Here is a 69,662-nt window from a genome sequence, read left to right as displayed (position 1 = left end):
ATTTTAGCACGAAATGTGAATATGTTGCCTATCAACTACGAGTCATGGCATCAAATGCCCGAAAGCAACAAAAATCAAGCCCTCGATAATATTAAGGTAACAAAATGTTAATGCCATTTGTAATGCTTGGGAAATAGTTTCATTTATATTTACTTTATTAACTTGTGTTTTTTGTTTTTTGTAGGCGATGTTTGATTTAGAGGTCTCGGATGCTTACGTAAAGAAAGCATTGGGAAAAAGATGGAGAGACAATAAAAGTACTTTGAAGAAAAATTATTATAAAACAAAAACAACCCTAGATGAGAAATTGCAAAATGTCCCGCCGGGTATGTTAAGGTACCAATGGAAAGATGCGGTTAGATTTTGGCATTCGAAGAAAGGCGAGGTATGACGTACTTCCAAACTATTGTAATTATTTTGGTTTATAGTATTTTCTATTTACGTACTAAAATTTCATAACGTAGGATCGTGAACAAGTTGGAAAAAAAGTGTGAAACAAAAATTCACCCACAGTAAGGTCGAGAAGTTTTGCATGTGTAGTGAGGCGGAGGTATTTTAATTTTTTAATATTGTCGAATATGTATAACTTTCGTTAAATAATATTTATACTACCATATTGTAGGAAGCGTAAATGCGGTCAAAAGTTGGACGCCTTCAACTTTTGAAATTACATAGGAAGAAAGATGGATCTCCATGACTCTTGAAGTGGTGAAATAATGGTATGTTTACTTAATAAGATTTGACTTATTTTAGTTATTTTTAGTGTTTATTTTCTAATGGTATAATTCATTGCTTGTAATGCAACTATTGTTATGTTGCATATGTTTTTAATATATAATATTGCGTTCCTAACTATGTGATTTATTTATTAGGAAAACTAAAGGATAAAAAGGCGAATGAAGCGATTGCTTCTAGTGATAGTTCTGTTCATCTTGAAGACATTGATAACCGGATTATGACTGAAGTTTTGGGTCCTGAAAGGTATGGTCGGGTTCGATTTCAAGGATCTTTTGTTAGCCCAACCCAATATTTTGGATCCAGCTCCCACCAATACATGGCTTCGGGGAGTCAGGCTCAAGCTGAAGTTCAGAGGTTGAAAGACTAAATGGCTGAGATGCAAGCGACCACAGTTGAGGTTCAAAGGAAATATGAAGAACTTCAGCAACAACTTAAAGCAGAGGCGGCAGCGAGGGAAGCGGAAGCTGCAGTGAGAGAAGCAGAGCAGGCCAAAAAGTACGACGAACTCCAGCAGGCGTTTTTTCCTAAGCGCCGCTAAAGAACATGTTCTTTAGCGGCGTTTTTTTCAAAGCGCCGCTAAAGAACATGTTCTTTAGCGGCGTTTTTTCAAAGCGCCGCTAAAGAACATGTTCTTTAGCAACGTTTTTTTCAAAGCGCCGCTAAAGAACATGGTCTTTAGCGGCGTTTTTTTTGTAAACGCTGCAAACTTTTGCGACGTTTTCGTTAGCGGCCTTTTTTGCGGCGCTTCCCTTTAGTGGCGTTAAAAAGCTCCGCTAAAGGCCTAAAAAACGCCGCTAAAGACCTGTTTTGGTGTAGTGTTGTAATAATAATTATTATTTTACACAAGTTTTGCTAATTTAATATCAGAAAGGTCCATGAAAGTCCTGTCACGTGAAGTTTCTATATTTTGTTTAATCCTTTCAAAAATATGAAAATAATAAATTAATAGATTATAAAATTATGTTTGACCTCCCAAAATTTTATTATTTAATTTCGGTTCCTTAAAAAAAATTTCTAGATTCACCCTAGGAACAAATATAAATTGAGAAAATTAGGCATATATGCCGTATTGGAAAAAAAATTAAGGATTTAGACCGATTTTTTTAAAATGTAAGGACATGTGGCAAAAGTACGTTTTGCACAACATTTCTTTTCTTTTTAAAAAAAATAAAAAGTATATATATTAACACAGTTAGGAACTCAGGGACGTTGATTTTCTAACTATTGGACCAACGACTATAATCTATAATAAAAAATCCCCTAATGGCTTTAAAATGTTTCCTTAGATAAACCCCTCCAATTATCATTTTTTTTCATTCAATCTCATTTATCTATTCTCTCAACTCTTTTTTTTCTTAATTTTCTATCCTAATCCCTCAAATTTGTCCCGATTTTCTAGCCTAACTGTTATACCTTGCTTTATTTGATAATATGTTTTGATATGACAAATTAAAATGTAACAAAATTGACAAAATGATAAAATCAAGTTAAAAAACTTTCAATTGAGTTAAACATTTTTAATCAAGTTAAAACTGTTTTAAAACAAGTCAATATTGTTCCACACTTAAAAGTAGTATCGATACTTTTTTGCTAAGATCGATAGTTTTCAAAATATCGATATCCATTCTAAAATCGATACTAAATTGACATTTTGTTTTCAACCAATTCAGCTAAATGTTGATCCAGTATCGATACTTTTCATATGGTATTGATAAAAGTCTACTTGTATCGATATCTTTAGCTCCAACAATCACTGAACTTTGCATTAAATGCTAATAGTATCGATACTTATAGAAAAAGTATCGATACCTTTTGTTGTAAGTGAATGTAATGATATGGTATTTTCATCCGCAACAGCTCTATTCATATTTTCAACAACTACAACAATTGGAAATGAATTAGAGGGTATAAATATCATCTTCCAAAGGTCCTATAACAACTAGAGAGATCATCAAGCAAAAAGATCAATCAATACAACTTTAGTGCTTAATTCTTTCATACTTTTCTTGTATACACTTGTGAGCCTCTATTATTATTCTTTAGCTAAAGTGTATTCTTGTTTATTTGTGTTTAATTAGCAAACATTCTGATCTTATAAGGGTTACTTCTTAGTTTGTTATTTGTATTTACTCTTTGAGAGGGTTGAGTCTTAATGTTTGGGTAAAAACCTTAAGGGAGTTGCGATCTTAAGATTTTGGGTAGCAATCTTAAGGGAGATTGTAAGGTTAAACCTTGTCCTTAAAGGTTATCAAATTAATAAATGTCACATCTCGAAAACCGGGTTAGAAGAAATTGGGTTAGTGAAACCAAGAGTGGTCACGTCTAGATTCTTTAGTTTTAATTGTGATAATTATGAAAAATAATTGAATTTAGTTTAGTGGTTGAGGGTTGGGGTGGTGTGTGTGAGGTTGTGGGTTCAAATCCTTTCCCTTAAAATTTTGTTAATTTTTAGCTCAATCTGTATCCCTAATCTTTTAGCTTAAATCTTATTTCTTTGCAAGTTATGTTAGAATGAGCCTGTTGGTTCAATGGTAAGGTATCAGCTTACCATTTGGTCTTGTGTTCTAATCCCTGTGCATGCAAATAAGAATTTTCTTTTAACTCTTTTGGGTAAAAACCTGATAAGGTAACTAATCAGATTTAATGGGGGTAATTGGTAGTTTTTAATTAGTTAAAAACAAATCTATTTCCCCAAGTTTCTCCCCCACAACAACCGTCCATTACTCCTTCCTTTTGGTCACGTTCTATTTTCTTTTCATTTCCCTTTTGTTTTTTTCTTTTTTTTCTTGATTTCATTGGTTCTTGTTAGTCCAACTTGTTGCTGATTATGTGTCCTTCATCCATACGAGCAAGTTGTGGTTTTGTTAAGTACGTTCAGTGTAAGTGTTAACGTTTTCTGTTTCCCTCTCTCGGTGGTAAGGTTTTTAGTTGTGTTGGTGTTGAGTTTAAGTTCTAGCGCGTTAAGGACTAACTGTTTGACTAATTTTTGCATTCTGATAGGAGAGGAGATGGGACATTAGATGAACTTCCAACAAATTAAGCGCTTGGATCAACGACTTTTCGGGGTAAGTATACGAATATCAGTTTTGGGGGCTAATTTCTTGTAACAGAAAGTTATCAATTTAAGTGTCAGATTTTTATATGTGTTGTTAATTGGTACAATTTGATGTAAAATGTAGGATTTTGGGACTGTTCTATTGTGTGGTTGTTAAGAAATAGCATCAGGTGTGTGAAATCAACCCAAAAAAACTCAATTGAAACTCGATTAAATCAAGAAACTGGGTTGTTTTTCGAAATTGCCCAGTGCCACACGGTTGTGTGGACGACCATGTGGGGTACACAGCTGTATGAAATAATGCAGGCTATGTGGGGCACATGGCCATGTAAAATTATGCAGGCCGTGTGGACCACACATGTTAGGTTTTTGGGTCGTGTGGGCCTTTTGGGTCAATTTGGAGGCCCGATTAGGGGCTAATTAAGGTACTCGTAAATCGGGTCCATGGACATTATGTATGCCCAGAAAAAGCATAAGTTTCAGTAAAAAAACATGGGTAAGTGTAGGAGGTATTTTAAATAAGTTTCGATAAGCAGAATAATGTGTTATGATTTGCTTTAAGTAGGTATGTAAGTTAAGCATGACTATTTTGTAAATCATGTGTGTTATATATATTCAATTATTTGTTTCGATAAGTTATCCGATTTGACTATGTAATATGATTTGCTATGATCTATATAAGTTGTATGTAAGTTACGCTTCGTATAATATCTATTTGCGTGTGCATGTCATACAACTTATGTGATATATAAGTATGTTAATGTGACTTTGCATAAGCATTGGGGTGGATTATGATATGATGGAGGAAGTGTTGTATGGTAGTTGCTGCTGCAAATATATGGCGGCTAGACCGCAAATTTCTATATGGCAGTTCAGCTGCATATTTGTGAGTGGCATACCGCCACATATTGGTGTGATTGGAAAAATAGACTCTTGTAGTCCTATTTGGTGTGATTGACTGGTCAGAGTTGGTGTGTAGCGGATGGGGGCAGGATCTGTATCTGCATTTGATCTAGCATGATATATGTTTATGAAATTATGATATTCTGATCCGAAATGTGATCCGAAAATATGACAAATGATTTGATATATGTTTCTGGTAATACAATATTTTGATATGATATTTGTATATTATAAGTAAAAATTTTGTGGTGACATTTACTTATGTGCTTGTTAAATAAAATTCTGCTTGTGGGTCGGGTCACACAGTGGGCTTCTAGCTCACTCGTTTGTTTCATACGTTTTAGGTGAACTTTTGACTTAGGACCGGACAGTGTGCGGGAGCTTGGATTGGTCTTTCAAATAATATGGTTTGATTTATGTTAATTAAGAATTTTAGGCATTTGGTTTTGGACTATGTTTTTTAATTTGGTTTTGCTTTTGGCTTTGGATTTGTTCGTCGGTTTTTGAAAGTTTCAACGTAAAATTGAAAAAAGAACATACAAGCTAACAAATTAGAATTTGATTTTCAAACTAAAACAAGCTCAGGACTTTCCGCTGCAAATTTAACATGGGTTTTATGAAAATTTATAATGAATGTTTTAGAATATGCCTAATTGGTGAACTGTACATTTTTACTTATCAAAATCATGGTTTTCAAATTATCAACTCTAAAATTTTTGTTGCAATGTTTTATTCAAAATTACAGGTTTTATAAAGCAAGCGACATAAGCGCAATGATTTAGTAAAATTTAGACTTTAAGTTAGTAAGTGATAGATTCACATAAGCGATTTAAAAATGGCAAGTTTTTCTATCCAAGATTTGTGGCAAATTTTATAAAACTTCAATTTTTGGTTTTGCATCGAGCCACATTTTGGAAAGTAAGATTTCTACATATTATTGTAACTTTCTAGATTTGACTATAACGTCTAGGCCAAGTTTGGCGTGTTATAGTGAATTTGGGAAAATATTTAGTTGCGAAAAGTTAAGGTAGTGGAGTAGGCAATTGGGGCCGAACCACTATAAATCGTTGTGTTCTTTGTTACTCATTCATTCGTTGCTTCCATCATTTTCTTAAAGGTCATGCTTTGTTCATGCTTTGGACCAAATTTGGTATTTTGGTTTGTTGGTTTGATGTAAGTGTCGACAAAGAAACTGTTTGTGGATTGTTAAAAAAGTTTTTGCGTAAATTGGATTGACTCGTTAAATCAATTTAATTAAAAAAATTATTTCTTTAAATTTTTATTTTATTTTTCATTTTAGTTAATAAATATTTTTTAAAAAATCCTTAAATCATTAATGAAGCATGGAATTCATCAAGTAATTGAGGCAATTTAATATGATCCATTTGTCTTCACAACAAAAGCCCAATGTTTTACTTTTAGATTTTTCCCAATTTTTATGCTTCTAAGACGGATATTTGTCTTTTCACCTTCAGAACAATTAAAGCTCAAAATACTTGTCATCTCTTTATATTGGATACAATAAATTATTTAATAATTTCAACTAGTCTAACCTAATAAATTATTCAAAATTTGAATGCTATTCTAAAATAATATAATTTTAGTTCTTATTTAAATTTTATTAATTTCAACTACAGAAGTTAGGTAAGATGGTTAGTGTTTTTTCTACCTTAATTAATGATTTAGGATTTAATACTTGCTTTGGGTATGAAGCAACTTTAAAACTCGTGGTCAATATCTATCCCTTTAATGGGTCTATTGTTGCATATTCATACTTCCATTTTCCTTCCAATCATTTTTCCTTGTTTGCGGGTTATCCCATGATTTCTATTCTAATTTTCCACCCATGTTTACTGTCTCGATATACTCTCTCTCTAAGTTACTATAGCCCAGCTATGGGCTTGTACAATACACCTCATGTTTAATGTCCTGACGGACTCCATTAGTTGTCATAGTCTAGCTATGGTCCTTCACTTCAGTATCCTCATTTTTATCATCCTAACAAACTATCCATGATGTCATGGTGTCTTTCAAATATGGTCTTACACGATATACCTTGTGTTTATCGTCCTGGTGGATCATCCCATGTTTAGTGTCCTTGCAGACTATCTCGTATTTAATGTCCTGTCGAACTATCCTATCTTTAATGTCCCATTGGTCTCTCTCATTTTTGATGTCCTATCGAACTAACTATGATATCATAGCATCTTTCAGCTATATTCTTACACCATATAACTCCATGTTTACCATCCCGATAGACTATCAAAGGATGCCATAACGTCTTTCAACTATGGTCTTAGGCCTATTTATCATGATGCCATAGCGTCTTTCAACTATGATTTTAATCATTTATATCATGATGTCATAGTATCTTTCTATTATTGTCTTACTCATCCTTATCATGATGTCATAAAATCTTTTAGTTATGGTCTTACTCATTTTAGGCGTATAACATTTGATTGGTCTCATAGCCTAGCCATGATCTTTTACTTACTTTCCCCATTACATTCCATTCATTCTTCTATTTTTCATCCTATACATTGATGCTTGAACATTGCAATGTCCTCTCTGCAAGGCCTGGAGCTTTGCTCATCACGGGTGCATACAGCAACACCGTATGGCGGTATCTAACAGAATCAATACTTTCTGGTATTCCCTTTCCTAACTTCGCCTAAACCTAGCAATATTTCCCTTGCATGCATTTCATGGATGCAATATCATGGAATCATGGTTAATTTATACACACTAAACTAGAATGGTAAATACTCATAAACTCATGCAACCTTATAGCCTACTTAGCATTTTAGGGGTTGAGTGCCAAAACTCACCTGATCCTTCTTCGCCTTGTCCACTTAGCTTTTCAAGGCGCTAAAGCTTCCATTCTCCTGGCAACTAAGAAAGACAATCAATTCATGCGTTAAACTCAATAAATCCTAATTTAAACTCAGTTTTCCAAAAATATACAAAACCCTAAAATGGTTTTGGAATCTCTTAACATTAGTTTTCTAAATCTTACTTACACCGAAGGTTTTAGAACCTTTCCAACTTCTTAGATTTCTACTTTTCTGGATAATTCCTTACGATTATTACTCATATCATTCATAACCATTGCTTCCTCGGAGCAACCCAAGGAAGAAGATGAATAAAATGAAATAAAACAAAACAGATTGGAGACGAAGTCTCCCAGGAAGTCACTCTTCAGCTATTTATAGCCCTTCCCGCACAGTCTTCAATCGTGTAAAATCCACGTATTTTCAATCATTTTGTCCCCCGCTAAAGGACCAACTGGTTCTAATCTAACCGAATCAGATCTGGAATTTAACCATGTCTAAATCAACCCTTATATTTCTCTAACTCTTTAGCAGAGACCATTAGCTTACAATATCTTTCGATTTATCCCCTAATTTGTTCCAAATTTTCCAAATTTAAAGGGACCCTGGTGTGACAATAGCAATAAATGTTTTTAAATTGCATGAATATTATTTAATTTTTGTAACATCCCAAAAATTGGGTTAGAAAAAATTGAGGTTTGAAACCAAGAGTGGTTATCCTTTGATTTTGAGTTTTAATTTTGGAAATTTATGACAATTAAATTAATTTGGTTCAGTGGTTAAGTGTTCGGGGTATGTGTGTGAGGCTTTGGGTTCAAATCATGTTTCTGGAAATTTTGTTATTTTACTTAACCCTTACCTTTGAACTTTGGGTTTATAAATTAAAGTTTGTCAATTAATGTCAAGAATGAGCCAGTTGGTTCAATGGCTAAGCTTTTGTATACTCCTTGGTCCTGTGTTAGAATCTCGGTGAAAGTAATAGGAAATAATTTATTTTTAATTTCATTATATAGTAGTTAGTTTCGGTTGGTTACTTAAAACCTTCTAGAAACCTCCGAAAAGTTTTTCTTTTCATTTTTGTTCTTTCTTTTTCTGTTATGTTTCTTCTGTCAGTCGTTCTCGATACTTAGTTCTTTGTTTTGGTTTCTTCCTTTCAAACTGACCTTTTCTTTTCTTACGTTACATTGCACTGATTCTATACGGGATCTGACTTGTCTTTCTAGTTCAATTCGTTGACTGAAACTAGACCTTATCCTTGTTTTTGCTTCAAATTTGTATTAGGTGCATACCGAAAACCCCTATTTTTGCTAATTTCAGACGTCGAAAAACGTGGCTATCGAAGCCACACAGCAAGAGACATGGGCATGTGCCCAGGCCGTGTAAGTCACATGGTCGTGTGCTAGGCCACGTGGTTGGTCATTGTTCATCGAATTTGAGTCACACGGGCGTGTGTCCAAGCCGTGTGTGGCCATGTTAGTGTAGGGTTCACACGGGCAAGGACATAGGTGTGTGTCCAGGCCGTGTAACTCACTGTTTATGGTTTAGGACCACACGACCAGGGACATGGGCGTGTGCTCAGGCCGTGTGAGCCACACGGGCAAGGACATGGGCATGTGTCTAGGCCGTGTAACTCACTATTTATGATTTAGGACTACATGGCCAGGGACATGGGTGTATGTGCCTAGGCCGTGTAAGCCATACGGGTAAGGACATCGGTGTGTGTCTAGGTCTTGTGAGTCACTGTTAACAATTTAGAATCACACGGGTAGACGACACAGGCGTGTGATCTGCACGTATGCCTGTTATGTTTGAACCTAAGTGAATAGAATTTTTCAGAACGCAATGTGCTACTGTCTAATGTGTGTGAATTATCCAAGTACGATGTGTATTTGTTAAGTTTGCTGGTACGCCTCTACATTATTCTATTGATGGAGAATATGCGATATCTGAATATGTTAGATTGATTGTTATTGATTCTGTTTTATAACCGTGTACGTAACTTCATGACAAATTTGATATGACCTGTTATGGTTTGAAAAGTCTGTTTTACAAAACATGGATTCTCATGTTTACTAATTCTGTTATTGAAAGATAACATGTCTTACAAGCTCATTACTCTGATTCTGCATATGCATGTCATGACACAGTGCATGGGACTTAGGTTGATGTTAAAGGAGGAAGATTTTGTATTGGAAGTTAATGATTTGCTTAATTAGTGGCTTGACCACATATATTTGATTGGTAGTTTAACTGCATATTGATAAGCCATCGTTACTGGGCAACTTGAGGTGACGGGTCATCATTGTCGGGCAGCCTGGGATGACTTTGTTGGTGTGTTTGGATGGATGAGTTTGGGGCAGAACTCTATTTTGGTGTGTAACAGAGTTTGGGAATACTGTTTCTAATAGATCTGCATTAGATCTGCATTCTGATCTATTTGAAAAATACTGCATCTACATAAACATACATGCTCTGTTCTGTTCTGCTCAACTTTGTTCTGTTCTGTTCAGTTCTGCTCTGCTCTGCTCTATACCATTCGGTGTTGTTCTGCTCTATTCTGTTTTGCTTTGTTCTGTTGTACTACCTTTGATTAAATCTCTGTGATGCTCTAGAGCTGTCCGTACTGGTTATACAGCTGCTCTTAAGTTCTTTGTGTTACTACGAGTTATATAGTATGCTCTGCTTATTTGTATTTGAGTCTAGTTATACACGATGCGCTTATTTGTATTTGAGTCTAGTTATACACGATGCTTGGTAACTCACCCTTTGTCTTACCTTCATCTATTCAAGAAAACATTTGATTCTGTATCGGACAGTGTACGGGGAGCTTGGATTGTTTTACACTGAAATAACTGCAAATTGATCTTTTGGATTTGTAAATTGTCTTGGATTTGTCTTACTTTCCTTTTGATAATCTCGTCCATATCAGTCAATTTCTAACACGAAACTACAAAATCACCTAAATCAACAAAAACAAATTTCTTATTTTCAAAATTAAAATCCCGAAAAGAAATCAGTTTTCAATGCATTGGTGTAACTCGTCCAAGTATGGCTTAAACTTCTAGGCTGAAGTTGGGGTGTTATAATTTTAATAAAAATTATTCATCTAAAATTAATTCTTGTTTTTATTTATATGTTGGAAAGAAAAAAAAACGTTTAACCAAAAATTAAAATAAAACTTCAATCATTTGATTTAATAGTGTTATAACTTTATTCATTTATATAAATATTTTATATTTTTTTATAAATTATATATTATTTTATATATGATAATGTGGAATTATAAATTATCGGTTTGTGTTTATATTCTATTAGGAAATGAGAAAAATACAATTTTTTAAAATATAAAGTCTAAAAAATTAGTGGTGACTGGGAAAGAAAAGTCACACAAAGGTATACATTTAGCGACATTTATAATAAATATTTTAAAAAGTACACATTTAGCAGCATTTGTAATCTAAAACACCGCAATAGGCATTACATTTTGCAGAGCTTTGTGAATGAGAATGTCATTCAAGGTCTTACATGCACCACTATTTTTTAAGGACTGTCGTGGCATGTCATATACCAATAGTGACGGGTTTTTTCCAAAAATGTTGCTACTTTTTGCGACAATATCCACTGCAGCTTTTGTTGTGGCATTTTCCCTTTCCATCGTAATAGTTTTAGCAACGTTTATAAATAACGCAAAAAGCTTAAAATAACGTCATTGAATGCTTAATCTACTGTAGTGGAAACACTCTGTAATGGCACACAAACTTGATCAAACACACCATAGAATGTGAAAAGTCGAATAATGATATACAAAGCTGCATGATCTTTAGAAGAACAATAATATATTCAGCAAATCCGTTTAAGTAATAATTTGGTAGATTTGTTTATTAAAGCATTGGCTACTTCAATATTTGAAAAGCCAACATATAAGATAGAAACGAGTAGGCTATGATATTATCATGAGGGAAAGTAAATATCGTTATGCTTTTTTTCTTCTTTAATCAAGATTTTGTTTCATTGAATTTTCTTGATAAAATTTTAATGAGATAATATGTTATTCATATTAAAATAAAATTTCACATAAAAATTTTATATAAGAGAAGTGTTATAAATATTTTGTTTCGTGTGTAAAAATAAAATTTAGAGAAACATTATAAAACTAGAAATTGTATGACACCATATGCGTGTGGAAACTACATATATAATAAAGTTTGGTTGAGTGGTAAATTTAAAGTTTTACGCATTGGTGTAGGTTCAAATCCCATCATAAGTGTTTTTTTTAGATAAAAAACTAAAATACCATCGAATAATAAAACTTATTTTAAATAGGACAAGATATCTTTATAATTTCTCAAACAGAATTGTTGTTCGGTTGACTCATAACACCAATTTAATTAAAGATTTTATTAACTGTATAAATTATATATTTTTAATAAATAATACATACATCTCTTCTTATTTTATTAACTCGTGAAATTAATTTAATTAAAATTTTAATTTTTTAATGTTTTATTTTTGTTTTCATTTTAGTTAATATATTTTTTAAAAGAAATCCTTAAATTATTAATGAAGCATATAATATGCTCCATCTGTCTTCACAACAAAAGCCCAATGTTTTACTCTTAGAATTTTCCCAATTTTTATGCTATTAAGACAGATATTTGTCTTTTCACCTTCAGAACAATTAAAGAAGCTCAAAATACTTGTCATCTCTTTGTATTCGATACAATAAATTGTTTAATAATTTTAACTAGCCTAACCTAATAAATTATTCAAATTTGAAGGCTATTCTAAAATAATATAATTTTTTATTTAATTTTTTTTATTTTCAATCACTGGAGTTACGTGAGATGATAATTATTTTTTTATCTTAATTAGTGGTTGATAGTTCAATCCTTACTTTGGTATAAAACAGCTTTAAAACTCATGGTCGATATCTACGTCCTTAATGAACTTTCAGGATGCGAATGATTAGTTATCAAGCTCATTTCGATAAATGCATTAAAAATTAAATATTTTTTGAAAAATACTTGCTCTTTCTTTTTTTTTTTTAATGGTATATATCATGTTCATGCCATATGCTCCTTTAAATCATCTTTTAATCACCGGCATAAAAATGGAGGAAAATGCTTATGTTTTTTTCTTTTATAGCCGACAATAAATACAAGATTCAAATATTTTACATTAAGAAAATTATTTTGTTATAAATAACTGGTAGTGGCTTCACTTTCATAGCATTTTACATTAAAATAAAATATTAATTTCCTTTAATTTAATAAATTCAACTCTATTTTTAAGCCAAATACTTCATTGAAAACTCTTTTACACATAAATGAAGAAAATACCAGTCTTACAAACTTAGAACTGAAATGTTTTATTCTATAAGCAATGGTTAATTAGTTATATGTATATATAGACACGAAAAAGCCGACAGAGAAACGAACAGAAGACAGCTTTGAGTTGCTGTTCATCTGTAAGATTTAAGAATAGCTCCACAAAATGTGCATATTATAGCTTTCCATGATTTCCAATAGAACGGAACATAACAAAACCTGGTGATCGTTTTCATGTCTCCCACGCTTGCTCCTCCGCCGCACCGGGAGCACGTCCCGGCTACTGGCTTAGTACCCGTCAGCTTCCACCTTTGGTCCACCAAGAAACAGAAGCACACCATAACAAATTCAAAGTTTAACCAGAGAAGTTATTCTTTTTGTTCGAAACTTTTTGATGTAAAAATTTTGAGGGTTGCATGAGATATTTATAGACCAGAGATGATGTTAAAGATCGAGCAATTTGTAATTGAAACGACCGTCGGATTGTTGGAAAAGGGAAGTAGTTCGATGTTTTGTTGATGTTATTTCTTCCCACAAACCTGTCGAGCCCATCATGGCAATAATGTATGGATGGTTTACACTTGGACAAGGCAGTTGGGGTTTTTAATTAAACTACAGGAAGATTGCTGTACAACAGTAAAAACCTGAATTTTTTTTTTTTGGAATTTTTATCAAAATAATAAAAAATAAATTAATTTCAGAAACAGAAGGCATGGAAATTAAATACGAGAATGACACTATTATAGTAAAAGACGATGTCACATATCTATCAAACGATACCACTTAAAATTGCTCTATGATTATCAAATAATTAGACTAGAATCAAACTTATTCTTAATATTTTTGAGACCTTAGGCCAAACAATAAATCGAGCCTTTTAAAAAATTTTAAAATATAATACAATAAAATAAAAACACATAGTAACAATTTCATTAAAATAATACATTTTATGAAATTAAGCAATATTTTCTAACAAACTTTAAAAAAAATATTTTTCATTCAATCTACTCCTATGTCAAGGGATTTAAATTGCATTTGCGTTCGCATTACGTTTATCGCAATTGCGGACATAACAGATGCTATTGTGGTCACTGCAAGTATCGCGGTCGTGAATTTTTTTTTAAATTCGCACAACTTTTTGTAAAACATAATAATTATAATTATAATTATAAAAAGTCACTTTTAATAATTTTTAGAGTGTTTTCTAACACTTATGAACTTTTATTAATATGAGAACACAATTTTTACAATCATTAATTATTCTTATATTTATTTATGAATTTTCTAAGAATATTATATTAACTAGTAACAAAGTAAAAAAAATATGAAATATTAAATATTCATCATATTTAATAAGTTTGAAAGTTTTATATATAAAATTATTAAAATTCATACATGAGAGAGGCCTTCAATATCTCTTGTTGCTTTGAAGATGGTGAAAATATCAAAGCATTCTATCTTGCAAAAGAAAAAATGAATAAATGTATAGATTCTCATTAATTATTCCTATTTCCTACTACTTATTATCACTCTCATTCTACTTTCATATATAGTTTAACATGCTTCAGTTCTTAATTATATTTTCATAAAATATACTCCATTCATTTATCTATAGATGTATTTTAAATGTTTTAATATGATTAAAATTAAAAACATTAACAAAAGTTTTCTTTAAAAAAAATACCTTACAAATAGTGGTAGTGGTACAATTTAGTTTTCACCAATTACTGGAATGACGAGGAGGATCAGATCCTTCACCTTCACTTTGAGAGCGTTCTTGACTTGATTCTCGTGACTTTGTCCAAAAATATATCCAAAAAAACTAACATTTTCACCTTGGTTTTCATATAATTAATATGGATGATATATTTGAGGAGGAGGATACATGAAAGGTGGAGGTGGGTGATACATTGGTGGTGGAGGATGCATTTGAGGCTAATATGGCACAACATAATTAGGAAATGGTGGTTAATAACCATATGGCTTTGGAAAACCATGTGAAGGTTGAAAATATGAAGGTTGTTCCGGTGGATAAAAACCTTGAATGCTAGTAGATAATCACTATACCCAAGGTTACTAGAACTCGATCTCCTACTAGATAAAGAGCTTACAGAAGTATGCTTCTTACCTTTTCCTTTTGATGAAGCTCTAGATTCACTTTTATCTTTCATAGGTTCAGCAAACATATTTCCATCAAATTTCGATCTATCACGAAAATGTCCACTAGTGGTACCAACCCCAAATTCTCTTTCATATCGACTAAAAGACTTAATTTTACCTCTATCACCACTATGTGTCCATTATCGTCATCAATTGGACTTAAACCACCACTATCGGGTCCACCGCCACTCTGACTTGGCGTTGCACTGGAACTTGAATGAGACAATTTTTTTTTTGTTGAGATTGATTAACATTCATTTCATCATCAGAGGTATCCACAGGCAACACACCGACATTTTCACCATCTAACAGTAGATTCTCTTTCTCTTGAAGCCATTCTGATAGTGGATCAACATCTTCAAAGATATGATCAAGGCTGATAGGATTAAAACTAGCGTTTATATCATCAATGCTCATTCTTTTTTGATGCATTATTTGAAGCCTCAATCCGAATGTATCATCCACATTCAAAAACTCTAAAAAGTGCTCCTCAATTTTTATTTTATCAGTTGACATATCACACATCGTACTATTAGAGTCATTTGGTCTTGATGACCAATATAAAGGGTACAATCAAGAATTATAGAAAAAATATTTCGTCTCTTTGATGGTCTTAATTATAGAACTTCTAACACTATTAGTCAGAAGGGAAATCAATTCATTTTGAATTTTATGCCCAAAAGAATGATAATGAATTTCACGATTTTGAATGCGTCTATAACATGATCTTGCACTATCACATCGAATTTCACAATCATTTCAATCACTCCCAGGAAATTACCATTGCTATCTTGATAGAGTTTTTCATTGGATCCTTGAAAAGCCAAATTATGAGTAGCAATACATTTCACAGCTGAAAATATTCTAAGTAAAACTTGCCTCCATCGCTCTTTCTCTTTCTCTTTCATAATTTGTTCTTGCAAGGTTTTATCAATTGTTTCATTTTTATCCAACCTTACTCTCATTTCATTCCATGTATTCATATTAGTCATATGCTTAACATTGTTTTCATGTTGTTTGAGCCCCTCATTTGCTAACAAACTTTTGATACTAATAGATTTGAACAACTTACAACAAAAACAAAACACTTTGTCAACATGTTTGGAATAAACCAACCATTTTCTATCACTAATCTCACCATTGCTCAACTTTCTAGAAAAATAAGCATATGAAAAATGTCTATTATTATCAAGAGGAAAATCAAGATTCATTTCTCTTATAGCCCTTTTTCAACTAAAATGTCCCTTGTTTTGTTATTAAGATTAACCTAATTTCTAGGATTATAAATATCCAAAGAATGAATTATTTGTTCTTCATCAATGTCAATATTAGGAGGAATTGTTTGTTCTTCATTAAAACCAAGATTTTCAATATTCGATACATTTGGCACATCGTTAGGCTCATTTAGATCATTAATTTCATCATTCTCATGGACATCATTATGCGACCTTTCATTTGATTGATCCAAATTTTCATTAAAAACTACTATTTTAAAAATAAATTTATCAATAGCGACACATTCATTTGTGATTTTTTAACTCTTGAGACGTTTTCTCTTTTTTCTTTTTCATTTCTAGATAAATGTTTTTAGGCACATTATACATAGAATATAAATCGATACTCAAGTGACACAATAAAATAAAATAATAGCTTTTGAAGGAAGAATCCCAAATTGAATATTTACTTTCACATTTGCTAATTCCAAAAGTCAAATTGAGTTATTGGAATTATGTAAATATAATTATAATAATCAATTACAAATAGACCTTGTAATTAACTAAAAATTTAAATGAAATGCAAGTAAAAAATTAAATGAGTAACAAAACATAGCATCAAGTAAAAATTAAATTAAATGAAACATAGCATCAAGGAGACTTTTTAATAGGACAGTGGCGTAATACTTCATAGTTAAAATAGTGCAATTGAAGAAGAGGTGAGTAACTATTGCTTTATAGCTGACTAGCTATGCATCATTTTCATGAAATATGGCATACTAATGTAGCATGTCTCCAATTTCATATATCAAGGAAATAGCCTATTAATGTAGATAATGCCAAACAAGAACTTTCGTAATGCCTTGAGAATTGGATGAGATATCAAAATCCAAATCTATTCAACATTGATTATCTAATGTTGGAATTTAAACACTGCAATTTGAAGAGAAGGAAATATAACTTGTAGATGCTTTATCATATAAATTTCACCTACAAAAAAAAGTGGAATATAATGAATAGGAATTTAGAACATGAATACATGATCTCAACTTCCATCTAGGTTGCAGTATTAACAGAACATACCAAAACAAATATAAGAATTGATTCATCAACAAATTGGAACAAAAAGATTTAAGTATATGATTCCACATCATAGAAAGGGTCAAACACAGGCACTCACCAGAGACAAAAGATGATAACTCCAATCGACTCCATTCAACAGGACATGTTTGGTGTGATGGAGAGTGTTAGTTATTTGCTTCACTTTTTAGGATATGTTTGACTCTATAAGACATTTGGTTTGTTGGAGATCCGTGTATCGGATGTGCGGTGATAGAGCCCACTTTACGTTTCATAACTCAAGTGCCAAATTATCTTAAAATGTAATTATGTATAATGTGATGTGTGCCTAAATGAGTATGTGATTGCTATGTAAATGAATTAATGAATAATGCATGATTAAGTATAATAAGATAATAAAGTTGAGATGTTGTAATTATGCTAAATGGATGTTTCGTTTATACTTGATGAACTGTTTGCATAGTAGTTGTTCTAGGCATTCACTGAGTTTATTAAACCCAACCACTCCTTTTAAACCATTACAAATTAGTAGCGTCTCGGTGTGAGCAGTGTGGTTCCATGAGATTGATCTAAATGAGACTCTAGTAATTCTTCATCGGTGATTTATTATTTGTTTATGATTTGGGAAATAAGGGCAATGTGGTAGGCTTTTTGCTGATATTTGCTATGATATTTTGGATGTTTTTATAGCTTATTTGTTCTTAGGATTTAAAAATTTGAATCGTGATATGTTGATTATTGCTCAAACTTATTCTTGATGTTTGAAACTGTTATTATAGTCGTTTTGACGTTTATTTGATATGGTAAAAGATGCGTGTTGAATAGACTTGTCTTGGAATGGTTTATATGCTTAAATATGCTAAATTTTTACTGTCTAAAGTAGAGGTATCGATATTCGAGTTTTAAAAATGATACCTCTATGCTTTTTAAATGTGTAGGAAGTCAGAATCGTAATTTGGTATCGATGCCATATCACAAGTATCGATACTCAGGGTAAAATTACTAATACTTATTGAAATGTATCGATAATTTCTAATGTTTTATTTTTAGGCGAGAAACAAAATGTTGTTTTGGTATCGATTTTTTTCAATCGGTATCGATATTGTGTAAGGAAAATATTGATACCCATGTTCCAATATCGATACCTACGTAGTCAGCTTTGATTTTTTTCTAAGTGGCCCTCATGCATGTACAATTGTTATTATATTTTCAATTAAAGTGTGTGTAGCAAGTTTTAACAATAATTAGGAGTATATTTGACTTAAAACTTGTGTAAATGCTAAAATGGAATACGTTTCTTTAAGAATGAGCTCATTTGTACTGTGTGTAATGTGAGACAGTGGTATGACATCTTGATATTCGGGCTCGGCGACCAGGCCGGGTATAGGGTGTTACATTTGGTGGTGTCAGAGCCTAAGTTCACTAACACTCAGACCTAGGTGATTGTTACGCGAATTAGGGTTTCATAACCCATGGAACCAGAAACCCAAGTGTTTAAGTTACTTTGATTGCCTAAATTGTTTGAAATATTTCTGATTTGATTGTATGTAGGGTAGGAACAGAAACATATTGCCTTTAATTCCAAAGTTTGTTTGCATGAATGTAGCTTGGATCATTTCCCCGCCACTCACACATTTGTTTATGCCTCCTAGACATGTTAATGCGAGAGCTAACGCTCAAGAGGATGGTACATCCTCTGCACCTCCTGTGTTGCGCGTAGAGTGACCATACCTAATAAGGGTGTAAGCCCTCTTATGGAAGCTATGATTGGAGCGTTTCAGTGGATTGCTAGTGCTAACCCTGCTCTTGTACCTGCCAATCATGCGCATGTTAATTGGGGGTTGCCGCTTGAACGTCTTCGGGCTTTGGGTGGTAAAAAATCTTCTGGCGTAAAAGGGATCGATCTGACCATGGTTGAGTAATGGTTGGAAGGAGTTGAAAGGATCCTCGAATAGATGTCCTGTTCTGACGATGAGAAGTAACTATTTAGAAGTTAAAAGTAAATTTTTCATGGTTATCACTAAGAATTAATTAAAAGACATTAAAACAGATGTCCTGTTCAGATGTACTATTTATGGTTATCACTCGAAAGACATTTTGCATATTCTAAGAGATTGTACAACTATTAAGGGAGTATGGATTAGTTAATGTCTTTTAATGTTTGAAGTAACTATTTAGAAGTTAAAGTAAATTTTCCATGGTTTATTTATTTCTTAATTTATAAATGAAGAAATTAATTACTTCATAGATTATGGCAAAATTACTTAATTTTTAAATTGGGTTTACTTTGTTGTTTCAGTTGTGCCTGAGTTATTAGTTGAGGTTTTAAATTTAAAAATATTTTGTATTTTTAATTAATAATTTATAAATTTAATCTAATTATTTTGATGTTTGTATTATAGATTTATAATAATAAAAGATTGTGCTCAACATCATCTATACAAAAATTTTACTATAATGACAAAATTATGTTCTCATGTAAATAAATATGACATTATAAATAATAATATTTTAGTATAATAAGAAAAAATTGAATTAAAATCATTAGAAATTCATTGATTAATATGAGCTTTACGTAAAATCTAAAAGACTAAAATATTTACTTAAGACCTACCACGGGTACAACTGACAAATGGGCAATAATGCTCTAATGCGTGTAAAACACGAATACCTGTAATAAGTACAAGTGTCAAATATGAATGTGTACAAACATCGTCACAATGCACACAAGTGTCATAATCTTTCTATGTCTGACACAAGGATCAGTCTGACTTTTTTTTGTAACAATTCACGTAAATTCATTACAATTCATATATCAATTCACTAGCATATCATCAACAATATAGCATGGGAAATCATTCTTAACCTAGATTACTTAATCAAGTTTATATTAAAATTTTAAATTAAGCTAGCACAAATTGCAAATCACTATGTTATTACGTTTTTCTGTTTCCCTTTGCCTTAGATGATTCTATCAGTCTTGTTGCTGCAATTATCAACTGAACAAAAAAAATATTAGAAAACCATGATAAAATAGAAAAATGACCTAAAGCTAAAGATAAAGCGAGGATTTTATTGCTTCTATCTAACAACTTAAAGAGAACTCTATTCTAACCCACTTGAACTTAAAATTTTAGGACTAAGTTTAGGGACCTCTAAACTCTCAAAACCCAATAGCAACTTAAGCTCTTATACACACTCTCATTAAGGGTGGGTTTAGATGGGCAGTGGAGTATGGTGTGGTGCGTTTAACTTAATTTTTATCTAATTTCTTTATCACTACAATTTTTGCATTAACCACAGATAAACTTACTGCTCATCCAAACCCACCCTAAAACTCTCCAAGCACTCAACAATAGTAACTTCCAAGAACTCATCCAAAACCAAAATCAAACTTGAAATTCGATTATCCTACTTGATTTTAAATTCAAATCTAACAAGAATTTAGCTTAAAAACAGCAAGAAACATCAAATCAAAACTTTCTCTCTCTACTTTTGAAAATCTCAAAAATGGAAAAAAATGGAGGGAAGATCTAAAAATAAGCTTTTATTGTTTAAAACCATAGATTAATGTTAGAGAAATCGTTTTACCTTTATGTAGAAACAAAGATTTGATCAAGAAATCAAAATTTCACTCTTTCTTCTATTCTCCTCCAACTAACGTCGTACACAAAGAATGAAAAAGATAATTTTCAAAATCTTAGGGCTTAAATGAGAAATTGGCCCCTAAACTATATCATTCTTACCACTTAGGTACTTTTTTTTTCTGTCAACAATGGTACCAAAACTTTGATTCGGCACTTGTTCTATTAAAAAAGATTCTCAAAGCTAATAATACTAAGACATGTGCCACCCAAGAAGAAGAAAAAACCGAAAGCCTTCATGTCCCCCCTGCTTTTTGCATGGTTTCCTTTGATTTTCAGGAGACACACAACTCTCTCTAGTGCGAGAGTCTTGAAACCCGATGAGGCACCATTTTCTCCTTTCATTTTTGTCTATTTCTCTCTTTTTCATTCTCCAAACAGAAGGTATGATAAAAAAAAAAGGCTTAATAACTTTAATTGCCCTTATACTATAGCTAAATTATTATTTTGGTATCTATACTATATTTTCCTGTCAGTTTAGCCTTTGTACTCTATTTTGGTTATCAGTTTGACCCTTTTACTTTCATTCTGTATACCCCGTTACCCATCTATTATAATTTCCGTTAAAAAAGTTAAATCATCCAATGACACTTTGCCACGTGTCAATGAAAGTAAAAAATCTTAAATATTAAAATATATCAAAACTTTCTTAAAAATAAAAATAACATTAAAATGGAAAAATAACCCCAAAAACATCTTTAAAACTTAGAAAATTATTTAAAAAATTCATAATCTATTTTTGAAAATTATAAAAAATATTTTAAAATTATAAGTATGTGGAACTTTTAAAAAAATCGTAAACTTTTAAAAATAAATTTTTGTTTGGAATTCTAGTTTTTTTTTTTTGAAAATCTTTAAAATTTTATGAAAATTTTAAATAATTTTATCATATTTTTTAAAAAAATTTACAGATTTTTAATTTTTGCATTTTAATAATTTTTTATATTTTAAAGGAATTATGAGTTTTTAGTAAAAAATTATTAAATTCTTTAAAAGAGGTTAGAGACCACTCAATTCAAAAAAGGGCGAAGAGCATTTTTGAGTTATGAGAGTATGAACCTTTTTTATTCTTTTGACATTCTAATTCCACACATTTTAATTTTATTCATAGACATAACTTTTAATTAATTATTGTTTTCTCTTGTCGTATATTAAGAAAATTTCTTATGCATTTATAAGGGCTCTTATTTAACTACATTTTTCCTATTGAGCCAATTTTAAAGAATTTTATGGTATTTAAAAAACTCAAAATTCCTTTAAAATATAAAAATTTCATTAAACGTGCAAAAAATAAAATCTATTGGAAATCATCCTGCATATTTATGGAAAGTCAAATATATGGGTATCAAATATTGGAAAGTCAAAGATATGGGTATCGAGATATTGGCATAAGAAATCTGAGATATTTGCAATATTTGGTCCCTAATTGTAAAGTGACTTTGCAAGTTGATCCCTGAACCTCAACTATAAATAGGCATAACCATCTCTCATTCTGTATCTCATATTTGACATTCTCTACTTAAGGCATTGTTCTCTCTCTCTCTCTCTGTAAATTCTCACTTGTATTTTGGAGTGAAATATATTTGGTAGTGCCCGAGGACGTAGGTAAAATTTACTGAACCTCGTTAAATTCTTGTATTCTTTATTGTATTATTCTGCATGAATTGTGAGTGTGATTGTAGTGATTTATTGTGCTATTAAATTACGATTGAGGAATATTCTGGCTAGGAAAGACTTGGTACTTATGCGATCTTTGTGATCCACCTCTCTTTCCTGGGAATTGAACTTAGTGTGATTTTTTAGTATAATAATTTTACTCTTTTACATGCTTCCGCACAACAAAATCCCTAAAATTTTCAAAAAAAATCTCAAACTTTTAAGATTTTCTAAAAAAAACCCTAGAATCCCAAAAAAAATGGTTTTTCTTTTAATTTATGAAAATTTTAAAAATAATTTTAAGTTTCACATACGTATAATTTTAAAAAATATTTTTATAATTTCAAAACTAAATTATTATTATTAACAATTTTCTAAGTTTTAAGAGTTGTGGGGGTTTTCTCATTATTTTTTTAATTTTAATTGACGCATGGCAGCATGCCATTAGCTAATTTAACTTTTAAAGGAAAATATATAGGTGGCAACGGGTATACAAATTAAAAGTACATAGATTAAACTGATAAAAAATAGTAAAAATATCAAAGTGGTAATTTAACTACAGTATAAGGGCCAAAAGAAGTATTAAGCCTTAAAAAATGCTATTATTTTTGTTTATCAAATACCCATTCCCTTAAATCCATAAAAAAAAAAACATGGTTTCCATTGCCAATTTCCTCATCAAACAATCAAAAACTCTAATTTTTGAAGTTATTCTGCAACTTCAACAAAGTTGCAAATTTACAGCAAGTTTGAAGTTTGAAATGTGGAATTTTAATAAAAAGCCAATGCTTCAAATGGAGATAATACATAAATATATTTTGTTCATGGAGATAATATTGTTTAATATTGAATTTAAAATTTTTATGTAAATAAAAATGTCACGTTTTGCAATATTATTGGTTAAGAGATTTTTTAATACAGAAGATAACGGTTGGATCAAAAGTGATAACAGAGTATCACTTTTGATAAAAAAAAATTAGGTACCTAAATGTAAAAAGTGCTATAGTTGGGCCAATTTTTTAATTAAGCCAAATCTTGTTAGAATGAAAGATTTTAAAGAAACATACACTTTGATTTGAACTAAAGAAAAGTCAAAAGAGAAAACCGAGAGAAATTTGATGATTTTTAGAAAACCAACCATGCAAAATGAATAGGAAATAATCGTTAAGGAATTTAGAAAGCCATGGATAGAAAACACACTGATATTTTATTGGTTTTCCTCGATCTGCCTTTACAAGAGGATATAACTTTCCTTATATATATGGAGAGGCTCACAAACAGACAAACTTATTGTACAGATATTTTTCATAAAGAAAATAGTACAAGATATCTTTGTAGTACAGATATTGTACATAAAGAAAACAGTACAAGATATCTTTATTGAAAGCAAACAGTAAAAGTAGGATTCCTTCTTTAATCACAGTCGGTGGACTCATCTGATGTGAGATTAAGATTAATGATACGGTCTTGCTTTTCTTGCTTTTTTTGATAGATTTCCAGCTGGAGAGCATCATGGCGTACATTTGGATCAAAATATTCATCCTTATCTTCATGTTGTGACTGAGAATCTTGAATCCTTATCTTGTCAAGATTGATTTAGCTGCAGTACCAAGGATAATCTTGAGACCATTCTATTGGATGTGGAATACTTTTGTAATATTCTTGAATAGCCTTTACAATTTCTTCATGATAGGCTTTATGCTGAATTGGCCAAGTATCCCATAAAGTAGTGACATCTAGAGGAGGCCATATTTCAAATGGAATGGCCTTATTAAGCTGAGGGATTTTTGAATATTTTTATAATGGTTATCAGAATTTTAGATATCATCAGGGAATACTCTGTGGATCCAAGCAGTAGGAAAAGATGCTAGTTGAGTTGGTATTCCATATTGCATGAAATATTGAAAGATAATTATCATGTAAAGTCCCAATTTTTCATGGTAAGATTGATTTATCATGTTCAACCATTGTGGTAAAGGATGAAGCTAGCTTAGAAAAGTAAAGAAATTATGATGTTCATGTTCAATGTTTCCTCGAACCTCTTTTGTCAAATAGTAAAGACCAGGAACAAAAAACTGGATGGCAATATGTTAAAGATGAGTGAATTACCATAAAAACCATTTCAGTTCTTCTGGTTGTTCAAAAACTTCAAACCTTATTGGGTGTATGAATGGATATTCTGGATGTACACCCCAAGGTTTAAGAATAAGGACCCAAAAATTTTTAAAGACCTGAAATTGATATTCAAACATCATCTCTTTGGTCTTTTTATGAAAGGTTTTTTGATGAACAAGATTCATGACTTCTAATGGAAATTCTGAGTTAAGGTTAGGGGTGATTGGGTAAGAGATAGGTAAAGTTGAAGATGATGAGGATGGCCTATACATCATTATAGGCTTAGGCCAACTAGATAAGGTTCTTTTGAAAGCAAAGATTTCAGTTTTAGGCTTAAAAAGGAAATCAACAAGAATATTGTCCTTTCTTTTGATGTGTTTAGTGTCAAAAGAAAATTTGGAAAACCATTCAGCCTACCTAAGGAGTTGAGGGTGTAAGACTGTCTTTTGTTTAAACTTGAGCGTTTGAGGGAAAGAAGACATGTCCATTTCACCAAGGAAATGATATCCTGCAAGATGAAATTCAAACTTTGAGATACCTTTTTTAACTGCCAAGATTTCCTTAAAGGTAGAATGGTAATGAATTTCGGCTTCAAAAAATCTTCCACTTTTGAATCCGCAAAGGTGTCTTTTTCCTTGTTTTTCCTCAAATAATATTGCACTCCAATATTTGTCACTGGTATCTGTCTGTAGAATTCGTTTTCCATCAAAAGGAATTTAGAGTGGAGGTAAATTTTGTAACATTTCTTTCAGACGTTGTACAACTTTTGTTTGAGGAGATGACCATGTTGGAGGTTCCTTCTTAAGCATCTTTCTTAAAGGGTTAATATACTTAGAAACCTTAGGAATAAAGTCTCTAAGATAATTAACAATCCCTAAGAATTGTTGAACTTGTTTTTTAGACAGGTTTTCATCTGGAAACTTAAGAAGTTCTTGTGCAATATGTGGTCTTGGAGAGTACTGTCCATCTTTTAGTGTCATTCCCAGGAATTCAATTTCTAGTTTATTAATTTGCATCTTCTTTTCTGAGAGCATTATCCCATGTTTGAGAATGAGGAATTTGAATTCTTCCAGAAGTTGAACATGAAATTCTTCATTTGGACTATAAAGAAGGATGCCATCAATATAGATCATCGCATTTTCCATCAGAGGTTGGAAATTTTTTATCATTGCCTTTTGGAATAATGAAGGAGTAGTTTTTAATCCAAATGGCATGACTTTCCACTGGAAATGCTTGTTAGGAATACAGACCCTGTTTTAAATTTGTCATCTGGGTGGATTCCTAGCTGCCAAAATCCTGCCTTGAGGTTGAATTTTGAAAATATCATTGCTTTAGCCAGACTGGAGAAAAGAGAATTTCTGTTTGGTAATGGAAATTTGTCATCTTAAAGGAAATGGTTAAGAGGTTGGTAATTAATAACCAATCTTAACTTTCATCTGGCTTGTTCAGATATTTTATTTACATAGAAAGCCTCACATGCCCATTGAGAATTTGATGGCTCAATCAAATCTTGTTGTTGAAGCTCTTTGCATTCTTATTCTGTTAGCAACAAATGATCTAGATTCATACCCATATGACTGGCTTTTGTTGAGTTTATGTCTTCACTTTTCTTAAATTGAAGGGTAATAAAGAATTCAGAATTTTTCCATAAAGGATTTGAACATTTAAGTAGGAATTCTGAATGAGAGTCTGCATAAGATTTTTCTTTAAGCTATTGGACAATTTGGAGAATTTTTTCTGACTGGATAGAGAAAAGTTTAGGTATGGAGACAAAAGGTTGAAACAGATTTTTGAAACATACTCCATCAAGAAGGACCGTTAAGTGTTAAGCTTTTGTGTAAAGGTCAAAACCCACTATAATATCTTTTCCTGGGAGTTTTGAACCCAATACTGTAATTTTAACACAACCTGGAAAGAACTGAATAGTAATAGGCTTACTAATCAAGTGGGTAGCAAAAGGATGGTCTACAGTAGAATTAAAATACCTGACATGTGGCTTCCACCAATTTGTGGGTAAAACATTTGGGTTCATAATGGTTTCAGCTGCTCTAGTATCTATAAAGGCAATTACAGTAATGGGCTTACTATATTTGTCTAAATAGATTTTAACAGGAATATAGGGAACTAGTATCATGTTGCCATTGTCCTTTTGGGTTTGGGCTTGTAGCATATGAACATCTGAATATTTTGATTCTGAATCTGGGATTTCATCAGGATATGCAGGAATAGCACAAATAGCCCTTTCTGAGGGTTCATCTTCAATGGAACAAACGGACTATATATCATCTTCTTTTTTATCTTTATTCCTGATTGTTCAATCAATTGTACAATCTTTTTTGCCCTCTTCTTATTTCTTGGAAAATCTCTTGAATAATGCCCCTTTTGCTTGCAGATGTAACAGCGATCAGACTTTGTTGATTCTCGCTTCTTCTTGAGATACTTCTATTGTGGCCTTTTTCTCTTCCATTTTGAAGAAGTTGTGTTCTTTGAAAAAGAATATTTTCTGAAATGTTTATTTTTCTTAGAACGGTAGACACAAGACTTGTCTTTAGGGCATTTATATTTTAAATGGGATTCATCACATGCACGATCAATCCTCTTGTCACCATGGAGATAGTCTTTGAATATTTTTCTCTTGTTGCAAATGTCTTCTAAGGCAATAAAAACTTATTGTTGGATTTCTCCAACTGTTAAATGAAGAATGTATTTATTTTGCCTTTGGAGAGCTTGATTGACTGCAACCTGGAGAGGATCCGGAAGAGATGAAAGAATTACGAGCTTTAGATTTGAATTGAGACCTAAAGCACAAAATAATCTAGTCATTATTTTAAAATGCTTTACTAGGTCTCTTTTGCCATACGAGCAACATTTTCTTTTGTAAAACTCTCGTCTTTTGAGAGTTAAAAGATCATCTGGATTGCCCACAAAATGATGGTGAATAATTCGTATTGGTTGGGCAAGGTCTTGGAGAACTAAAAATTGCATTTGATCTTATTGGCTAATTGAATCCCACTAATCTAGCAACATTCTAATAAACCTGGATACAAATTCTATAAGGATATTGTAATTGCTTTCTTCAGTAAGCTTATGAGTTTCAAGCCATGAGTGAAATTCTTGAATTCTATCTGGCCATTTTTCTTGTGGAATATCATCAAGAGCAAATGTAGTTCTACCAATAGAGGTTTTTTGTGTAGGACAATTCTGTGATGAAGATAATTCTGGTGCTTCTGACATATCTTCGTCATCTGATTGTTCCACATTTGGCTGGGTTTGTAAAACTTTTGAAATGCTTTCTTCCTTTGGTTGACATTTTGATGATGAATCTGATGATGAATTTGAATCTAACCAATCAGTATCAGTGTCTGATTGTTGTTCTTGGAGCTGTAAAGCTGAAATTTTTAGGATCATTGAATCCTTACAATCCTTTAAAAAAGTTGTCAATGGATTTTGATTCTGGTTTTGTTGAATCATCAGAGACTTAGAAGCTGGTTTTGGAGGAGGTGATTTTGGAGGAGACTTGTCTGTTACTGGCCTTTTGCCAAGTCTAATTTCTTCTTGACAGTCTTCTTCCTTTTAGCCATTTCAGCTTCCTCAGTGGCTTTTATCTTCTTTTTCTTTTCAGCTTCTTGTTTTTTGATTTCCAGAAATATTTCATAAGTACTAGGTTTAGTCCGTTCAGGAAATTTTGGAAAGGTAATACGAAATCTTTCAGCTGGAAGAGTATATTTCTGATGAATCGAAGGAAACAACTCCACTGATTCTGATCGTGGAGATGATGCTAGGATTTTGCCGGTTTCTTAAAGCACTTTAATTTGTTCTTTGAGATTTTGGGTTTCTTTTTCTCTTTGCGCTAAATGACAAAAGAAACCTTGTCCTGGGGCAGTTGGCTCTTTAGCCACAACATCCAATCTTTTTTGCAAAAGATTGATAAGATCTTTTACCATTTTTGTATTGTCATCAACTTTGTTGTCAACAGATGAGATCTTTGAATCAATTCTTTTCCAGGTTTGATTCTGAGTCAAAGCATTTTCAGTCTACCAGTTAAGAGTAGCTTCTGCAGCACTTATTTTTGCAGATGCAGCAGAAATGTCAATTTGGATTTTAGAAGGGATTTCAGGTGCATAAGTATAATTCTTTTCAGTGTATTCTTCAAGAGGTGGAAATTCTTTGTCATATGATATTCCTGAAAAAGGTTGTAACATACATACGACGAGAATTGGTTTTGGTTCAGGCAAAGGATTTTTCTGAACCCATTTGTTTATCTTTTTATAACATGGTTGGGGAAAAGGTTTTGGTTTTCTTTGAGATGCAGAATTTTGTGGAGGAAGAGGTTTTGGAGTAGGAGGAGAATTGCAAAGCTTTGGAGGAGTTTCTTGGACTGGTGATGGCAATTTAGCTGAATAATCCACAAGGTAAATAAATTTACCATTGTCTTTACCAAGTGGTCCAATATTTGGATCTCCTTCCATCCATTTTTTTGTAAAATTCTGACTGACTGGTTTTTTTCTTATTCTTCTTTTTCCCCGGTTTTGAAACTGAGTGATCCATACTATCAATCCATGCGCTGAACCTATCATCAGCACATAATTCACACGAACAATTCAAATCCCAAGGAAATGTCCAGTATTTTCATCTTTAAACATGTACAAAGTTTTTCCATCAGCAGAAAAACTCAGCCCTAAATTTCTTTCTGGACCAGGCTCACAAAGATCACAGCAACATTCTGGATCTTCATTTTCATTACCCACTGTTGGATTTCCTGTGGGTTGCATCATTAGTTGTGTGGGAAAGATAGAAGGGCCTTTGGGGCTGTGAAGATGACTATGATCAAAATTTATTTCTATGGTTCCATCTCCCTTGGATATGATCTGACTTTTAGTAGACTGGATGGGTTGGCTATGTTCATGGAGCTGTTCATAGTTGGTGACCCATTTCTCTGGGAGAAGTTTGATGAGTTCCTTCTTGGGAATGTGAATGGGAACATGAACACAATGAGGTTGATCATTGGTGTTGACGGTGATTAAAAGGGAGTCTCCTATACCATGTCGTGAGAGATTAAAAGCATGGTCCTAGATCTTATAGACAATCTGATAGTGCAAAGTAGCAACTATTGCAGATGGTACTTGATGTACTCCAATAATCTGAATCTGGACTTTGAGAGTTGTAAGCAGATTTGGATATGTTAGTGACATAGTAAAATTTGGGAAAAGGGTAACCATGACCAGACTAGAGTTTAAAGTGGCTTCAATGGTAACAATGCAAGCATGCTAATATTTCAAATATCTGGAATCTAGTAGAACAATTCTTGCTACAACAGGTTTGCCTTCTCCACCATGATAGTTTAGTTCCAGTTGGATTGCTCCAAAATGGATATGAGAATACCCTGCTTGTATCCATTCTCTAGGAAATTCTGATGGAATTTCAAGAGTAACAAACTGTTTGGAAGAAGAAGCAGAAATGGGGTAACTATCAAACCTAGAGGCTTGAATATACTACTTTACTTGCTTAGAAGTGCTATGAATCAATGTTTTTATAGACCTAATAGGAGAAAAATGAGCTTTTTTATAAGTAGAATAAGAATTTACAGTGGGAAGGTCTGAAGGTCTGTAAGTTGAACCTTATCCTCCTCCCTAAGATAGTCTATTTCATACAAAAAAGAAATTTTCTTAGCAGAATGTGACTTTAAGGGTATACTAGGCAATGAAAGAGAAGTTGAAGAAGTAGAAGGACGTGACAATATTTTATCAGTCATGATTATTCTTACAATCTAATCCATAAGCCTTAATTTCTAAATTCTCAATTCTAACCATTCAAGACATTTAATTAATGAATATTATCCAACTAATAAACCTCTAATCCGACAGCTTACCAATTTTTCGAAATCTCTCGATTTAACTTCTCAAAATGATTTAGTTTAAGAAATTTGATCTAAAATTAAAATTTTTGACACCGACAAAAATCAGGCTTCAACTCAATTTTGATTCAAAATTGTGTTGTTGTTCAAACTTCAATTTGCTAAGAGTTTTTATTAAAGGATTGATTAGATTTATTTATTGTTGTTACTGGATTGAATCAATTCAAAGAGAGCATAATACATCTACCCTATTTACATCATTTATCATCTACCATATTTAATTCACTTTTATCTTTCTTATTTGTTCATCAATTATTGAATACTATTGTAATCGAATAACTTAATTGATTCTTTTAAGTCTTCTGCAATCGAAAATGAAAGATGAAATTTGAATGCATCGTTAGCGGTAGAATGATCGCAAAACAATAAAATATAAATAAGAACACAGATTTTACTTGGAAACCTTTTCGAGAAAAAATCACGGGTAGAGAAGGAAATATTCACTAATGTTGAAAAATGAATGATACAAGAGGAGTTTTGACTACATCTATTTAAGGGTTGAAAAACCCTATTCTAATCAAAGTCAAATAGAAGAAGAATAGTTTTATACGTATTCAAATAGAAGATGAGTTTCGATTACATCTACAGCCCTCAGCCTTTCGCCCCCACAGATCCCTTTATTTTGCCATTGTATTTATTTCTTCAACAAGTGAGGGGATTCTGGTCACATAATCTTTAACACTAAAAAAGGAAAATTGAGAATTTTCCTTTTATTGAGTTGGGGTCACCCTTCAATTAGGTCTCAACTCAGTTAGAAAAATTACTTTAATTCTCTTTACATTTAAAATAAATTATATTATTTGAGGGTACTATAATTTTCTTATTTTAAAAAACTCAATAAAAATATAAATATGATACAATTCGAACTCATACCAATTGAGTTAGTAAAACATTAAATTTATCACTCAACTAAAGTTTTATTTTAACATATTTTATACATTTTTATTTTAATATGCACAATTTATTATCTCCATCAATTGTATATATTAATAATGTTGTTAATTGAGTTAATGTCACAAGTCAACTCGACACTAACAATTAATTATGATGTATTTATATGTTTAAATTTCGTTTTACTTATAATTTAATCCAAATTTTCATTTTAAATATCATACATATTTTATATGTTATTATGATTAATTAGTTTCAAACCATATGTTTCATTATTTATTTTATGTTATTTTTAACGCATATATGTGTAATTTCCTCGGGTTTTAATTTAATATAAGTTTTTCCTTTTTTTAAGGTCTTCTGCAAATTGAAATAACACTATTACTTCTTTAAATTTTATTTTTTTATTTTAGAAAATTACTAATGGAATAACTAAAATGAAGTGTTTGTGTAACACCCCAAACCCGACCTAGAAGTTCTGACCAGATGTTGAGGAATTACATCAGCTTATTAAAAGCCTTTGTCTCGATCAAACTAAAAACGCATTTCGAAATCCTGAAATTTGGCAACACTTTGACAAATGTCTAGAAAAACCTTAAATCCAAAATCACTTATTTCAACCCAAAAATTTGAATTCAACTCGTGTTTCAAAAATAAGCATTTTGGCAAATCGTTTTCAGCTTAAAAACAAACACTCGTTATAAACCATTTGTTTATTTACAGAAAAATCCTTGAGGGGTTACTTAACTTGCAATCAAAAACTTTTAGAGTTTTAATTATGAAAACTGAATTTTATAAATTAACCCGCGAGGTTTTGCAATATCATGTAAACAAATATCAAAATCGACGAATTTAAACTGAAACCAAAAACAAATTATAGTCTCAAAAGTCCAAAATGAATAGTTATGAAAATCACCATTTTTATATTAACTGATAAAATCATCCGAGCTGTTGCACGCCGTCTGATTCTAACTTACCGATTACTTGAAACATCAAAAATAAAATAAAGGGGTGAGGTATATAGCTCAATGTATAACTAAAACTCAAATTGAGATCACACACATTTCGACATAGAAAACAAAAAATCACAAAAATTTTCATAACGATCAGTCAAATTGAATTGAATATGCATCACTATGCCAATGCAATATTTTTAAGAAAATCATAATGCGGATTTTTTAGAAAATGTCCTACCCAACTCTGCTACACACCAAAATAGAGTTCTCCCCCGAACTCATCAATCCAAAACACACGACTAAAGTCATCCCGGGTTGCCTGGAAACAATGACCCGCCACCCCGAATTGCCCGGCAATGATGGCTTATCAATATACAGTTAAACTGCCAAATCAAATAAATGTGGTCAAGCCACTTTATTGCAACCCAGCTGCCAAAGCAAAATATGTGGTCGAGCCACTAAATACGCAGATCATTAAACTGTTAATACAGAATCTTCCTCCTTTAACATAATTCCGAACCCTATGCAATATGTCATGGCATGCATGTATAAAATCAGAATGGTGAGCATGTAAGACATGCTGATGAACAATAATAGAAACAAATGGCATGGAAGTCCATGCTCTACAAAACAGATTTCTTAAACAATTTAAAAACACATCAATTTTCCATGGAATCACATGCATGGTTATATAACAGATTCAGAGATGCAATTTAACATCATCATACATTATACAAGCTTATACAAGCATAGCGAACCAAAACATACCATCAAAACTACTAATATCATAACATGCAAATATACATATTACAAATAACCTAAACACTTCAACACAGAAACATATTCACCGATCCCTTGTTTTCAGGTCTTAATTAAGCAGTACGGACCCTACAGAGAGGCTAAATAGGGTTCACAAAACAAAACAAGAAAAAATGAAAATTTCAAAAAATGGACCCACAAGCCTGTGTAGCCCATACAGCCTAGACCGTGTGACACACACGCGCTTGTCACATAGGCTGTGTAGTATGACTATTTCAATTTTGACTTTTCACCAATTGCTGATTTCTCATATTTTCATAACACACCTGGTATTTTCTGATACAAAATCTACCACAAGGCTTCAAGAACCTAAATTCAGTAATCAAACAACTAATTTTAGTATGGATTCACCAAATTCCAAAAACTCATCCAATCACAATCGGTGGTACTAAATTTTAACAAACCGAAATTGAGTCTTCCAATGCTCAACCACTTACCCAAACAGACAGGACAAGCCCAGCACAACTTTATCCCAGAAGTGGAGTTGTGACCTACTTGATTAACACCTAATAACAAAAGTCTCACGAGATTAATCCATGTACCAAAAGAATGATTAAAGCATTTACTTACGAATACTCGAAAATTTGAAACAGCACAGCAGGAGTTGATCCACCAAACGCAATAATGAAATTGGAAGCACAATAACCCAAGAATCAAGAACAGATTGAGAAATAAAATAAATAAATAAATAATGAAAAAGCAAGATGAAAAGAAGGAACCGCAAGCCACGATGGAACAAACAAAGAAAGAAAGAAAAAGAAACAGAAAATAGAAGCAATGACTGAAAGAACTTTTCTTGGCAGTTTCAGGAAAGTGGGACAATAATAATTATTTTAATAAATAATAATAATAAAGATATTGATATTTTACCAAATCCAGCCAACTTCTTATATATCCTAACAAATTATTAGAAATTAAACTCATCTCGTATACCAATACTAGGACGGCCCACGATCCAAAATAAAAATAATTTTTGCCTTAACATAACGAGACTCAAATTCTAGACTTTTAAGTATACCAAGGCCTTACCACTGAACCATTAAATTGAGCGAAAATAATTTATAAGTCAAATGTTTAAAGATAGGAATTTAGCAAAAATTAAAGGGAAATTTTTCTAAACCAGAACCTCCTACGCACAAGCACAATCCTTAATCATTGAATTAAATTAATTTTTTTAAAATATTCACAATCTTAACTTAAAAATTGGTTCAACTAACCCAATTCCTTTTAACTCGATTTTTGATATGTTTCTCAAAAAATTTGAAGGACTTGGATTTTTTTTCTTATTTCCCATTTCCTTTAGGGATAACTTTTAATTAAGGGTATAGATAAAGATGTGACAAATACCCAAATCCACTTTCTAGGTTAGGTATGGGCTGCAACTGGGAGGAGAAACTATTAGGTATGTCTTCACATCAATTTTTCATATAATTAATTCTATGCTACATTTTAATAGATGAGGAATTTTTAAGATAAAATTTTATTTTTATTAAAGTTTTAAATCTTCGAAAATTTATTTATTTAAATAAAAATAATGGAGAATTTAAAGTTTTATATGGAATTTCAAAAGGAGTTTGAATGATTCAAAATATTTTTTAAATTCCATCTAATTTTATTTTATTTAATACGAGGGTCTCAATATATATATTTAAATATAAACTTAAACTTAAACTTAAAAAAATCCATTGATTCTAATATATATTTTTGTGAAATTTTAATAACAGTTTTTCTAAAAATATTTATTTAAATAAAATAATAAAAATACTGTTATAAATACATTACTAATGGAGGTCTATAACCCCTTTAAACTCTCGTTAAAGTAATAAGATAAAACTCTCTGGTTCATTTATGATCATGAGAGTAAATTAGATGTTTCGACTAAGAAACTAAAAAGGCTTCATTTACATGCACTTCATTGAATGCAAAGGAGCTTATAAATAAAGTCCCTTGGAGTGAAAATGGAATACGGGAAATTCTCTTGTACTTTTCACCTACAATTTACTTGTTAGTTTTGTTCTCTTTATTTTTCTATAACACGTTATGAGCACGAGTTTCTACAACTTTATAGTGAAGTTCACATCATTTCAACTTTATATAATTTTCTCGTATAACTTATGTTAAACTATATACGATATATGTATTTTCATCATTCTTTTATTTTATTTTCTAGATGAAATATTTGCTTTGGGTAACATCTGCATATGTATTTTTACAACTTAAATGTTATAATGATAATCATATCTACATGTTTTTTTACTAAAAGAAATTTCAATTAATGCAATTTATTTTAAGTTATTATTATGACTATTCCTCTCTATGCTAATATTTGACATACATATTATTATTTCATAAACTTGGTATATATACTTGGATTATTTTACGATTGAGAATGCTTACTATTGTACTTTTTTATTTTATTGAAATGATTATAATGTCAAATCTTGCCAAACTTGAATTTGCAGCCCTAGATATCTTAAGTAAAAATTATTTTTCATGAGTGTTAAATGTTGAAATTCACTCAAATACTAAAGGTCTAGGGAATATTATATTAGCATATGAAGAAGCATCAAATCAAGATAAGGCAAAAGTCATGATTTTCATCCGTCATCATCTACATGAAAGATTAAAAGTGAAATATCTAACTGTGAAAGACCCTCTTGAGTTGTGAAATAATTTGAAAGAATGATTTGGCCATCAAAAAATAGTGATAATCCCTAAAGCTCGTTATGATTGGATGCACTTACAGTTGCAAGATTTTAAGACTGTAAATGAATACAATTCGGAACTTTTTAAAATTAGTTCTCAACTGAAATTATGTGGAGAAAACATAATTGATGAGGACTTGTTAGAGAAAATATTTTCAACCTTTCATGCTACTAATGTGCTCCTGCAACAACAATACCGTGGAAAAGGTTTTAAAAAATATTCTAAATTGATTTCATACATTTTGATGGTTAGACAAAATAATGAGTTGTCAATGAAAAGCCATGGAATTCGTCCCATTGGTTCTACACCATTCTTAAAGTGAATGTTGCAATACACAATAATTATAGAAATGAAAAATATAGAGGTGGCGGTTGTGGTCGTGGTCGTGGACGTAGTGCAAGACGTGGTCGAGGACGTACTAGTAATTGTTACCATGGTGGTCATAGCAGTGGTACTTCTAACCACCAGAAAAAGAATAACAATGAATGACAAAAAGAGGCGGTCAAAATAATCCTGCAAAGAATGTTGAGAATTTATGCTAAAGAATATGGAGACAAATGTTATATGGCAAGATGATGAAATGGAGGCAAAAGATGAAAATATTCACTATGATACTAAAACTGACCATGCCTACAGGGTTAAAAATTTCATGACCTTAATAATTTAACTCTCCTAGATGTGGTAGATTTTCTTTGAGAATCATTAGAAAAGTTGATGTTATTTTGACATTTTTATGTTGTTTTAAGTATACTTTATTTTCTTGCATAAAGAATAAATTATATATTCAATAAATATTTACAATGTTTCTTATATTTTTATTTTATTTATTTTTATGAATAATATGAATATTCAACAAAATTCGTTGGACCAAAGATCAATGGAGACATGTGTCTTACAGATAGTGCTACAACACACATGATACTCAAAGATAAAAAAAATATTTTTTTTCATTTGACAATAAGTGATGCCCATGTTGATACAATATTGGGAAGTTCCAAACTTATTGAAGGCTTCAAAAGAGTTATTATATTATTATCTAAAGGGACAAAAATTGTCATTGAAGATGTTTTATTTTCTACTAAGTCTTAAAAAATTTATTGAATTTTAAAGATGTTCATCTTAATGGATATCATGTTAAGACTATGAATAAGAAAAGATTGATTATCTATATATTACAAATATTGAATGTGGAAAGAAATATGTTTTGGAAAGACTACCTGTTTTTTCATCAAGTTTATATTATACACATATTAGTTCAATTGAGACTCATGTTACTACAAACCATAAGTTTGTAGAACCATATACTTTTACTAATTGGCATGATCGATCAGGTCATCCCTAATCTATTATGATGCGAAGAATAATCTAGAATTCAATTGGACACCCATAAGAACCATAAGATTCTTGAATTCAAGGATTTCTCTTGTGTTGCTTGTTCTCAAGGTAAATTGATTATTAGACCATTTGTAATGCCCCAAAAATCTAAGTGTTTGATCTGTTAAATTCTAACTAAGTAATTGGATTGGTCTAGTGGTTAGGCGACTTGTGCTCTTAGGGAATGAGTTTGAGTCTCAGCTTAAGCAGATAGAATTATTTTTGGGTTATGGTCTTGTGACTTGTTCATTTAGTAGAGTTTGGAAGGGAGTTAAATTCCTAAAACAAATCTGATTTTTGGAGGTTAGGTGGTTATTTTTGTTTAAAATAACAATTTAGTGAATATTAACAACCCATGTTTCTTGGTCTTTGTTTATCCCCCATTTCAGGCAATTTGTTTTCACTTTTCCTACTTGTGCAATTTGTTTCATTTTTTTTATCAATTTTGTTTCTCCTTTTGGCCTTTTCACGTCTGTTCTTATTTCTTTTCTTATTTTTGTGCTTTCAATCCTTGCATTTCATCTTTTAATTTTGCAAGTAATCACAATCTGTTTGGGTTCCTTCTATTTGGTTTTCAATCTGCGAAGGTAAGGTTCCATTATTCTTTTCTGTTCTTGTACTAAAATTCTTCATTAGGTGTTGAGGATTATTGGGAATTCGAGATTGTAGTGAAAACATGTGTTGTATGTTATCTAATTAAATTGAATCATATTAGGAGAAGCTAGCGAGACGATTGGCGTCCCTCTAGCAACTTAAGTCGCGTGGTTGCTATTCGTTCTTCGATAAGGATTTGAATATGTTTTGGAGGTCAATTGTGGGAATTGTGTTCAATATTTATTTGATGTGAATTCATGAATCATCGCTAATCTAGTCAATTGAATCATGTTTTTAGGTTCAAAGAGTCTCGTGGTTGCTTTGGTATCGAAATTGAACCAAGTGTGTAACGAAAAACATGAAAAATAGCAAACGGTGAAAGTAAAAAATCTGCCTAGTCGATGCCACATAACCATGTGATAGGCTGTGTGTTGGATCGTGTGCGACACATGGTCTAGGCTATTTGGGCTGTGTGGGTACATGAGCTTATGGTAAGCTGTGTGGGCCACACAGGTTGGCCATTGAAGCCGTGTGGGCTCAAATTTTTTATTTTTTTCTAGGGCCGTAAACACCATTCTGATCGATCGTAGGCCCTCTGTGGGGTTGGTATGCGATCAAATAGTTCATAAAACATGAAATTCAGGCATTTGTTAGCATAAATTCTTATATTTGTTCGTATTTTTGAGACACCATATGATAAGTAAACTTCGTAATAGATTGTGAGTAACCCAAAAAATGTTATGTATGTTTTGAATCTATTATGTTATGCATGTATACTATAAACAAGACTAATTTATGTAACGTTCTGTATTTTTATCTGGGATGGGTTTGCTATATGGAGGAAGTGTTTCTGTAAATGGCAATAACTTGCCAACTAAAGTGGCAGCTTAACTACAAATATTCTGTAAAGTGTCATACTAATAGTAAGTGGTGTAGTGTTGGATGAGTATTTCATACCCCATATGGTGTGTTGGGATGGTCGAAGTTGGTGTGTAGTGGATGGGGGTAGGATTATATGTTTGTATCTGTACTGCTTTGAAATGCTCTGTTTTTGCTATTTATGTCCAATTTAAATCAGTTTGTTTAAATTGTATGTTACACACTGAGTTTTGAAAACTTATTTCCTACTTATCTGTCTCTTTTAGGTAATCTTCAAACTTAGGCGGATCGATGCGACGGAGCTCAGTTAAACTGATTTAGTTTCATTTTTTGTTATACTTAAATTTGGGGTTTTTATGTTTCATTAGTTTTGGATTGTTTTGGGCTTTAGAGTTTATTTTTTTTCGTATAGTACTGTTAAAAAGAAACAATGTTTTATCAACATTGAATAGTTTTCTGTAAAAATAAAGTTTTTCAAATAACAAACTGTGTTTTTCAAAAATATAACTTTCTAAGAGTTTTCGCTACAAAGTTATAAGTTTTTAGAAATATAAACAAACAACGTTTTCAATAAAACAGTTAGATAAGATATGTCTTCAAATAAACCTAGATTTTAAGAGTTATGAAGTTTTTCTAAATGAAAACTGATTTTTTAATCAATTTACATAACATCTCTAGATCTAGCCATAAAATCTAGGTAGAGTTTAGGGTGTTACACCATCACCAGCTAAAGTTGGGGTTGAATCTTCCTTATTTCTGGAACGTATTCAAGGTGATATACATGGACCATTCATCCACCATGTGGACCATTTAGATATTTTATGGTATTGATAGATGCATCTAGTAGGTGGTCACATGTGTGTTTATTATTGACTCGCAACCTAGCATTTGCGAGACTACTTGCTCATATAATTCAATTAAAAGCACAATTTCTAGATTATGCAATAAAAACTATTTGTCTTGATAATGTTGGTGAGTTTACGTCCTAAGCTTTCAATGATTATTGTATGCTAATTGGGATAAAATTTGAACATCTTGTAACCCATGTTTACACATAAAACAGTTTAGCTAAATCATTTATCAAATGCCTCCAACTAATAGTTAGGTCATTGCTTATGAGAACAAAACTCTCTGTTATAGCTTGGGGATATGCAATTTTGTATGCAACAATACTTATACGCTTCAGGCTAACAAGTTATAATAAATACTTCCCATTACAATTGGCTTTCTGTCAGGAGCCAAATATTTCCCATCTTAAAATTTTTGGATGTGCAGTATGTATTCCAATTGCTCTACCACAATGCACAAATATGGGCCATCAAAGGAGGTTGGGAATATACGTTGGTTATGGATCTCCTTCTATAATTAAGTATGTTGAACCATTAACTGAAGATTTATTTACTTCATGATTTATTGATTGTCATTTTGATGAAACAATATTCCCAACATTAGGGGAGAGAAAATACAACTGGTAAAAGAAATTACATGGAACGGACCATCATTATCTCAATTAGATCTTCATACAAGTCAATGTGAACAAGAAGTTCAAAGGATCATATATTTGCAAAAAATCTCCAATCAACTGTCTGATTCATTTACTGGCCTAAAGAGAATTACAAAATCTCACATACCAGCTAAAAATATTCTAATACAAATTGATGTCCCAACAGGGCAAACTGTTAGTGCAAAAGAAAGTAATCCACACGTAAAGTGTGGAAGACCAGCCGGTTCCAAAGATAAAAATACTCGTAAAAGGAAATGAGAAAATATTCAAGATGGTTATATTGTTGAGGCAAGTGTCCAAGAAGAGACCAAAGATATAACTAATCAAAAAACCCCAGAAGAGGCTTAGGTACCTTAAAATGGTGATAACAAATATATCTCAATAAGTTATGTTACTTCACGAAAAAGATGGAACCGAAAAAATATAGTTGTCGAAAAAAATTTACTTATAATGTTGCTATTGAAATAGCAAAAGAAAATGAGGATCTTGAGCCTAAATCTATTGATAAATGTAGAAATAAAAAAGACTGGTTAAATGGAAAGATACAATTTAAGAAAAATTAAATTCACTTTCTAAATGTGATGTGTTTGGATGAGGTTTTGGACCTATAGTCCAAACACCTAAAATGTAAAGCCAATAGGATAAAAATGGATATTTGTGCAAAAACGAAAGAGAAAAATGAAATCGTAACATATAAAGCATGACTTGTAGCACAAGGACTTTCGCAAAGGCAAGACATTGATTACGAAGAGACATTCTCCTGTGGTGGATGCAATCACGTTTAGATACCTTATTAGTTTGGCAGTACGTGAAAAACTTGGCATATGTCTAATGGATGTTGTTACAGCCTACTTGTATGGTACACTTTGTAGTGAAATTTATATGAAAATCCTTAAGAGGATCTAAAATCCTAGAAGGATATGGAGTTTTTCGAAAAAATTGCTCGATCAGATTAAATAAAAGTTTATATTGATTAAAATAATCTGGACGTATGTGGTACAATCGTCTTAGTGAATATTTGTTAAAAGAAGGTTATAAAAACCATCCAATTTGTCCATGTGTTTTTATAAAAAGGTCTAGATCAGACTTTGTGATCATTGTTATTTATATTGATGATCTAAATATTATTAGAACTCCTGAAGAGCTTCAAAATGCAATAAATTATTTAAAACAGAATTTGAGATGAAAGATCTTGGAAAAACAAAATTTTGTCTTGGCCTGCAGATCGAACATTTAAAAAATGGAATTCATGTCCATCAGTCAACTTATACAGAAAAGATCTTTAAGAAATTTTATATGAATAAAGCACATCTATTGAGTATCCAAATGGTTGTACGATCATTAGATGTGAATAAAGATCAATTTCGTCCTTGCGAGAACGATGAAGAGTTTCTTGATCCTGAAGTGACATATCTAAGTGTCATAGGGACATTTATGTATCTTGCAAACAACACAAGACTTGATATAGCTTTCACTGTAAATAGAGGTGTGCATGGGTCGGGCCAAGTTTGGATCGAGCTCAGCTAAAAATTTAGGACCGTTTACTAGGCCGGAGCCCTAACCGGCCTAAAAAATGGGCCTAAAATTTTGCCCAAGACCAACTGGATAAAAATGTTAAAACCCGAGTCTGACCTGGCCCGCCCATATTAATTTTTATATAATTTTAAAATATATATAATACATCAAAAATACTAAAAACATCAAAATAAATATTTCCCAACAAATTGAAAATAAATTTTAAAAAATATGTATAGTTAAATAACACTAAGATAGATGCAACTTAACAAGCAAATGCCTTTAAAATAATAACAAAATTAACAAATGTCTTTAAAATAATAACAAAATTAACAATAAAATAAGTTTTATACAATATCCAAACAATAACAACAAAATAGTAGTAACATAATAGTAAAATGGTAGCAAAATAGGGAGAAAATAATAAGAAAATAACATTGAAAAATTAAAAAAAATAGATTTTTTTGTCCTTTAGTGAATTTAGGCTGGGACCGGGCCCAAGCCAAAAATGTCTTACCTGAGGCCTGACCTATTTTTTAAACGGGCCTTATTTTTTTGTCCAATCCCATTTTCTTGGGCTTATATTTTTGCCCAAACCCTCTCACAATTCGGGTGGGCCTTCGAGCCAAGTGGTCTGACCTATGAACAATTCTAATTTTAAACTTGTTAACAAGATTTAGTTCTTCTCCAATACGACATTGAAATGGAATTGAACATGTATTTAGATATCTCAAATGAACCATTGTTATGGGGTTATTTTATTCAAATTATTTAAAATCCCTATTAATTGACATTGCTGATGTTGAATATTTACCAGATCCACATAAAGGTCAATCTCAAACAGGATATTTATTTACATGTGGAGGTACTGTCATATCCTGGCGTTCAACAAAGCAAACATTAGTTGCTGCCTCTTCAAATCATGCTGAAATAATTGAAATGCATGAGGCAAGTCGAGAGTGTGTTTGGCTAAGGTTATTAACCCAACATATCCATAAGATATGTAATTTGCTTTTACAGGAAAAGATGTCAACTATTTATACGAAGATATAATGCAACATGTATAGCTCAATTAAAGGGTGGTTACATCAAAGGTGACAGGATGAAATATATTTCATCAAAATTATTCTTCACTCATGATCTTAATAAGAAATGTGACATAGAAGTTCAACAAATTCGTTATAGTGATAATTTAACAGATCTTTTTGTCAAGGCATTGCCAACTTCAACATTTGAAAGACTACTTCACAAGATTGGAATGCGTCAATTGAAAGTTGAAATGTGATATTGCCATTAGGGGGAGTCAAAAACACGTTGCACTCTTTTTCTTTAACCAAGGTTTTATCCTACTATGTACTTATTAATATTGTTCTATTTATTTTTCTATAACAAATACCAACATTTTAAAATGATGGATTATATAATACAAGAATTTATTTTAAGTCTTTAAAAATTTAAAAATTTCATTTAAACAAAGATTAATTTTCACATTGTTAATGTTAGGTTTTCTTCAATTCATTATCTTTTAGTTAGGTAAAGTAGCCTACAATCTTAATGAAACAAAGTACATGATTTTCCAAATTTTAGTTAACACTTTTGATATGTGTTACAAATTCCATCCAATCATGTTTAAAATTTTATATATTATTATTTTTATTAAATTTTGATTAAATTAACATCACAAATAATAAATTAATCGAGCAATAATTAAATTAAAATTTATTAAATGAACAAACGTTTAAAATAAAAACCATATATTAAAAGAATTATAGAAAAATAACCTTCCCAAAAGGTTTTAAAGCTTCAACTTTATCAACACAACCAAAATATTATTTAAATATTTTATAGGTTTATCATAGGTCTTGTCGCATATTTTTGTCAAGTAGTATAAAAATTGAATAAGAGTTTACTAGTTATTAGTTTATACACATTTTACATAATTGTACATACATTTACTTGGTCCATCTTATGCTCTCTTTTTTAATTCTAATCATGAACATAGGATTAAATATTATGTAAATTTAGATAGCGATAACTTAAAAATTAGTGACATTAAATACAATTTAAATAATTTTCTAGTAGTCTTTTTTAATTACAATCTTGAATGGTTCAAAATTTATTTCAAAGGAATTGTAAATTATTTATATGTATATTAAAAAATTAATACTGAATTAATCAAATACCAACACTATTTTTCTTAAACAATTTCATCATAAGATCTGATCATATCTGTTTTTTTTTTATACAATGCTTAAGAACTACCCATAACTTCTTCTTAACTTATAAGTAAGAGAAGAATGCACACTCGAATTTACTTCCTCCTATATTGACGGTAATGGCCATACTAATCGAACATCAACACTAATTTTTTGATAGATCGACACTAACTTAATTGATAAATTTGTTTAAAAGTCAAATTAATACACAAGGATAAAATATAATAAAATTTACTTTTTAAAAATAATATCTAAATAAAAAATATAATAATGATTTTAAAATTGGAAGAGATCAAATCAAACCATCAAAATGAAGTGCAAACTAAGTCAAAACATGTGGCACCGTTTGAGTAAATAAGAATATCTTCGCCGGAGTTGAGTCATCAAATCAGTCCTCTGCATTTATGTCGAAAAGAATATATTCACACACTTATATACATATAATAAAATTTATTTATATAGGTGTAAAATTAAAATTATTTTATTTTATATAATTAATATTTTAACGATTTAAAAATTAAATTTATTAATAGAATTGTATTTTGCATGCATATAAAATTTCAAACTGATATAATTTTTCTATCATATCAATTTAAAACCGTTTCTATAACAACAAACCATTATAACAATATTTCGCTATAACATCCAAATTTCTATTAGAACTGGTTTTATATTTTATTGAATAAAATTTACGTTAATTAAATATTATTTCAATAAAATATTTAAATTTCACATAAAAATATATTAATCATATTTTGTTAAATGAAATAATCTTTAATCTGTGGAATTAAATATATCAATTTAATAAATTATTATTTTCTCCAATAAAATATTCTATTATGAATTTTGAACATCGTAAACTTACAAATTGATTACTTAAATTTAAGAACTCGTGATAAATTAATTAAATTTAATAATTCATATTGATTAATTGAATTTGATAGATTTATGAAGTTCATAATTAATCATGTGAAAGAATATAAAATAAAATATGCATAAAAACATTGTTATAATCAACGTCGATACTGGTGGTGGAAAGGTCGCAAAGCAATAAGAAAAGAAAAATAAGAACACAGAAATTTTACGTAGAAACCCTTTCGGGGAAAAAATCATGGGCAGAGAGGAAAAATTCACTAATGTTGAAAAACGAATGGTACAAGAGGAGTTTCGACTACATCTATTTAAGGGTTGAAAAACTGTGTTCTAATCAAAGTCAAATAGAAAGAAAATAGTTTTATACAGATTCAACTTGATGCCGAAGCCCGCCACAGATCCTTTTATTTTATCACTGTATTTATTTCTTCAACAAGTTACGGGATTCGGTTCACACAATCTCTAACAAGCATAAATGTTTGCACATACTATATGTCTTTTAATTTTGTTGATTTGATTCTCACTTTCTTTCTTTTTCTTTTTAGCACAGTTCTCATTTTCTTCATTTGATGAAATTTTATGACATTAATTTTATGGTAAGTTTACAATAATTATCTTTTACAACAAAGGTATATAACTCCGCCTCTCTATATAGGCAAAATTTTGGCAAACAAATGAAGTTATTATAGAGAGGGTTGATCTATATTAATATTTATTAGACTGTTGAATTTTAACATAGAACAAATAGTTAGAAATTTTAAATTTACTTTAAACTTGATATGCATGATGTATATGAACTGGATATGTAATATGATTGTTGGATCATTAAAATATTAATTGTACAAAATACGGAAAGGGGTAAAACTACTTTAATTTTACACCGATATAAATCGATCCTATCCAAAAGTAATTATAATTAAAATTTATTTTAATAATAAATAAAATTTTAAAATCAGATTGGTGATTAAACCAATCAAACCTTAACCAGTTCATCTAATTGAATTAAATAAATCATTAAACAATTATAAAATATAAAAATTATTTTAAAATAAAAGTTAAATTCAATCAATTCAATTACTGATAAGAGCCAGATAGCTTCAAAATGACATTAAATTTAAATATTAATTATAAATAATAATATTAAATTTTGATGACGAAATTTGAGGGCAAAGAACAGTCTCTGCCGACAGTTTCCCATGTTTTCAACTTCAATGCCACTAGATTTCCATCAATGCCACTAGATTTCAATTTTGACATCAACATCATATGCACCAGTGTCTTTAATAAGGGAGGGAGAAAATTAAAAATTAAAGGCTTTGTTTGAACTTAAATGGAATTTTCATTAATGGGTTTCTCATTTTTCAATTGTGACTCCATGCCATGACATTGAATAAGAAATTAAAGGTAAAGTTAATGGTGTTCGGCCAAAATGGATCAGAGTAAAACATTGTTATATGTTTTTAAGTAATATTAAAAAAGTAACAAAGAAATAAAATTGAGGCATGATATTTATTTAACTCTAGTTATGAAATTACAAAAATCTCAAAATAGAACATAATATTGCAAGTGTTGGTAAAGGTACTATGGAGGTCACTGTATTAGTGTTACAAGGCTCGAATTTAGTCTGGCAAATCACACGACTTTAGATGATTTCTTCACTTCAAATTTGCCTAAGTCAGCTTAACTCTCGAACAACGATAATTCTTGTAAAAATTCTCTAAGGCATCGAAAATAAAGCGAAAGCAACTCAAAATGAAAGAATAGAAAATGCCACAAGAAGGTAATGCACACAAGTTGTTTTAGTAAATGCTCTCAAAGTATCTCTATTACTTTGAAGGATTACAACTGGGTGATTACAAATGAGGAGAATGTCTCTATTTATAGTTGAGCTCCCCCAAAACCAACAGTACATATAGAGCTACATCAATGGTCGAGATAAAAACCTCTCTACAATACGAGAGCCCTAAGGGATTTAAACTCTATACATCTTTATCCCTTAGGATTTATACTAATTCCTCGGATACTCTAGTTCTACTAGAGTGTTTCACTGGGCAACTAAAGTTTCAAGTAAATGGGCTTCTCCATGCGTTTCACGAGTTGGGTCAGTTCAAGTGGGTCAAATGAGCTCCCATTTAATCAATTGGTATTCATGGGATGTTCTGTGCGCAATGGTCATGGGCTTTAATCCAGGGCTTGTGACATTAGGAGTCAGATTACATTTTGCCCTTTCTACTAAAAATGAGCAAAATAGTTCTTGTACACTATATCAAATATCAAATCGGTCATTTATGTTAAAAATTTCATCATTTGTACTATCAAAAACTTGTGTGGCTAACGTAATAACCAAACAATGACATATGGCTTGTCACGTGTACTTCATGCTAATGTATAGTAACCAATTTTTACCAATAAAAATGAATGAAATTTTAAAAAAAAAAACTAATTTACTTTTTAATTTAATATACAGAAACTAATTTATTCAATTTTAAATAAATAATATAATATAACCCTTAATACCATCATTATACTTTTACCTGCAAATGTTAGAAGATGAATTTACTCATATTAAAAGCGACTTATATAAACCCAACTACACCTTTAAAGCTCAATAAAAACAATGAAATGCTAGGCTTGTACAAATGCTAAAATAATGGAATTGTGGTCCAATGTTAGGTCTTCTAATTTACTCAATAGGGAGGGAGTTAAAATGTATTTCAATCAATCAGTTCCAATAAATTACTCTTTAGATCTTCATAACAATTAACTACATAATTAATAACTATCTCTCTTCTAGAGTTATAAAGATGGCAACAATGAAATATAATGCTTGAACATACCACTTCTTTAAAGTTCATTTTTTTCACTATTTTAGAGCACATCTTATAATTATGTGTTTATGTTTGTTGGATGCAGTCATTGATTATTATGTGTATCATGAATGGACTAAAAATAAAAAATAGAAATCAAATTTTTTTCCTAAAAAGGAAATCAAATCTTTTTATCAAAAACAACATTCATGGTCTTAAATTTGATTTGATTTTATTATTATCGACATATTAATTTATGGGGTGAGTAGTGTGTAATGTGTGAAAACCCAAAGGACTAATTAAGTATACAAATAAAAAAATAGTTTTAACCGTGGAAATTTGTTAATTATTATAAAATATTAATATACATTTAGTAAGTTCAACATTAAATGCAATCATAAGTCACATCGCATTTTTAAGGAGACATATATGTTTGAATCTTAAAAACAATATTATTGAAATACAAATTCTAAATTGTAGGGTGTGGCTTGTATTTTCGGCTAAACAGACGTGAACGTCACAACGATGAACAACGTTATGACGATGCGAATGGGGATGTTGCGACATGGTGATGTATTCCCCCACATAAATCGGGTTTCTTCTCTCAATTAAACTCTGTTATCTTTTCTAAGTTAAACTCTGATTACTCTAGGGATATTTTAGTATAGTTAGACCTCTAAACTTAGTCTATTTAAAGGGGTCTTGTATCCCTATTTTGAGAGGTCAATTAAGAGGCAATTAAAGATGTAGTACTACAGGGCTTTTCTTTTGAGGGGCAACAAGATGTAGTCACAGATGAATTTTGATAAGAGTTTTCGTAGTAATTGTGGAGAGAATTTTGTACCCTTCTACGAGGTTAGGGTTTTTTTTGGATTTGAGTTTGTATTATCGAAACCATTTTTAAAATTGTGAAAAATAAACGAAAAACAGGGATAGAATTTGAAAACAAAAATGGGAGTCGCCACCGATCTTTTTTTGAGGTGTGATCGGATTACCTTGAAAATAATTTTAGGTCTGCGAATTTTGAGAAAATAGGTTCAGGAGTCGGTTACTCACGAGGAAGGGTTAGCACCCTCGTAACGCCCAAAATTGGTACCGAATCGATTATTTAATATCTTAATGTCAAATTTTTGAAAAGGTTTTAAAATACGATCCTTTGGTGAGAAAACTTTAATGATAAGATGCATTCATTTCGAAGAGATAAATTGTCACACTCAGTGAGTTAGGGTGTGAACATTCAATCTTCAAAATTAGATATGTTCCTTTTTAGAAAATCATGTGCTTTTAGAAGGATACTTGACTATTTAAGTCAATCGAGAAATCTGAATTCAGTAAGTTAGGGTTCACTTTCTCGAAATTCTTAAACATCAAGCATTGCCTTTATTATAACATCGGGATAGTAGAATGTCACATCCAGTAAGTTAGGATCCGACATTTTGAAATCCTAAATGCTTAGTTAAAACGATACGGTTTAAATAAAATAAGCACATGGCTATTTAAATTCATCGAGAAAAATTGGAACCCAGTAAGTTAGGGTGCAATTCTCTCGAGAATTATAAACGCTAGGTCTTTTTAATGTGAAATAGGATGATAAAAAAATAAAAGAAATATATGATGCAAAAGATAAATGATAATTCAAACTTAGACTAAGAAATAATAAATAAGCAATAAATAAATACAAATAAAGTAACAATAATAATTTTAGTCACATTATACATGAACTTAAAATAAACTTGACATAAAATGATAGTAACATTATAGAACAATATTTAAAACAATTAGTAACAACTAATATACATTTATTAATTTCACAAAATACTATACAACATAACCATATAAATATACCATACATATATATGAATAAAAATTTCATACGTAAGTAAGTTTTTTTAAATGAATTACATATAAGTAAAATCGATTTAAAATACATACATATACATATTAGAAACTTTTGAAATCCATAATCTTAATAATATCTAATACCGTAATATTAACACATATTTTAAAATAATTAATAATTTATATGTATATGAAGAATATTATTATATGTAAAAATATTATTACGTACATATTTGATATATAATATATTAAAGAAATTTAAAACAAAGATAAAACATCAAAATATACATATAAATTATATCAAATCGTCAAAAAAAGGATCAAAACCAAACACAGAAAATGACACCATTTAAATATGGATCAAAATGGAATCGAAACCAAATGTGCGGTACAAATAAATATAAAAAATAGATTGAAACAACACAAAAGAAAGGGGACTTGTCGCGCAAATAGACCGATAAACCCAAGTGCGCGGATCCTGCCCTCGGGTCGGGTCACCGGGCGGGTCTTAGCCTTGAACGACGCCGTATAGTCTTGGATCTAAATGAAAACATAACCAAATGTGTGATACCAATTACAAATAAATTAAAGGAAATCAGAATTGCAATTTCGATGAACATGCAAGGACCTATTAAGCAAATAGACCCCTAGTCCAGAATGGGCGGATCCTACCCCGGATCGGGTCACCGCCTGGATCGGGCTCTCGAACGACACCATTTCAGTGCCAATGTATGGGCTCTGAACGGCGACGTTTTAAATCTTGCGATTAAACTAAAATAAACCCTAAAAAACTGTCGTCCACAACATTAGAACAAAACCCAAACTAAAGTAAAGCCCTTCACCGCTCTGTGCATTGAGAACATTCAGACGACACTCGAACTTAGCCCGTTCTCCGATGGAGGCGAAGAGGGCTAAGATCGCGCTACCAGGTACGTCCCTCCCTTTCTTTCTAATATTTCTCTTTTGAACAACGATTGATGAACATAAAAACTAGGAAAAGAAAGTAAAGAAAGGAATCAAGCAACAAGCAAAATAGAAAGGAATAAAAACCCAGAAAATCACCTTTCTCTGCTTTTGAATTTTTGAATTCTCAATTTTTTTGTATATTGAATGCCTGTTACAGTACGCTTTTGGTATTTTTTTATAGTCTCTATTTACAGAAAAATGAAAAATAAAAATGAAAACAAATCGCCCCTGATACATCCTTTTTGTTTTTTTTTTCTCTCTGCTCCTTTTTGTCTTTGTTGGTGTACGCTTTCTTTGCTTTCGTTTGTTCGTTTCTTGCAGTGCGGCATGCGTGGTCGAGGGCGTGCACGCACGGATGTCTTGTGGTGCAGTGTCTGAGGCTCAGCGTGAGTGGTCTTTGCGTCGTCGCGTAAGGTGAGGAAGCGGGTGAAGACCCAGGAACCCTAGGGTTTCTGTTTGTTTCAGTTTTGGGCTAGGGGTATTTTAGGCTAATGGGCCGAATTGGGCTGGTAATTTGGGCCATTGTAATTGAGTTGTTTTTGGAGTCGGGTTTGATGTAATTTGGGTTGTTGGGCTCGGTGGGTCTGAATCTGTAAATGGACATTTATTTTATTGAATTTCGGTTTAATTTTAATATTTGTAAAACTAGGCTGTTAATAGTGGATATTTTAATTTAATGTATTTGTTTTTTTCTTTTCTGGTATTTATTGGGCCGGGCAAAATGGGTTATTACATGTATGTTTAGTACATTTAAGTTTATTTTCTCCATGTTGTATTCTAATTTGTTTACTCATTTTGTGAGAAGTCAAAACTTCCTTTCCTCGTGGTTTTTTCCTCTTTGAGAGGTTTTTCATGTAAATTTTATGTGTTCAATCTTCTCTACATTTTCTATTTATTTTTATACGAATCGATCCCAACATAAAAAATATCATATATATAATTTCATCTAATTAATGAACTTGACATCAAAAGCAAAGAATTTTTTTTTAGAAAAAGAAATAACGGCTATTTGTCAAATTAGCCCCCAATAATAAGGGGTAGCTATAATTTTGTTTGTATAAGTACAGTTTTTTTTCTGAAAAACATGAACGGCTATTTATCAAAGTAGACCCCAATAATAATGGGTAGCTATAATTTTGCTTATATAAAAATGGGAACAAGTTTGGCATACTTGTTGGACTCTAGGAGATCATAATTATGACAAATATGAAAATCACTATGATTAACTAAGAAATGACTCAAGGAAGACATAGTTATTTACAGCTCAGGTTAATTCATATATTTTATCCATATGGATTAAGCTTATATAAGCATCATTCGAGAATAACTCGAAAATCGTAATTGAATTTGATGTCATAAATTAACAAATATCAGTTCATTAAAAATTATTAAAATTTTTATTTTATAAAGTAATAAATATTAATATGAGAATTTTTTTCTTTTTCTTTTTAATAAAATAAGACTATAGAATTTGAACTCGAAACACATGACTTTTAAACTTTTAAGTTAACCGTTTCAATCAAAGCATCACTTGATATGAATTTTTTAATAAATATATTTTTATATAATTTTTATAAAGTAATAAATTGACGTTGTTATTATTTGTAGCAATAAAGAAAAGGGTAGCTCAGATATGCTTAAACACTATTTCTTCTAATTTAATAATTAAAAATTATGAAATTAAAGTACCAAATGAATAAAAAACTAAATTATATTATCAAATCCAACTTGAATTATATAAATATATTAAGTATCTACGTCATTAGTTGTTTAATGATTAAATTTCAAGATGTATCACTAAAACAACCTTAAACTTCAATGGAAGTGGTGCTGGAAATTGATGATAAATCATTATCCAACATGTCTCTAACTTACACTCATAATTGAAGATCATAATCAGATTCTCGGTATCCCATAGGGTGTTTGTAGATCAGTCAAAAATAGTGATCAATAAGATTGAGAAAAAATAAATAAAGTTAAAGGAAAAACAAGAGGGATATGCATTTAGTACTTGTTAGGTGGTAATAAAAGACAAAATGAAGGCCTAAATTTTGACCACTTTTTGTACTTCGGTAAGCCGTCGAACAGTTTGGAACAAAATCAGTCGGTGTTTTGCTTTGCTGGTTTCACGTACCAACGCAGACACTGTTTAACGAATTGGCGAAAACTCGTCCAAAGAAAAGAGTTGGTGCTTTAAGTCCACTCGACTCGACGCATCAAATCGTCGCTTTCGCCTGTCATCCCGCGTTCTCCTCCTTTACTTTCTCAGTCACATTGGACCCACTTTATTTAATTTCTTGGATTTCTTTTATCTTTTTATTTCGTCGTTAGAAGCAAATAAATTTTTTTATATATCACTTTGTTTTAGAAGTGTTCATAGATCGAGTCGGGTCGAGTTCAAATCAAGTTTAAATATGATATTAACATATTTTATATTTATCTAAGTCTGATTCGACCTAAAATATGAGTTTAAAATTTTACTTAAATTCACTCATATTTGTAAGAGACTAACCTAAACTCATTTTATGCCCACCTATATTATTTTTAAATTTTTAAAAATATATTTATATTACATTATTTTAATATTTTCGTACATTTTTATTTATTGAAAATTTTTATACAGTATCTTAACATTATTTTAATATTTACATTAAAGTAGTATTATATATTTAGTATAGGTTTATTTTTTAATGTGTTCTAAATTATATAATATATAAAAATAACATAATATAAAGTATTATAAACTTAAAACGGGCCGGGTCGGGCTCGGACCTTGAATGTTCAAGCCCGAGCTCAATCAATATTTTAAATGGGCCTAATTTTTTTTGCTAAAGTCCATTTTTCGAGACTAATATTTTTACCTAATCCTTCACAAATTTCAGATCGACCTTCAGGCCTAGGCAAGTAGCCGACCCATGAACAAGTATACTTTGCTTTCTTCACTAGATTTTGTTTTACATTTTAGTCCTGTCAAAAAACTTTTTCTTTATCATTACAATACTTGGAAAAAGGAAATGGGCTGATATGGTTTAAACCTATGTTTTCTGAATGTTAGACGAGAGCTCTAATTTGTATTTATGAGACTGAAAATTTTGAAATCTCAAGTTTTAATCTCTTCTTGTGTAATTTGTTTGAGTTCTCTTCAAAATTAGTATAGCTTAAATCTTGCTTTATGTGGGCTTTATTTATGTTAGAGTTATGTTACCCAAATTCTAAAAGATTGCTTGCAAGTCAAGTTAAACAAATATATATTTTCTTTCTAGAAGATTTAGTATTTATTAGTATAGTATATTTAACATTTATTAGTATAGTTTATTTGACTTACTAATTTAGCCTATAAATAGGCTCTTTTACAATCTTAGAAATAATACCCATTAGATTAGAACTCATAAAACATTCAGAGAATTTTGTGTTTACGTTTTGAGGGTTCTTTGTTTTCTGGGTTTTCGGGGTTTAGTTTTATCTCCATCTTTTGTACTCTTCATTCTTTTGCCATTATAGTAAAATTATCTTTACCCATGATTTTTTATCCTCTTTGAAGGGGTTTTTCCACGTTAAATTTGTGTGTTCATCTTCTCAATTTCTTCTGCTATTTTTACTTGTTTGTTGCTTGATCGGGACGATCCTAACAATTTAAATATATTTTAATATAGGTCTAGATATATTTCAATTATCAATTTAGTGTTTTGTAATAATTGGTTCTGATATAGTTACACAATGCATGTTATTTGTAATTGCAATTCCGATTATACTTGTAACATAAAAAAAAATGTATATTCGCATTACACTTGAAAGAATCTTTTATATTGTATTTGTATTTAAGATGTTAAATTTCTATATTATAATAATGTGTTTGATTGAGTTAGTGTTACCTATTAACTGAGTCTCAATTAGAGATGCTCAGGGGCTAGGTCGAGTCGAGCCTAAGCATGATATTAACATACTTTATGCTTGCTCAATCTCGACCCAACCCGAAATATGGGCCTAAAATTTTGCTCAAACCTATCCATATTTGCAAAAAGACTAACCTAATCCCTTTTTCAGTCTACACCTATATTATTATTTTTTTAAATATTTTATTTTATTTTATTTTATTTTAATATTTAATAAATTTATTTTTATTTATTGAAAATTTTTATATAGTCATCTTATCATTATTTTAATGTTTACATTAGGGTAGTATTATATATCTAATATAGATTTTTTTAATGTGCTATAAATTACAAAATATATAAAAATAACATAATATAAACTATTATAAACTTAAAAACGGGCTAGACCGAGCTCGAACTTCGAATGTTCAAGCCTGAATCCGGCCTATATTTTAAATGGGTCTAATTTTTTTCCAAGCCCATTTTCGAGGCTAATATTTTTGCTCGAACCCTCTCAAATTTCGGATAAGTAGCCCAACTCATGAACAAATCTAGCCCCAACTCAGCTGTAAAATTACCAAGCTCATTCCTTAACAAATATTATTTTGAAGGTATTTATATTTTTTTATTGATTGATAAATCTAGAAAAATATATGCTCTCATGGATTTGAATCCAAAAGATCATAATCTTAACCATCTCAACTTTACACTTTCAACCAAAACCACATTTAATTTCGATATAATAATTTATTTAGCCCTCCAACTTTACATAAAAAAAAACATTTCAGCCCTCGTTTAAATTTTCTCCAACCTAAAGTCATATCCTCACATGCTAACTTCTTTAATTGAAAACTACATGAGCTAGCCAAAAAATTACACCCCTAAAATTATCTCAAATCCCTAATTTTAAACATAGATGTGATTTGTATGAACTTTGGGAGGGATGCCCTTTAATTACTCTAACAAATCAAGATCTTATGAAAATCTCAAGAAAAAATCAAAATCCATGACCAACATAGAACTTCAACTTTACAATGGGGACATGTTTGTCTTTTGGTTTACATGCGTGTGACAAAAGTGAGAGAACCTAGACAAGCTTTTTTCCATCACTATATTTTAATTAAACAACTACATGGGTATATATTATTACATTATTCAAGGGGAATTTAGGAAATATAATAGAAATTCAATCTTCCACTTTAAACTTTTGGAAATTGAAGGTTGAGTGAGTATTTCATTAATTTTCAATTTGATTGGTGGGTCATTTCATCTAATTTAATTAAATAAAATTATTAAAATTATATAAAATAAAAAATTAGTAAACCTAATTTAATTGTTGATTCAATGATTCTTTTAAACCGATTCAATCTGGATATACCCATTCACAAGTCAATTGATTCAACGTCTCTTTTTAAGATTAATGTACAGATAAAATTCAAGTTCAGTTGATCCAAATTTTGATTAAGATTTTGATACAGTACTGACAATTTAAATTTACTATTCAAATACAATGGGAACAAAACAACAATTCATTTGATTGTATCTTCTTTTGGAATAAAAAAGAAAATTCAAATATTTTAAAAAGTAGAGAGATTTGAGATTCATCAATCTCAAAATATCCTTGGTGTAGGGTCAAGATTAGCCCTTCCACTCCATGATTTGCGGAGTATAATTGATAGGGGTCTTCTGCTATGAATTAATAATTAAAATGAGATCAAAATTATTCCTAGTGTACAGTCCAAGTATATCATACATAATTCTGTTCAGAAAAAGCATATGATAGTTCATTAATGGTTTAAGGTCATCAATGGTGGATTCATATATAATATTAATGATGGCCAAAGTTTTTAGATGTATTACTTCATTATTATTTTTACATTTCTTTTGTCCTCCACTATTAAATGATTAATACAGAGATTACGATAATTGATACTTTTAAAATTGATATAATAATTAATTTAATACTTAACGTTTAAATGTTATGTCAATTTGGTCATGTTGTTTTTATAAATTTAATTTCAATATTTATAAATTATGTCAATTTAATTTTAATTTTGAAAGTTTATAATAAAAAATTGAAGTAAAGCTTTCATATCTTACCATAGAAATATAGAAATCAATGGATTTAAATCAATTATAGAGTTGTTTATAATCTGAACTTGCTTAAAAAGTGGTATTCTTAGGATGATCCACCTATTTCACATGGTAGAATTGAATCGTGAGTTCAATTTCTGAATTTTATTCTAGGATATTAAACAATTTAAGGGTAGTAAAAGGATTTATGAATACTTAAAGCGCATATTGCTTGTTGATGTGTGGGGTTAATAAAGAGACACGAATGAGGATATAGTGGAACTGGTGGAGGCTAGTTCACATTGAGACTAAAGGCAACGGAGGTGAAGGCTAAGAGCAGAGTGGCAGAGTGTAAGCAAGAGTGTTGAAGAGTCAATCATTTCCTCCTCGTTCTGGGGGTTATTTCTAGGTAAGGTCCTGTGTTAGGTGATATTAACGTGATAGATTCGTTATTAGGGAGGATGTTTGTGATGGGACGTGTTGTCATTTCCTTTGAATTGTGATACGGAGTAGTTGAGCCCACATAGGGTTCGGTAGCCTCAAGAGTCATGTTCTTAATAAGTGCTTGGAGGAACGAATGATGGCATCCTTCCTGGAATGGGTGGCTAACTTCTTTGGGAGGCTTCATTTCTCTTGGTCGAATAGTTGAATCAGGAGGCAAAGCTTCTGATAATCACTCAGTCTGTAGCGGGTGGAGGTCACTCTTCAAGTGGCCTATTGTGTTATCACGTGTCTAAAATTGATGGCTCATTCTTTAGTCTCCTTCCTCAATCCCAAAAATTTGCTATTATCTTGAACTATATTATAAGCCCCCTTAACCAAAAAGATGTTACCCTAATAAAGACACTTAAATTTATGTTAAATTTATATTTAAGTAAAATATAGAGATGGATTCGTTAAATAATATGTATTTAAAATTAATTATAATTATTTAGAAGGTTTTAATGGAAAAGAATTTGATAAAACATAAAAGAAATAAACCAAAAATGAGTTAATCTCAAACTTAATCTATAACTGAATTAAAATAAAGTTAAAACTATGTATTTGCATTTAAAAGATTAAAAATAAAAAAGAAACAAAAAGTAAAAGAGGGGACAAAAATAAATATAATTATCACTAATGATAATATATTTAAAATTTTGAATTATTCTTCTTTTAAATTTTTGAATTTTAAAATTTTTTGAATTTCGTTTATATAAAGACGCACCCTTAATATATGGTTCCTAGCATGGTGTTCAATTCTACACCGATTTCGGTCATATCAGTCGGTGCATATCATTCCAATGTTAAGTCAAAATAATCAACCTTTTTGTTTGCACTAGTGAAAGTTCTTGTCTATATTGATTGTATTGATTCGTTCCAGTCAATTTTGGTCACACCAACTGGAACATGGTGCACCAGCTGGCGTATGAATAATGTTAATTGCTTACTATTATGCTAAAAACTTAATTAAAATATGACCAATAAAAAAGGATGTTAACTTACTTTCACATTTAAAATAATATAAGCTAAAATATAATTAAACCCGAGTTAAATCTTTAAAATTTCATATTGAATGATGGATTTTACTATTAATTTTAGATTGATTTGAATAGTTTTTTATTTAATGAATTTATTAATGAGTAATCTATATAATCAATGAGTATTTTATATCTATATATTTCTATAAATTAAATATATACTTTTTTAAATTGAATAGATAAATACCAACACGTACCAATTCCAGTACCTACTTATTTCCAAGACAATTGTATTTGACTTTGGATCACACTAATTAAAAATATAAATTACGCAAGCAAATAATTAAATTTCTAAAGAAAAAGAATTAAAAAAACAAGTTGGAATTTAAAATTTAAAAAATGGTAAAAATGAGATTAGGACAACCATTTCAAACTCTAAAATGAAAAGGTCAAATATCCAGCTTTATAAAAGTCTTCCTTGCCGTCTTAACTTTTTTCTCAAATGGCATAATAACTTTTTGCCGCCTCTAACTTTATAAAAAATCATTTTAGTCTTTAATTTATTTATTTTATCTCTTTTAGCTTTTGAACTTATATTATTTTGTTAAAACATCTCTAAAATAGATGAAAAAAATTAACGTTTGTTAAATTTACTGACGTGTTATCCACGTAACAATCTACGTATATGCTAAGTCAGCAAAGTTAAAAAAACGTAAGTTTTAAAAAATAAATGACGGGCTAAAATGATTATTTGGTAAAGTTAGAGGGTGAAAAAAATAAGTATGCCATTCTAAATTCTCATTTAACTAAAAAAATATATACGTACCAGCAATATCCCACTCACCAGTAGTTACTCTCTTAATTTTCCGTCTGTTTCTGTCAAAATCCGTACATTGTCCACTAGATTTGTTCAACTTTTATTATATTATTTTGATTTTCATATATATTTTCCCTATATAATTCAAATCAACCCCTACAAATTTAAAGTATCGAAAGCGCGTGAAAAAGGAAAATTTTCATTGCTAATGATACCATGAATTCCCTGTACAACTGATGTTTTCACTGATTTATTACTATAAATCATGATCCACTGCTCTTCATTTTCCCCTCTTTTCTCTGTTTTTCAGTGATGATTTCTTGGATCGTTTTCCTTCAAAACCATGATTTGATTGATCAAGTTCTTCAACAAAAACCCATCAACGAATTCCTTTCGCTTCCTGTTTATTTTTGAGTTTTCGTCGAGTTTTGGAGCATGGGAAAAAGCAATAGTAGCAGAGATTGGACTCAGATCTATGCCATTTACGGCATGGATCAATGGCAAACACTGGTTTTCCTTTTGTGTCACGCTGTTTTCTTCTCATCACTATCTATTATCTTCCTTCTCTACTTCGGTTCCATCTTCCACTTCTTCCAAACTTTATTTCCCAGCCCCGGCGCCGCCCGTTTCGCAGCCGGGTTCAGCGGCGCCGTCACCTCGATTTCGGCTGTTTGCTTGTTCTTCGCTGCGGCCAACTTTTTGTACTCCGCTGGCCCGTTGCATTACGAAATGGCGCAGCGGATGGTGGGGTCGGTTTATGATTGGTCGTCGGTGAAGCTGGCGCTTGATATTGGATGCGGCAGAGGGATTCTTCTCAACTCGGTGGCGACTCAGCTGAAAAAGACTGGTAGTTCGGGTCGGGTTGTTGGGTTGGATCGTTCTAAACGGACTACTTTGTCCACGCTCCGAACAGCCAACGTTGAAGGTTCGTCGTACTTCCTGAATCATTTCCTAAAACTACCATAGAGACTCTTTACTGTGTTTTGTTTTTGTTTTAAATAAGTGAATTAATTTTTATATCATAAACTTGAAATTTTTATCTATTTTTATTTTTAAAATTTACGATGTTAATCATTATTTTTATTTAAAAATAAGTGAATAAATTTTATATCTTAAATTGATGAGTAAATTAAATTATTTAATTAAAATTTTATCAATTTTTATTGTGAAAATTAACATTATTAATAAAATAACAAAATGTAAATAAGTTAATTTTAACAATAAAATAAATAAAATGTTTAATAGAATGAATAATTTAATTTTTTATTTAAAAAGACAAAATGTAACCCACTCTTTACCATTTCATTTACATTTAAAGTATATAAATTTATCCATTTAATGATTAAAAATGGGAAATTTGAAACAGGTGTGGGGGAGTATGTAACGTGCAAAGAAGGCGATGTGAGGAGTTTACCATTCGAGGATAACTATTTCGACGTGGTGGTTTCAGCCGTGTTCGTCCACACGGTGGGAAAAGAATACGGCCATCGCACGGTGGAGGCGGCAGCGGAGAGAATGAGGGTGGTGGGGGAGATGGTGAGGGTCCTAAAGCCCGGCGGCGTTGGGGTAGTTTGGGATCTACTCCACGTGCCGGAATACGTGCGGCGGTTGCAGGAATTAAAGATGGAAGATATTAGGGTTTCCGAGCGTGTAACTGCCTTCATGGTTAGCAGCCACATGGTATCATTTAGGAAGCCTAGTCAGCATGTTGTGGGTCCCGGCGAAGTACGGTTGGATTGGCGATGCTGACGTCGAAATATCAAGCTTAAATTATAGATAAAACATTTACTTATTTAAATACGATACTTAGGGGAAAAAAACACTAAAGAAAATTATAGATAAAATTTAGAGTTTCTTTTATTTATTTAAAGTCTGGAGAGACGAAGCCAAACCAGATGATTTTGTTGGAAATATACTACTTAACTTATGTAATATCATATATATATATATATATATATATATGCTTTTTTTTCCCTCTTTGATACATCCATGGCAATGTATTTGTATTTTGAAGCAAAACATTTGTGAATAAATAAAAAATTATTATATATTTTCTTCTGTAATTGTTGATATATTTTTTTAAATTACAATAATAAGACAAAGCTCGAATAATCAACGCGACTGACGCAATTTGAAACTAGGCCATACCTGAGGTGATGAACATTGTTGAGTTCTTGACCATCAAACCATCATATGGGGTTCGTAATTATTCATATTCTGTTATGATTGAGATGATGTATTTTCATTATTTTTTTAATTTAATAATTTGTTTATATATTTTTATTTATTTTTCTTACATTTTTACGTATGGGCCTTAATCTTAAATAAGTACTTAGAACCGTTAATCTAAGCTTTTTTGTCCAATCAGAAGCTGCCATGTTGCCATTCGTTTGTAATTTTAAAATTTTACAATAAAATTTTAAAACAATTGGAAAAAATAAAAAATATTTTAATTAAATTTATTTTAGTAATTAATATATATTTTTTATTTTCTGCTCATTGCTAGATGTGAGAGTTGAATCGAATTAAGTGAAAAAATTTCGAGTTAATTGAGTTGACGAGTCTTATTTTATCATCCTAACTCGATTTAAAATTTTTTCAAATCGAGCTAAGTAAAACTATTCGAGGTAAATTAAAACATTGAACATGTCAAATTAAATTCTTATTACAAGATAACTAATTTCATATAAGAACACATAATTTTGAAACCGTATATATTTTTAAAATTTTTTAAGTAAAATAAGAAAAAAGAAGAAGATAGTATAATAAACTTAAATTATTAATTAACTTATTTAAGTACCTAAAATTATTTTACGAAATTTTAAAATTTTAATTTTTTATATATTCTCTAGAATTTTTTAAAAATATAAATTTTAAATTTTAAAATTATTTTGAAATTTTTTTGAAAGAGTGTTTAATTTGCTTATTTCTTAAATTGTTAAATACTAAAGAATATTTACACCAATTTATTATTTAAATTGTAGAATTTAACTCGACTCAAACTATGAACTAATTTAAAAATTGAATAGTTCAATCCAATTAACTCAAAATTTAACTTTTTTTTAAAATAATTTTAAATTAAATCGAATTTTGCTTACGTCTTCAATTCCTAATTTCCAATCTGTTTCCATCTACCAAATCCAGCTCTCTATTTCCCAACGATTGAATTAGGGTTTAGTTGTTGTCAAAATGGCATCATAGTCCTCTAAATTTTCATTCTTTCACAACACATCCATCCCATCTTCATCTATTTCCACCCTATAGAAGAACTCCCTCCTAAGCTCCAAGAAACCCTCAAGCTTTTCCAATCAGTTGGAGAACCCAAAGGCAAGCACCAACAGCTGATGTTTTAACAAATATAAAAACAAGTTGATAATATTATTTTGTTTTGGGGGTTTCGTCTTTCAAAATCGGATTTGGCCTTTTAGGGTTTCTATTTTGAAAATCAATTTGGGTTTCTAGTGTTTCCAAATCGATTGCAAAATAAAAATAAAGTGATTACGGTCTGAAAACAAACTAAAATCCCAAGAATTATTTGCTTCTTGGGAAGAGGATGGAATCGAAAATGAAAAGTTTGGTTTTGATTACCGAAAGCAAACCAATCGGAAAGGTTACGGGGAAGAAGATGGGAGTTCAGGAAGAATTAGCAGTTTTTCTTTCAATTTATTACATTAATTAAAAATATTTTAATTTTTTTCCCTTTTTTTTTTGTTAATTTCGTGTAAATATTTTTTTAAAAAAATACAGGTGAATGGTGACATGGCAGCTTCTGATTGGAAATAGATTAAGAGATAATTTTTGAAATAAGAAAAAAACTTTAATATCTCTTCTGATATCAAGGGCACGTTCTGCCGTGCATAAAAAACACTTTTAAAAGAAAAGTTGTGCAGAATAAATTGCTTTTGGCTGAAAGTTTTAACTTTTTAGAAGTACTTTTCAAAAGCACTTCTGAAAAAGAGAACCTAAAATTTTTAGTTTTTCCTCTCTCAAAAGTACTTTTAGTGCTTAATTATTTTTTCACATTTTCAATAACATAGTATTTTTTTTCTTGGTGTTTAATTACAAATGTGTTAAAATCATTAATTAAAAATAAAAAAAATATTTTTTAAAATACTAATTACCAATATTTAAGGGTTATATTTAAATATTTAAAATATAGTTTATATATTCTAATTAAATTTTATAAATAATTAATATTTATTTTAAAAATATTTAAAATTTATATTTCATATATTAAAACATTAACAACAAGTTATAATATTTTTTATATTCTTACTAAAATATAATAATATTAACGATTTAAATATTATTTAAATGCATATTTGTTACTTGATAATAACATGTCTAAAATGGATATTTTATTTCTCAAAAGTACTTTTTGACAGCAATGTTAAACACTCAAAATTTGAGTCAAATTTTTCAAATACACTTTTCAAAAGCATTGACAAGTTAGCCCTAAGTCTTTTATTGAGATTGGTGTCACGAGTTTAACGACACCAACTTAATAGGTTAAATTATAAATTAACTCTTTCATATTAAAAAAGCTTAAAGGTAAGTAAAAAAAATCAATTAAATCGTTAAAAAATGTACTCAATTGAACCTTCAATAACAAAAGGAAAAAAAAATTAAGTAGGTAAATATTGTTGAGTAGTTTGATTATTAATGGTAGGGTAAATTATAAAAATAGTCACATTTGTTTGACTCAGATTACATTTTAGTTACTTATGTTTGTAATATTACGTCTTAGTCATTTACGTTATCGTTTTGTTACAAAGTGGTCACTCTACCATTAAACTATGTTACCTCCCAAACAGCAATCTTACGTGGTAGTGCAAATAAGGTTTAAATGCCAACTTGGATGTTCAGTTGCTGGGATGAAAATAGATTTTTAATTAAATAAATTTAATTTAGACTGCCACGTAGGACATCCAAGTTGGCATTTAAAACCCATTTGGACTGCCATTTAGGACCACTATTAGGTAGGTAATAGAGCTTAATGGTAGAGTGACCTCTTCGTAACAAAATGATAACGTAAGTGACTAAAACGTAACATTTTAAACATAAATGACTATTTTTGTACATGGTATTGACGTGGACAAATAGTTGTCAAGTTTAATTTAGATGAGTGCAAAACAGTAAAAATTAAAAAAAATATAAAAAAATAATAAAAATGTGTATCAAGAATAAACCAGAACAAATTATTTTGTAGATTAAACGGATATCCAAATTCATTTCGATTAATACAAAATTATAAAAAAAAATATTGATAATTATTAAAATAAGTAAACTCAGTTTTACATTTTGGTGTTCCATAATTATTAAAAATATTTATATAGTGCCTAGATCACTTCTTTTTCTTGGGTTGTGCTGTAGAATCTTGAATCAGTGGTTCAGCATCTTCCCAAATACTCCCATCCTTGGTGAATTAAGAGGTTGGAAGTGTATATTGGACATCATACAACTGTGTTATTCATATTTTATAAATTATCAAAACTACAAAAGTTATATATATTTTTTAGTAATTCTCGAATACTAAATGTAAAAAGGAGTATTTTTTTTAATAAATATTAAATTTCTAAATTAAGGTGAAATTACCAGCTCCCAAACTGCAATTTGGAATTCGAATCTATAGAACAACATTATCAAGGTATCAAAGATTATATAGATATAACATTCCTTACAAGAAATTACACTAACATCATACAAGAGTACATGAATTGTGGGATCTACTCTTGTTTACAAGCTTTACATTGAGTGATTTAAAAAAAAAAGAAAACACATCAAGTCATCAAATTCGATATCCAAATCAAATCCAATGACATTTTTGTAACTATCTCGAGATGAGATGGGACATATTTACCTCAAACCTGATCCAACTGTTTTGTTTTTTTGATTTCACTCTATCCGACCTGCCCTGAACTTGAGTTTTCAAAAAAAAAAAAAATCAACTCTAACGGATTAGATCAGGTTGGAACCTGTTAGAATTCAGATTTTTTTGCCATACCTAATTTAGTCCACATGATCAAGAAATAAAATTTAGTTGTGCAAAATAAACTAATGTAGCATTAAATATAACATAAATCAACCAAACGTTAGAAGTACAAGTTTGGTCTCATGTTTTGACTTGAATGGAATAGTGGTTAAAAATATTATCAGACACTCGTTTGACACGAGTTCAAACTATGTAATCCCTATCTCCTATCCCTAATTTTATATAAAAAAATTGATCCCATAATTATTGATTTTGATCTCCTCTATTATTTCCCTAAACCACACTTACAAAACATAAATCAATAGATATTTAAAGTCTAGGTATAAACACATTTGATGTATAGATTTTGAGGAATTGAGATTTAGAAAGTATAAAAAAGGAAAATGATAAAAGGATGAGGCTTACTTCATCTTGATCAGTTCTCTACATTCATCAAAAGCTGTCTTTAATAAAAACCATCTGTTTTGCCAAAGGGGTTGAAGAACATTTTTAAAGTTTGGATCATCCCACTCCAAAGAGTCCCACCATTGTCTGCTTGACACGATCTTAAGAGAAGGTGGAGCATGTGCATATGGCTGTTCATTGCCAACAAAGGAAACAAAGGGAGGAATTCTCTTCAGTTTATCACAGTTATCAACATCGATAAGTTGGAGAGAATCACAAACCATCACTCCACTTTTACTACAAATGCTCTTCAATTCTGGTACTGACTTTAGTATCAAAAATCTTAGTTTGGGAAGGTCGAATTTGATTAGTGCATCACTTCCTTTCTCTTCATCTTCTGCTGCAAATATTTCTACTAGCTTCTCACAATCCGTCACTGTTATTTCTTCCAGGTTTTGGAGGTTGGGAAGCAACCAATGTGGAAGCAACGTCATAATACTTGGGCAGTCCAATATATGAATATTTTTAAGATTGGAAAAGGTAGCAGACGAAGCTAATATTGATGTTTTTGCTGAACCATATCCTTCAACTTTTATAACTTCACTCAACTTTGGCAGATCAATAAGACACAAGCACTGGAGGCTCTGGAATTGATGAGTAGAAGAGGAAAAAGAGAAGGAAACAACACATTCTATCCCTGCACAGTGCCCAATTTTGCATACCCTCAAGTCAACCACATTTTTTAAGGAAGAAATATGGCTTACGTTTCTCAAATAGTGGCAATATGAAATGTCGAGCTCTTGCATATCAACTGGGAACATTAACTCACCGCCAACAATTTCAAGGTCATTGATTGATACAACTCTCTCTTCTTCAGCAACAAGAGAAAATAAGCCTACATATAACTGGTACTTGATGAGATTTTTCTTACATTGCTGCATTGAGGAGACAAACTTATTCAGTTCATACATGTTCTCGAAACGTCCATAAAAGCATTCCAATTTTTGCAATGGCACTACCTCATCCGCCTTAAGGCCCTTTGTTTCACCATGCATATAAACTTTCAAGTGCTGAAGGTGAGAGAGTTTTGGCAATACTCTGGTGGGTATCACTTTCAGAGTGTAAACAAAAAGGTTAAGATACCTTAGATTGATCAACATATCCATGCCTTCAGGGACTTCTTCAATGCTGGTGAAATTAAGATCCAACTTCTTCAATCTTTGAAGCTTTGAAAGACAAGGCAAAGCTCTTAACTCTTGACAACCTTCAAGCAGCAATGCGGTGAGATTCTTTAATTCAGAGATGGAATCTGGCAAACTTTCGATGTTCGTACGGGACAAATCAAGAACACTTAGACAAGGCATGTTCACAAAGAAAGAATTTGGGATCTTCTTTATTGGATTCCACTGTAGTAACAAGGTTGTAAGCAGTTGGCATTTTGGAGGCGATATGTCTATGGGAATCTCTGATATGGAGTTAATCTTAAGCGACACTTTCTCAATATCTCTTGTCCATTCCTCCTCTCTTGGTAACTTTTCTAATTGCAGCCCTGCTTGTATCATATATCGAGGATTTATACTTGTGATGGATAATGCCATGTCTCTCACTGCATCATGCATCTTCTTGCAAGGCTGATATTGATGGGTACCATTTTCCAACAAGCAATTATCTTCCAACTTTTTCAAAATAGCATGGCCCTTATCTTTCATTTCTTGCCTTGTATTCATTTCATCTATGAATCCCTCATCGATCCAACACTCGATTAGCTCATCCTCCCAAATTGGAAAATCTTCCGGATATAATGCACAATACAAGAAGCAATGCTTCAATTTCTTGTCTTTTAAGTGATCAAAACTAAATTTCAAACGCTCGATCACTTCAGCTTCTATTCCTTCCACCATCCCTACTCGCTCTTTCAGTTCCTTGAGTGCATTTTTCCAAATACAAGGGTCATCTTCTCCTTTCATGGTACCAGCTAGCACAACAACTGTAAGAGGTAGACCCGCACATTCCTTGACGGCAAGCCTCAAAGTTGGCATTAAAGTTGGACTTTGCACTATGGTAGGTCCAACTTTATTCAAGAATAGTATCAATGCCTCTTCTTCTGAAAGGGGCTTCACTTGTGTCACTTTACAACCCATATACTTACAAACTTGCTCCGAACGGGTTGTTAACACCAATTTGCATCCATTGCTGCTACTCGGCTCAGGGATCCCAACCTCCTCCAAAGAGACTTTGTCCCACACATCATCTAAGATTAGAACATGCTTTCCCACTTTCTTCAACAATTCTAACAAGATTGCTGCTCGTCTAACCTTATCTTTTTCATTGCCCAAATCTCCCTTCAATGCGCTTGCAATATCATCTTGTAACTTCATCACATTGAAGTCTTTTGATATAGTAACCCAAATTACCCTTTCAAAACTATGTTCTTTCAAAAGATCATTATGGATGTGCTTCATGATGGTCGTTTTACCCACACCACCCATCCCCCAAACCCCAATCTTACCCACCTCCTCTTGCATCAAACATTGCCAAATTTCATCTCTCACGGCTTTCTCACCAACTAGCTCTGATGTTGGCAGTGGCAACCCAACACTTGGACCTTCAATGAGAAGACTTTCGAAGATATTAGGAGCTTTATCAAGAAATGTCTGCATTTCTTGAATCTTTCTATCAACCAGCTTTCCATTGCAAGCACGGCAGAGATATCTCCCATTACTTACTTTATTTTCAACATCTTGTGCTTCCATAATCATCACTTTCACTTTTCCTAACCAATTTTCTACTTCCTTCTTTGGTATCTTCCCCACACAATGAAGAAGCTCTGCTTTCAATTGCAGCTCTATATCTTCCATTTTGCTATTCAATTCATCTCTGATTCTCTTAAAGTTTCTCACATAATCATTCAGCTTTCTGTGATATTGCAAGTATTTACAAACTGGAGTTCCGAGACAATTTGCAATGCTAGCTGCAGGTTGTATGCACTCCATAGAATGTCCCTGCAATCATATATGTATATTGTCATTCTTTCATGCATTACCATTCTTTCAACTTAATCATTAGTTTCAAAAGAGCTTTGAGAAAAAATTGGAAAAAAATCATGTAAATAGATGCATGGAAGGAAAAAAATAAACACAACCAAAGAAAACAAACACAGCCCTGCAATCAAATAATGGAAAGTAGAAATCACCTGACTTGTGGCTTGACAAATTAGTACTGAAAATAAAGTAGCGAACCAAAGAAGCAGTGAACCAATCACACAAAGCTGCTATAGCAGTAGCAGATACATACATACGTACGTACGTACATACATACAAATGTGGGCTTAACCAGAACCAAGAGAGGTTCTGAAATAATCAAAATATGTGAGATGTATTGGATTTTCATGAAGTTTTGATTCATTCAGATTTAAATCCAATCTAAAAGCAAAATCAACTGATTTTATCACAGTAGTTCATATTTCATATTATGTGGCCCAAAATTAATAATCTTAGTGAAAGTGGGAAAGAAAACTATATAACCCAGACCAAGATAAAAGCAAAGAACAGCATATCATGAATTAAGCAAGCAAACTTACAAACAGCAATGGTACCTTCACTGGCTCGCTGACAACTTCTGCACGATCTTTGAGATTGAAACAAGGAAGAAATGATAACAGAGTTTTGGGAACACTAATAAAAACAATAGTAAGACGAAGACGAAAGTGAAAAGAAAAACAAGCAAATGGTAGGTTCCTCCTCAAAGGACAGAATCAACCGGCTACTTTATATTTTTGGTCAACATATAGTCTAAACCTAACGTTTAAGCATTTTAAATATATTAAAAAGGTTAAAATGTGCTACTAGTCCTTGTACTTCTCTATATTTTGAGATTTAGTCTATGCATTTTAAAAGTTAAAAAAATTCGATCTCATACTTTTTCAATTTAAAAATTATAGGTTCAATTATTATTTTTGTTGCTAATTTCCATCAAAATTTGTCAACTTAACACATTTATTTTTGTCAGTCATATGCAACGTCATATGAAGATTACCTAATCAACATGCCAAATTGATATGAATGAGTTTTTAAATAAAAAAAAGTAAGAGAATTTAATTTTTAAGTTTTTAAGTATATGTGTTGAAACCGTTTTTTAAAAACAAAAATTTTAGTTGTCGAATTTCAAAATAAAACTGGAGTCGCCACCGATCTTTTATTAAGGTGTGATCGGCTCACATTAAAAATTATTTTGGTCTACGAATTTTGACAAAATGAGTCCGGGAGTCAGTTACGCACGAGAAAGGGTTAGCACCCTCGTAACGCCTAAAATCGGTACCAAATTGATCATTTAATATCTTAGTGTCGAATGTTAAAAAGATTTCTAAAATCAGCTCAAATGATGAAATTTGAAAAAGGATAATCAATTGTCAAGTCATGTAAAGAAATCGAGTCCCAATACGTTAGAGTACAATTCCTCATAATCCCCGAACTTTGAATATCACCTTTA

General features: G+C 30.9%; 3 protein-coding genes and 1 long non-coding RNA gene across 7 annotated transcripts; 1 reads left to right on the top strand and 3 right to left on the bottom strand.

The window, feature by feature from the left end:
• Window positions 1-12,744: 12,744 nt before the first annotated feature.
• Window positions 12,745-13,234, bottom strand: LOC105768330 (uncharacterized). Its single transcript, XM_012588211.2, has one exon. The coding sequence runs from the start codon at window positions 13,193-13,195 to the stop codon at window positions 12,989-12,991; it is 207 nt and encodes a 68-aa protein (XP_012443665.1). The 5' UTR covers window positions 13,196-13,234; the 3' UTR covers window positions 12,745-12,988.
• A 19,327-nt stretch (window positions 13,235-32,561) lies between these two features.
• LOC105768337 (uncharacterized) lies at window positions 32,562-34,104 on the bottom strand. 2 transcript variants are annotated; one of them, XR_008196031.1, is made up of 2 exons: window positions 33,741-34,104; window positions 32,562-32,867 (listed from the first exon to the last, which is right to left on the bottom strand). It is a non-coding gene; the product is annotated as an uncharacterized LOC105768337 (long non-coding RNA). The 2 variants fall into 2 exon arrangements; XR_008196032.1 differs by lacking the exon at window positions 32,562-32,867 and adding an exon at window positions 33,188-33,612.
• A 24,839-nt stretch (window positions 34,105-58,943) lies between these two features.
• On the top strand, window positions 58,944-60,861 carry LOC105768343 (uncharacterized). The gene is made up of 2 exons (XM_012588225.2): window positions 58,944-59,723; window positions 60,165-60,861. Exons 1-2 carry the CDS (start codon window positions 59,234-59,236, stop codon window positions 60,545-60,547), a joined length of 873 nt encoding a protein of 290 aa, XP_012443679.1. The 5' UTR covers window positions 58,944-59,233; the 3' UTR covers window positions 60,548-60,861.
• A 3,566-nt stretch (window positions 60,862-64,427) lies between these two features.
• LOC105768344 (probable disease resistance protein At1g61300) lies at window positions 64,428-68,931 on the bottom strand. 3 transcript variants are annotated; one of them, XM_052630380.1, is made up of 3 exons: window positions 68,755-68,931; window positions 65,196-68,176; window positions 64,428-64,717 (listed from the first exon to the last, which is right to left on the bottom strand). In XM_052630380.1, the coding sequence occupies exons 2-3, from the start codon at window positions 68,165-68,167 to the stop codon at window positions 64,699-64,701; spliced, it is 2,991 nt and encodes a 996-aa protein (XP_052486340.1). In that variant the 5' UTR covers window positions 68,168-68,176; window positions 68,755-68,931; the 3' UTR covers window positions 64,428-64,698. The 3 variants fall into 3 exon arrangements, with proteins under 3 accessions (XP_052486340.1, XP_052486342.1, XP_052486341.1); XM_052630382.1 differs by having other exon boundaries at window positions 64,428-64,712; XM_052630381.1 differs by having other exon boundaries at window positions 68,770-68,931.
• Window positions 68,932-69,662: the final 731 nt, after the last annotated feature.

Source organism: Gossypium raimondii, chromosome 5 (genome assembly GCF_025698545.1).
Source record: "Gossypium raimondii isolate GPD5lz chromosome 5, ASM2569854v1, whole genome shotgun sequence".
NCBI classification, from domain to species: domain Eukaryota; kingdom Viridiplantae; phylum Streptophyta; class Magnoliopsida; order Malvales; family Malvaceae; genus Gossypium; species Gossypium raimondii.
The sequence above is the reverse complement of the archived record's forward strand: the minus strand, read 5'-3'. Positions and strand labels throughout refer to the sequence as shown.

Coding starts and splice junctions, on each gene's coding strand:
- LOC105768344 (XM_052630380.1), bottom strand. CDS start 68,167: ATGGAGTGCATACAACCTGCAGCTAGCATTGCAAATTGTCTCGGAACT.
- LOC105768330 (XM_012588211.2), bottom strand. CDS start 13,195: ATGGTGTGCTTCTGTTTCTTGGTGGACCAAAGGTGGAAGCTGACGGGT.
- LOC105768343 (XM_012588225.2), top strand. CDS start 59,234: ATGGGAAAAAGCAATAGTAGCAGAGATTGGACTCAGATCTATGCCATT. Junction 59,724..60,164: donor CCGAACAGCCAACGTTGAAG/GTTCGTCGTACT, acceptor AATTTGAAACAG/GTGTGGGGGAGTATGTAACG.